This window comes from Lygodium microphyllum, chromosome 28 (assembly GCF_053477565.2).
Source record: "Lygodium microphyllum isolate KBCC chromosome 28, Lygodium_microphyllum_v1.1.10, whole genome shotgun sequence".
Classification (NCBI taxonomy): Eukaryota; Viridiplantae; Streptophyta; class Polypodiopsida; order Schizaeales; family Lygodiaceae; genus Lygodium; species Lygodium microphyllum.
The window spans coordinates 8,012,986-8,085,074 of NC_141162.1; the positions used below are offsets into that span (position 1 = coordinate 8,012,986).

The 72,089-nt window shown below is 41.1% G+C and overlaps 1 pseudogene; it reads left to right on the forward strand.

Moving 5' to 3' along the window:
* The first annotated feature begins 310 nt into the window (after positions 1-310).
* LOC148011165 (DEAD-box ATP-dependent RNA helicase 38-like) lies at positions 311-32,999 on the forward strand (annotated as a pseudogene).
* The last annotated feature ends 39,090 nt before the right edge of the window (positions 33,000-72,089 follow it).

Consider the following 72,089-nt stretch of genomic DNA (forward strand, 5'->3'; position numbering starts at 1 on the left):
GGGAATTGAAGCTTGTTTGCAGGAATGGGGCTCCTACAAAGTTCTTGGGAATGGGGCTTCTATGAATGGAATTTCGAAAATTGAAGCCTTACGAGGGGGTTCGCGAAAAAGGCTCTTATGAACGGCCTTGTGGGAATGGAGGCTTTGAGAGCTTCTTCTTCTTCTCTTAAAATCCCAGTGGGGGTAGGAATGGACTTATGGGGGATCTAGTGGGAAGGGGATTTAAGGGAGCCCCTAAGAATATTCTAAAAAGAAGCTTCTAGTAAGCTTCTGGCTATCGCAGCAGCCACGTGGAAGGGGAAGGATAATAATGACGTGGAAGAGGGAGGATAATAATGACGTGGAATGGATGATGATGATTCGGAAGGGCTTGATGGAGGCACGTGGGCTCAACGTCAGCATGCGGCATCAACGGCAGCAACCCGACACTTGGCCTTTGAAGGTGGGATGGCTCGCACGGCAGCAAGTAGCTCTTGCTTTCAGTGTGGCGGCCTCTCCTTGTGTCCGTCAGCGTGTTCTGGCTCTACGGCGGCGGCTTCTCCAACACGACCTCTCCCTCTCCACGACTTCAGCACGGCAGCTCCCTGCTTCAACCTCCCTACCTCCCCTCCACTAAGGGGATTTTTATAAGCCAAGGGGGGAGAGGGGACCTTCCCCACGTGGCCATTACATGGCTCTCTCCCCCCCTCCTCATGCAGCCCACTACTAGCCCATCCCCCCACACTCCTTCTCCTCCAGCCGTGCATCGGCTAGGGAAAAAGGGATAAATATTTTTAAAAAAATGAAATTACTTGCACATTATCCTCTTAACTTCCTCCCAAGAGGATGTTTCCCCACGGCTATGCGGGTTTGAATCCCCGGCCTCGCTTTGCCAAGACGGAGTTCTCAATTTCTCGCGTGCGGTTATTATAGATTAACTGCCGGCACTGAAGATAAGCTTTGCACGAGTTCTACACGATGGGCGGGAGGTCAAGTTTAGTAATATTTTTCGAACGAGAATATTACACTTATTCCATTGGTTTTAATTGACCAATATGTTCTTGTGAGCCTCAAATTGAAATATTTTTTGACACACTGTAACATGTCCACCAACCCTTCAGGAGACAAGTCTTAGTAGTCCATCGGAAAGGAGGTCTAGAAAGCTTCGCCCAGCACTCCCATGGAATGTTACGGGGTATGCGATCTAGGGCTTTCCGAACTTGTTTGACACTGCTTTTCTATGTCAAGTGCTAAGATTACGTGAAGGAACCGGTGCCTAATGGGCTAATTAAGGAAGCTGCTTGATGCATGTCCAACTAAATGTGGTAAGTAATTAGATAACTAAAACAACCTGAGGAAAGTGCGGTGGATGTGGCCATGGGTCTGTCCTACGGATGGGTGGTGCCGGTTGGCCAGGAACTTTTCTCAATCATAAAGGACAGCAAGGATATCTTCTTAAAGGAAATGAATAGCAAGGGCGTTGACCTAGAGTCTAGGTTATATTTATCCCGATTTACGCTGCTTTAGGGGAACAGAATGGGACTATGCCTTATGGCAGAGAGGTCGAGCCTTGCATCCCTCTCATTTCCCATTCTCCTTGAACCAAGTGCAGCATGAATTCACTCGGCCCTAGCGTTTTGGCATAAAGTAGTTTGCTCAAGGTTCGATGCTAGTTGAATACATTCATAAAGTCCAGCCCGCAGGCTTGTCCATAATCCACCGGAAGGCTATCCAACAATCCACATGGATTACTAATCCAAATTTCTGCCCATAGACTACTATGCGGGCCTCGAGATCCAATGCCGAGTCACATTGGCCTCTTGTGCAGGGCCCAAAAGGCGAGGGATTTACAACCAGAGCCCCCTTGGCACCCAAGCATCCTCCTGCTCCAAGTACGCTCAACAAAGAGACCTCACACGACGGGTTCGGTCCACCTTCCCAGCGTGGCTAACAACCCCCTTGGTTAGGGTCAGGCAGACAGTCAGGGGTAACGGAGGTTGCCTCTCCCTTCACGCCTTCAACTTGAAGCATTAGATATCTTTTCATCCTTTAGTTCCTTGTGCAAACAAATCAAACAGTGCTCTCTAAACTGTTACAAGCACAATCATATCCAGTGGTCGTTATTTGGCCAACTGCTAAGGAGTGAATCCTTCTCTTCGAATGCATCCATCATTCGATCCGGGATCAATTGCAATTCGACAAGATTCCCAAGGGTTTGTTTGTTAACCCTTATGTCCTTGGGTTAGGGCCGTTACCCTATTAACCCAACTTAACCAATACCTTAAGTTCTATTAATAGTAAATATATTGCTCCAAATTATTGGTTGGTCCTTTGCTTCCAAGCAAATGTCTAATTCCCTTATCTTGGTCACTTTTCCCAAGAAAGGTGCTATATCAGGAAGACTACTCATCCTCTTGCAAGATAAACTTGCGCAAGAATCTGCCAATCTCATTCCGAGGAATTGGCCATTCTCTTGTGATCAAACCACAAGATCATGCGACGTTGCAGCTTGTTGCACAAGTGTCGCATCTAGTCCCTGGGACTATTTTACCCATCGAACAACGTCTTCTAATCAGGGAATCATGATTAGATAAGAACATGGTTTAGGGTGTCTTCATATCCAATCCATTCCTGATTGCACTAGGCCGACATCGTCGGTCCTAGGGGTTCCAACTCAATCCGAGTTTCATCTTTTTAATGAGTGATCTTAAGGGTAGAAACCCTAATTTGTTTCTTGCAAGTATGTCTGATTGTCCCTATATTCCGTGGATGTGGGCAGGATTTTAGGGTATGAGAGCTTCGACTTGGCAATGAGTGCGACTAGTTCAAGTCCTTAACGTGCTAAACCCTAGTTAGCACTTGGAGTCTGTTGTATCAATTTAACCATCCTAAGCGAATCCTTTGCAGTTTAGGTGTTTAGGGTAAATCAATTTACTTGTCTTACGACAAGGACGAGCCATTTCTAAAGACATTGTCTTGATCTAAAAGGGGGAAACTAGTTGCATTACGATACAATCCTCGTAAGCACACGATTCATTGCCTCTATGTATGATTAGATTTATAAACCCTAACTTTTCTTGTTAAGATCAAAGCGCATGTTAAGTTACGGCATAATTTCCATTGATCCTACTAGAACATGCATTCACGATTCATGCCACTAAGCTTTTAGTGTTTTATGTTAAAACGAACCATGTAGCCTTTCCCTAACTATGTTTCTGAATGAATTTATTCGTAGAAAAATGGGCATTATGCAACCTTTCCTAATTACTACGTAGTTTAAATGATATTTATGCCAATTGAAGCTAGAGTTAACCTACTTCATGCAACTTTAGAATCTTTCCATGCTTTGCAGTTTCCTATGGTTGATAATGACTTTTTAATGAATCATTACAAAGAAACATTTGTCTAATAATGTGACATGCGATTTATTCTTTCCATGCATAATCGAAGGTGTACTACAATAATTTCGACTTTGTAATGATAGTCATTAGTTGAACTAGATTCGTTACTTTGCAATGCACAAAAACAACTTGCTAAGAATGCATAGACATCTTATGTTCTTTTTTCGTTCGTTCCATTGAAAAATACAAATGACCAATCTTCAATTGTGAGTTACTTCTTTTAAAAATAGCCAATGCATTTCAATCACAAAAGTGCATCCTAATTCTATCAATTAACCATGCATAATTGCAATATTTCGACATAAATCAAAAATAGGAAGAAAACCTGGACTTGTGGGTTCGGTGAAATGTCCACATGAATGTTAGGAGATGATCCTCCTGCGGTTGCCCCTTCTGAGTTTTTAGGGGCCATCGTGAATTCGATCTCCGGTTAGCCTTCATGGATTTCAAACTTCTTGCCTTGGCTTGCAGTCTTATGATCTTGGCCCGTCTCCCTCGTATGCACAATTGCCTTTGAGGTATGGATTCCTATACCGAAGTTCCGACTTGCAGAATTTGGCTTTGGGAGGCCTTAGGGTTCGGAGCTTGGGCCTTCTTCTTTCGAAAAAGAGGGATTCGTGAGAGGGTTCTTGCGAAAGCCTTGCGGAAATGGAGGCTTGAGAGATTCTTCTCCTTGAAATTCTGGGCTAGGAATGATTTTATGGGGCCTTGTGGAAAAGGGAACTCCAAATCCCAAGCCTAGGGGCTTGTGGAAGATTGGTGGGAAGGACTTTAAACTTATTTTCTTCAAAATCCTGGGGTAAAGACCTTGAAAAAAGGCTTAAAGAAATCCTCTTCAATGGGCTTATGGGGGAAATCGAGTGGGAAGGGCTTAGAGAAACCCCTCTTCTTCTTACAAGAACCGGGCTAATATGGGCTTATGGGGATCTCAACGGGAAGGGCCTTTAAAACCGAAGATAAATATTGCTTGTGGTGGATGCAATGGGAAGGGGCCTTAAAAATCCCGGGAGTAAAATGGGCTTTATAGGGATTCCACGAGAAGGGGCTTTAAAAACCCGGGGCTAATATGGCTTGTGTGGTGGGAATGCAATGGGAAGGGGGGCTTAGAGAAGCCCCCTTAGAAGCTTCCAAGAAGCTTCTAGGGGGTGTGTGATGGCCACGTGGAAAAAAATGGAATTTATGGCTACGTGGACGATGGGGATCTTGATGGCGGTCGTGAGGTAGAATGGCGGTAGCAACACCAGTCGGCGGCTGCTGGCGGCGGCTAAACAAGCCACAGGCGGCGTGTCAACTGGCGTCTCCCTCTAGCACGGTGACTCCACAGCTACAGCAACTCCTTCCTCCTCCACGCACAAATTCCACAGCTCTCCCCTCTTCTTCTCACGGTGCAGCACGGTACTCTCTTCCTTCCTCTACACACAACGGTTATCAATGGCAACGTCGAGCCTCCACAGTCTGGCGCCGTCTAATAGCCTCTTCTCCTCTCACGTCATATGTAGCCTATCGCAGCTCTCTGTCCTTTTTACCTTCCCCCTTAGAAGTTGTATTTATAGGATAAGGGGGGGAGAGGGATCCCCCCCCCCCCCACATCCCCCTTGCATGGTATCCTCCCTTCCACCTCCTCCAGTTGCCCATAATAGCCCATCCCCTTCCCTCAACCACGCATCGGCTGGGGGAAGCTAAACAAAAAAAAATTGCAATAATCCCATCATTATCCTCTTGACCTCCTCCCAAGAGGGAGTTCACCTGCAGTTATGCGGGTTTTGAACCTCGTTCCCAATTTGCCAATGGAGAGGTCATGATTCCTCAGTACGGTTTTATAGATTGCACTGTCGGTAACTCCAATGCCGGAATTGACCTTTGCATGAGTTTCACGCGGGGTGTGGAAAGTCGGACTAGTAATATTTTTCAACGAAAATATTACACACACATTATATAAGTTGATATTTTGATGAGCTCTATGGCTTCTATGAGTATCCATTGGGGCACTTTGTGCAAGTTGCACAAGGAAATATGTAGAGGCATGCACTTGCTTCTAAAATAGTCCAACTTGCTTTTGTTCGAGGGGATTCCAAAGAAAGATAAGGCATCCAACAAATAATAGGATGGGTTAGGGATGGGCCTGAAAAAGCTTTTGCTTAGAATGTTTTTGCAACAATTTATCCTACTTACTTCAAATTTGGGATGGGTGAAAAAAAAGCAAGCCTAATTTCCTCTTCTCACAGTCCACTATGGTGTCCACCAACAGCAGTGGTAGTACGGAAAAAAAAACACAAAAGCCTTCCAACCCAATACATAGAGAGTGAGAGAAAGAAAAAGAAGAGCCTTTAGAGTCCACGCCGCCAAAAGATGGCTATGAAAAGGGGCCCGAAGATGGGGAGTCCACATCCAAGCTGAAATCCTTGTCCCTCTACAAAGAGGCCTCCAAAGATGAAGAGGCCTCTAAAGACCAGACCTTCACAGGTAATGATGTTGACACTCTTGAGGTCAACTTGGAGTCAGGAAATCTTGATTTTGTGGAATCATCAAAAGCTTCCATTAAAGCTGTAAGTTGTCCTTCTTTTCTTGCTGTAGTTCTGTTAAAATCAGGCTTGTTTACGAATATCTTTATCTCATAATAAAGAATATGTGATTCAAGACAGAGAGCTCAGATTCTATGCCAAACCATGGATTGAATTGGACTTCAAGGAAAAAAATTATTGTCGTATCTCTATTATGTTAGGTTTCTCATTGATCATTGATACGCGTCAGGTCTTGGCTTCTACAAATACATTAAGGATCTAAACCTATCATGCAAGCTCCTGCAGGTGCTCGACTCTGAGATGAACTTTGTGAGACCTAAGCAAGATCTAATCAATTACTTTGTCTATGATCCTAAATCCACCATACTACCATCTTATTGCACAGGCTCATGACAAGACTACATGTTGCATCCTTGGAATGCGGAGTAGGGTGGTTGAACCTGCTTTGAAAGCACCTCAGGTCTATGATCCTAAATCCACCATACTACCATCTTATTGCACAGGCTCACGATAAGACTACATGTTGCATCCTTGGAATGATGAGTAGGGTGGTTGAACCTGCTTTGAAAGCACTTCAGGTAATCTGTGTTTGTCCAACCATAGAATTGGCTATCCAGGTATTTTCATATGTATTTTGAAGGAATTTCATTTCTAAAATTTTCTCATGTTGTCTAACTTGGTGTGATTTCCTAGCAGAATGATGAGGTGCTTCAAAAGATGGCCAAATTTTTGGGCATCACTTCCGTTTGTGCCATCTCTTCATATTCTGCCAATATCAACTCTTCTCCAAGAGCAAAGCATGAGTAGATTGTTGATCGAGTTGTGATTTGGTACACCACTAGGGACCGTTAAAAAAGGGATGAATACAAAAATCATGAGCACCAACCACATAAAATTGCTAGTTTTTGATGAAGCTGCTTGCACATGTTTGTTTTATTTGCATATGATTCTTTTTTTTTTTCATTATTCTCTCTTATAGATTGGGGTTATCGCCTAGAGAACAATGTTTTGACAACAATAATGGTGCACTTTTCTAGAAGTTGTGGGTATCACATTTAGAATTTTTGAGTGTAGAGATGTGGACATGAGCGTGTTTTCTCTATGTTAGTGTTGGTAATGGTTTCCAAGATGATTCTTCACATATCATTAAGTACATCACAAAAAATAGTGGTGGCTATCAGGTGCGTATATATGGATATTTTCCTTAATTGCATGTAGAATAAAGAAATAACATTTCTCTTGTTGTATCAAGTCTCTTGGGAAGGAATTTTGGTGTTATGTCCGCCCCTCTAGCTTTATTTGAAACCATTTGTCATGTCATAAGTTGATAACCATTTGTCACATCATCAATTGATAACAAGACTAAATATGGCGAGTTAAGTTTGCATATTTGTATCCTATTACCTTATCTGCATCATCATAACTCAGAATGGGGTCACGTTTACACTTCTTGAATATGTAGGTGTTGTTTTTTTTCTATAACATTCAATGATCAAGTGAGGGAGTTCACAATAAAGATAGCCCCCAAGGCAATCATTATGTTTGTAAATAAAGAAGAACTCTCTCTTGATGTTATCCTCATGTTATCAATACATATCATGTAAAGTTCCCAAATGAATCAGACAAAATGTCTATACTTATTGATCAAGTATTTCGTGTTGCTTAAAAGTTTGGGCAAGCAATTATTTTTGTCTAAACCCAAAGTAGTGCAAGGCAATTACATGACAAACTGGCAGCAATGAGATAACGTGCACATCCATTCATGGTGGCATGTCTTTTGAGGATCATGACCTCATCATAAATGAATTTAGGTCTAGAATGACATGTATTTTGATAACAACAAATGTGCTCACTAAAGGTTTTGATCAAGTACATGTAACTACAAGTTCCTTTTAGGCAGGCATATTTGTTTGTTATGTGTAAACTGTTAGATACAGGATTCTTGAATATGGACCAACAAGTTTTTTTAATGTAACTTTATTTGTATTTATTAGTATTTTTTGGTTTTTTAATTGTGAATCCTTTTTGTGCTGGGGAGCTCAGGTCACTCTCGTGGTCAACTATGATCTAGTAGTTAAAAAATGAATACCCCTAAGAGCCAAACTATGAATTATACCTACATAGGATTGGAAGGAGTGGTTGATTTGGTAGAAAAGGTATGTAATGATTTTCTTCAATCAAGCTAATTTAGATGATATGGGGAGGACTAAATAGAGTGAAAATTTCTTGCAAGTGTTGCTTTCAATCTCTTTGCAAAAAAAAGAGACGAAGAAAATTTGAAGAAGATAGAAAGATATTTCAATTGATCTATTCCTCAGGTGCAACATCTCAATGGTTGCATTTTTTTCTCTTGTTTTAGTAAGGCAATTGTTGTCCTGCTAGATGAATGATAGCATGTTTATCATATGATCATATAAAGCTGCAAGTTGCAGAAAAAAGCTAGTCCTATGTGAAGTTGGTGTTGGAGCTTTAATAGCAGTGTACTATTCATGTGCAAATGTGAGTGAATAACATGCAATTTGTGTCACCTTCCATCTTGAGACTTGTTCTATAGTTTAAGAAACAAACCCAATCTAGGGTAGAGATTCTTTGATAGTGACGATTTGTTATGGTTTGCAAGTATAGAAGCACACATATGTGAGTGCCATAAGGGTTAGGGCAGGAATCACTTTAGAATGGAGAGACTTGGGTTGGTTCAATATGACATGGAAACTTTACCTCTAATCTTCCTTACTTTCAACTTGGTGCCTATTGGGATAGTCCCTTGCCATGTGCCCCTCCTGTTCACATGTAAAGCATGTATTTGCAACCATTAACTCCTTGCATTAAGCAAGTGTTTTCCACGTTTTTCTATGTTGGGACCTATTTTTAGATTTGCTCCTCTTTTTAGCCTTTGATCCTTTCCCCTTTCAAAGCACTAAAAACCCTATTTTATTATAGACACATAGAAGTACTACAGCTAGGGATGGTAGCTTCTTGAATACCACACAAGCTATGGTAGGAGGCTTGGACAAATCTAGAGAGGCAAGGGGACAAAAATGGTAGCTTGTTTTCAACCCCCAGTCAAAATTTAGAGGTAAACTTGCCAAGAAAGAGTCATAGGAGTTAGTGACAACCTAGAACTGTGTTACTTTTTGAAAGGAGGTCTTCTCTCTCTGTTCTTGCCAAGCTTTTTCTCAAACAGGCATGGAGGGCATCCTTCAAACTTCTTTCTTACTCTTTGTGCTCAAGATATGCCTATAGAACCTTGGGGCAAGCATCCCACAGACCTCCCTAAGCACATAGACTACCATATTTGCCATTTTTAAACAAGAATTTGGGCCACGAGATCAATTTGTTTTGCTTCACAAGGTTTACCTAAGAGATTCACATAAGGCTTCAAGCTCAAGAAAATGGGGCACTCAATAGGATGAGAAGCAAAGCTAGATTGGCATCAAGATCTATGGTCCAATCATTGGGGATTTATATGCCTAGAAGTTGTCCAATGTTAACAAGGCTGATGTTTGATTTGGGTGCCAACCCAACAAAGGGCTGAGATGTTCGACTTCCAACTTGTGAAGCCGTAGGTTGTGGACTTGGCGGAAGGGGAGGCTTCAAAACCTTTGTAGCCATGAAGGGTTATAAAGCAAATTAATTGAAAAATCCCAGACATTGAGCTAGAGTTAATTGATTGAGTTTGTGCAATAGGTGGAACTAATGCCTCGTTTGCCCCTCTAGAGAAATACAAAAGATGGGGTGTCCCACTTGGTTGTGGTGGTTGGACCTGCATCGGTTGAGAAACATTGGGTTTAGATGGCCCTGATGAAATAGGCTGATGAGTCTGACTAGGTTGAAGAATTTAAGCAACATGCCATGATGGCATTAAACTAGTTTGTAAAAATGCTTCCAGAAAGTTGTTAGCAATTCCATCAATATTCAGTTCCAATGAAGATGCAGAGGAAGTATTAGTGGCATCGCACCCTCCTAGAGTGTTTGTTGCAGTCAACTATTTCTCTTGTGAGGTTGGCACAAAGATTTGTATCACCATTGGCTGCTGGGGTGTTTGAATAGGTTGAATGATTGTAGGTGGCTGCTAAAGAGGCTCGATAATTGTAAAAGGAGCTCCAAAAATAGCTGGCAAATAAGACAACCGGTTATGATTTTATCACCCACCCCTCTGGGCTCAATAGATAGTCCATCTCCACCACAAGGACAATGATGTTGCACCTCTTTTTAGGGTACTGAACAAGTGGTCAACATGAAGGAGATCATAGTTCTAGAATAGGAGCTGAAAGACTCGCATCACATTCTTGATCTTCTTCCAATCGATGCCTAATCCTGTAATGTAAGACTTCTGAACAACACACTACTTTGCCATACATTCCCTTCTGACCTTCCAACCATGTTGGAGCTGTCTTGAGCCGCTTGGGCCATTCCAGGGGCCATTCAGTACTGCACACATCCTCATCAGAGGTAGCTTGTAGATGCAAGCAATCATTGTTACATACCATGCATCAACGGCTTTATTATCTGGATCATAGATAGGAGGGAAATTCTTTTCCCAGGTCTCATAGCAAGAATTTGTCGTTGGCTTTTGAAAGACAATGATATTAAATACCCATGGCCTACCAAATCATCATCGAAGGCATTGAATGTTTCTCACAGATTCATTGAACCTTCTTTGGCTTTATCTTCATCAAAGTCGAATGTGCCTGATGAGCTATGGGCATCTAACGGCCATGGGAAAAAGATTGACCAGTGGTGGGTCAGTGCCTCAATAATTTGCTTGAAGAAACTGAAAATGCATGGTCTAAATTTGATGGCAATGGTGCAGCATGGGTACAACATGTGTGCCAAAATTTGATGCCTTTTTTTATAGAAATGATAACTCTTATGATACAAGTTTTCTATGTGAGTCTCTTCTAAAGCTGGTCATGGTAGTACTTGATGAATGACAGGACACTTGAAGAAGTTCATATGCTTGTTGAATTCATGCTAAATAAGTTATCGAAGAATGTGAGCAATGACTTTGTTTTCGAGAAGGACAGAAAAGAATTCACTCAAAGATCATGGAAGATCTTACTGATAGGTGCAAGTTCTTCTCAGGGAGTTGTAGCAACTACGCAGTATGGATTAGCATTGGGCCCTTTTCCAAAAGCCTTGGAGCTTAAAAGAATCCCTTCCTGAGCTAACTCAAGCCCTCCATTGAATAGAAGTTTTTAGCAGCTAAGCTACACAATAAATCAAAAAAGATCAAGAACCCGCTTCTGCATATCTTGCTTCCACTTCGGCAGCTCATAGAACTGCTTAAAGTCCATTCCAAATACCTTTTTGAAATCTTAGGTGAAAGGTATGACTCTCTCTTTAGTGGATCTATTCCAGGAGCTAGGTTTGCAGATCTTGCTTGAAGTCTATCATAGCTATCAAAAGAAGATTCACCCACATCTCCATTTTGGCACTCTTCTATAGTATCAAAAGGCTATTATGAACTACAAATTAGGGAATTTTGGCTCTATACCTTCATTCTCATTGTTGAGAATCTCTCATAGTGCTTGCATCTTGGACATTCCTCTTCCTTGAGTCTTGGATAGCTTAGCACTTTGGCACTATTGAGGCTTCAATATTCCTTGTGGACTCTTCATCAAGTAATCAAAGTGCACTACTATGGAGCATTGCAACTATGGTATACATGGGAGTGCATGATAGGTGTTTTGATGCTAATTGGACTATGGATGTGATATACTTATGCCTCCAGAGATTCTATTATAATTGAAAAGGATATTGATACATTGACTTTTGTTAACAATGACACTTATGTTTTGATGCTAATTGGACTATGGATGTGATATACTTATGCCTCCAGAGATTCTATTATAATTGAAAAGGATATTTATACATTGACTTTTGTTAACAATGACACTTATGGTGACACTCATCTACTCATGCTGACATTGAGATGTCTATGAACTTGAAAATGGTACTCATAGTGGTATTCATATGTCTATGTTGGCATGTATATGCCCCTGTTTGGTAGTTATACTTATGTTGGTCATGATATGATCACGTTTGACAAGGTTATGCTCTTTTTGGAAATGCATTTGGCCATGGTGGCAATAGTTTGGATCATATTGGCAGCGGCTTCCAACCCACCATGATTTATAGGACAACTTTTAGCCTATAATAGGCTTATACATGCTATTCTAGACTTCTATAGGTGTTTACAAAGGTATTTCTGGTTTGGGGAAGTATTTTCAAGTCTCCTAGGGTGCTCGTAGGTCTCCCAAAGTTCCTTATTCATTTTTATTACTTGGTTAGACCCTATAGGGTATTGACTGTCCAAAAGAGGCCTCTCATAGTTGTAAACAGGGTGTTGGACTGCACAATTCCTTAGCCAAACATTTCGTATTATATAATTTTTTATATAAGACTACTTATTACATACCTATACTTGTTGCGTAGAGGGATCAATAGATTTCAGTAGATCTAGAAAGCTCCCCAATCAGAGCTCTCATTTGAGAGTTACAACCACTTTTGTGTGTAGTGGTCCTATGGGACGCATTAGTTCCCTTCTGTATAGCCACAGAAAGTTGTTCACAACTGATTCTGAATATTCTGTCATAATTTTTTTTACATAAGCTCATAGAGGGAACTCTCCCCTATGTTTTGAATTAGAAATTTCCCCAATCAGATCTCCCTAGCCAAAGTTATCTCAGATTTTTTGACTAGGGGTCTGTGTGGATTGTACCTTCAATGGCAGGGGACAAGGATAAGAGAAAGATTAGTGACCCAAGAATGTGGAGCTTTGCTCCACACTTCACGGTGGCTTGATGCAAGGGATGCAGAAAGGCATAAGGACTTGATGGATAAAATGCATCAGCAAAGAGACAATAGTATTTGCAAAAATAAATAAGTATTGGCTCATAGTTCTGGCTCCTTTTCTCACTCTTAGCATCCCCAAATGAATGCATTGAATGCTATATGGCAACAAGAAGCTCTTTGCTACAAGCCACAATCAACTAATCGAGCAACATAATCAGTGCATGTCTAAGATGGACTGAGTGATCTCAACCATCTCAGTCACAAACATACAAACCCAAGCAATCAATGACAAACTTGCTCAAATGGCTACAATTAAAAGGATAGATCAACAGTAGCATGGGCATTCTCATGGAAATTATGAATGCCATGACTAGTGGCATGGTTTGTGTGTGCAAATGCAGGAACATCATGTGCCTATTTATGGTCAGCACATGTATATGATGAATGTGCATATTTTGAGCAGGACATGCATGTGATGACTATGTATGTTCTTATGAGCTATATTCTGGTCACACACATGGACAACCATCTAGATAGCCTTATGTACATGGGCAACATCATGGAAATGTATAGGAGTATATACATGGGGAGCAACATCATCATCAACAACTAAGTGATTGATATCATCAACCACTTGATCATTACTATATGAGCAGCATGCACATCCTTATGAGCAACATGATGCTTCTCACAAATGATGCCATGATGAGAGCATCTCACTGGAGATTAATGAGAAGGTGCCCCATCAATCCTCCATCAACCCAAGGCCCTTAACTTTGAATGCCCAGTAGTAGCCACGCATGTGGGACTCATGGATATGAAATGCCTAGGGGTTGATGTAGTGAATGCTATAGTGATTGTAGCATTGTTTGCTCCAATTCTACCTGACATAGTGGTTCTCAATGAGTTTATGGACAAGTCAATGCATGCTACTGTCTCGGTCAATGAGGATCTTGTGCTACCATCGATGCTTGAAGATGACAGCATGAATTACTTATATGATACAGTGGATGCATCTTTATGAGGAACATGATACTTCTCATGAATTATGCCTCACTGTAGCTTCATGAGAAGGTGCCCCATCAGCCCAAAGTCCTTAATTTTTAATGCCTAGTAGCAGCCACGCATGTGGGACTCATGGACATGAAATGCTTAGGGGTTGATGCAGTGATTGAATGCTGTAGTGATTGCAACCATATTTTCTCCAGTTCTACTTGGCACAGTGATTCCCAATGAGTTTATGGGAAAGTCAATGCATGCTAACATTTGGGTCAATGAGGATCTGGTGCTACCATCATTGCTTGAAGATGACACCATGAACTTGACAATGGTACTTATAGTGGTATGCCTATGTCTATGGCAAGTATATGCCCCTATTTCGCAATGATACTTATGTTGGTCATGAGATGATTATGTTTGACAAGGTTATGCTCTTTTTGGAAATGCATTTGGCCATGGTGGCAATGGTTTGGATCAAATTGGCAGTGACTTCCAATCCACAATGATTTATAGGACAACTTTCAGCTCATAATAGGCTTATACATGCTATTATAGACTTCTACAGGTGTTTATAAAGGTATTTCTTGTTTGGAGAAATATTTGCAAGTCTCTCAGGGTGTGCATACATCTCCCAAAGGTCCTCGTTTAGTTTGATAACTTGGTTAGACCCTATAGGGTATCGACTGTTCAAAACATGGCTCTTACAGTTGTAAACAGGGTGCTAGACTATACAGTTTAGCCACACGTTTCTTATTACAATTTTTTTTGTATAAGACTTGTTATTACATACCTATACTCCTTGCATAGAGGGGATTAATACCTCTGACTAGAGCTAGAAATCTCCCCAATCAGAGCTCTCATTGGAGAGTTACAACTACTTTTGTGTGCAGTGGTCCTATGGAACATGGCTGTAGTCCCCTTCTGTACAACCTCAGAAAGTTGTTCACTACCAATTCTGAATATTTTTTGTCATAATTTTTTTACATAGGCTCATAGAGGGAACTCTCCCCTCCATTTTGAGTCAAAAAGTTCCCCAATCGAATCTTCCTAGCCAAGGTTATCTCATATTTTGTGACTAGGGATCTGTGTGGACTGTACCTTCAATGGAAAGGAACAAGGATAAAAGAAAGATTAGTGACCCAAGAATGTAGAGATTTGCTCCACACTTCATGATGGCTTCATGAAAGGGATGTAGAAAGACATAAGGACTTGATGGATAAAATGCACAAAAAAAGAGACAATAGTATCTACAAAAACAAATCAATCCTGGATCATAGTTCTAGCTCCTTTTCTCACTCATGGCATCCCCAAATGAATGCATTGAATGCTACTCTATAGCAATAATAAACTCTTCAAGCTGCAAGCCACAACCAACTTATTGAGCAACACAATTAGTTCGTGTCTAAGATGGACCGAGTGATCTCAACCATCTTAGTCACAAACATACAAACCAAGGCAATCAATGACAAACTTTCAGTCCTTACGACTCAAGTTGCTTAAATGGCTATAATTAAAAGGACGACTCAACATGATTATGAGCAATAGTATGGGAATTCTCATGGAAATGATGAGTACCATGACCACTCGCATGGTTTGGATGTGCAAGTAGCAGCATCATGTTCCTACTTATGGTCAACATGTATAGGATGATTGTGCATATTTTGAGAAGCAACATGCATTTGATGACTATGTATGCTCTTATGATCTACATTCTAGTCACATACATGGACAACCATCTAGATAGCCTTATTTACATGGGCAAAATCATGCAAATAGATACAAGTATGTACATGGGAAGAAACATCATTATTAGCAACGGAGTGATTGATATCATCAGCCACTTGATCATTACTACGAGCAGCATGCGCATCCTTATAAGCAAAATTATACTTCTCACAAATGATGCCATGATGAGAGCATCTCATTAGAGCTTCATAAGAAGGGGCCCCATTAGCTCAAGGCCCTTAGCTTTGAATGCCCAGTAGTAGCCATGCATGTTGGACTCATGGACATGAAGTGCGTAGGGGTTGATGCAATGAATGCTATAGTGATTGCAACCTCATCTGTTCTAGTTCCACTTGGCACAGTGGTTTCTCAAGTTTTTGGACTAGTCAATGCATGCTACCGTTTGGGTCAATGAGGATCTTGTGCTACCATTAGTGCTTGAAGATGACACCATGAATTGCTTCTATGATACATTGGATGCATTGGATCACAATTATCCTTTTGACTGTAGTGGTAGTATGGTGACCCATGCTTGTATGGATGACCCTTATGCTCTTGATGCTTATTATGTAGGGTCGTGAAAGACGTTGCTAGTTTGTGAGATGGTTTTCCTTTGGTCAACATCTTGAGGACTATCATTTTTTTAGCAATAGTGAGATTTTGGGTGGGAGGAGTGGGGTACAATATTTTCTTTTCTGAGAGTTGAGAGGTGAGGTTAAGGATTTAATTTCATCAAGTAACTGTATTTGCATTTTGCATGATGCATGAGCACATATAGAGAGGCTAGGTATCATTTTCCATTGCATCCATTTTTCTTTGCATGGAGCATCGTTTGATTGGTTGCATAGCATGGATCCATTGTTGCATAAATATCAAATCATGAATGATTGAGCATTGTGTACATATTTCAATACCATATTTCTTGCTAGGATAATTTGCATTGCGACAAAGCATGTGTCCGAACAGATGTAGAGGCATGAGCTCGAGCTCAACCTTCAAGAACCATGGACCGCTTATTGGTCAAGCATTTCAAGTGAGCACTAATGGCTACCTCTCACATAGCCAATGTGCTATCCCTCTCTACGAGTGTAGTGAGCTTACCTTAATGCCCGATTGAGTTGCTTTCTCTCTCAAGCACTCTCATACTCCAAGATTTGTGATGCATGCTAAAGCATCCTCAAGCCTCTTCCTTCAAGCTCCATCCTCCATAGCCACATGTGAAATGAGAGAAGAGAAGAGGAGAAGAAGAAGAAAGGAGATAGTGGAGGGATTCACCTTCAAGATCCCTCACACTCACACACTCACTCCCTTAATCACTCACACTCCCTCCCTCAAGCACTCACAAGCAAGCAAGAGAAGAGAAGAAGGATAGTCCACTTTGCCACACACCAAAGAATGAGCTCTCATTCATTTTTTGAACTTTATATACAAAACCCTAGATCCATTTTGGGTGGTCATCCCCTTATTCCCTTTTTCTTACATGACTGACCGTGGCCTAGGCCCTTTTTTCCATTGTCCTTCTTTCTTCCTAGTTTAATCCTACCACCTATTCATGGATACAAATTGCACAAGAGGGAGCCTGGCGATCTTTTACAGAGGTTTTGGCTATGCCTTTATATTTAGAGGTGCACTTTCTTGCTTTTGGCTTCTTCTAGCTTCCATGGTTGCGTCTTTACTCCTGATGGATGTTCCCATGCTTTTAGATTTCTTCTCGGCCCACTCTCTTGTGGGGCACATTTTCCTTTTTTTCGCCTTGCACTATTCCTCCTGATGACTCATTTTCCACTTCCTTCACTTTGGAGTAAACATTACCCCCCTCCTAGTTGAGTGCCAGTTCCATGGCACTACTGGGTGGTGAGTCAAATAGTGTTGCTTGGGCAATCATGTGGCTTTTTGAATTTGTATACGAGCCCTATTGGAAGGTGTGTTAGAGGGATCTATGGTTCTAGAAGGTCCTTGAGTTGGACATGAGCCCTGGTATTGGAGGAATTTATGGACTTAAAAGGCCATTGTGTTGGATATGAGCCATGGTGTTGGAGGCATTTATGGACTTGAAAGGCCCTTGGGTTGGATATGAGCCCTAGTGTGTGTTGGAGGGATTTATGGAACTGGAAGGCCCTTGTATGATCCCTGGTGGAAGGTGTGCTGGAGGGATTTATGCCTTTGAAATTGAAGATAACGTTGGGCGAATCTCTGCATGGAGAGAGGTGGGAGTGTGGATCCATTTTTGAAATTGAAGATATAGTTGGATATATCTATCATTTGGCCCTCCCTTGCTGCCTTCTCCTCTGATGTTCCAAATGAACTTCTTCATTCACTTTTTTGTTGAAAATTGCATGGATCTAGAGCATGGGTATGGCAGATGAAACACAAAGACAATGATCATGATGACATAGATTAGATATACCAATTGTTACTCAAGTGAATTAGGTTCCAAGATGGAAGATTGGACTCATAAATACAATCTTGAGTATGACATTGACTATAACTGAAAGGACAAAGTACAATTGTATTCCATTGAAAAGTGAACCAAGTATATGTCTTTATAGCTTTTCAGCTTCTCCACTTTCCTCACTGTGCATATGGGATTCAGGACATCTCTTCATGGAGCATACATCATTTGTTATTTCTTAACACCCCCCTCAAATGATTAGTCCCTACACTTGCTAGCTTTCCCCCCCCCCCCCCCCCCCCCCCCCCCCCTTACATGATAACATGGCCTGGGAGACTAGCTCATAGACAGCCTAGCCAAGTTAAAGCTTGAGACTTTACATATTTGGCAAGGGTTTTCTACAAATATGAGAGCGGAATTTTGGTGCTGAAATTGCTTAAAAATAGCTAAAAATTATGAATATTAAGGGAAAAATATCCAATGTCAAAGGCGGCGGCTCGACCTAGGACGATTTTAAGCACCAAAGTGCTCTAAGGACGCCTGGGCAACACTTGCGGATTTTTAGTAATTTTTCCATGCGCCTGTGGCAGTCAATGGAGCTAGCAGTCAGTGCGGGATGCTGAGACGAGCTCACAAAAATTTTCAGATCGAGATTCGGACGCCGTATGCGAGAGGAGTCGGGAAAAGGGCCAAAAGGCCGGTCAAAAATTGGGAGGTGCCCAAAAATGAGAAGTGAAGGGGTGCCTTTGTGAAAGGGCACCCCCCTTCCAAAAATCATGATTGAGGGGGGGGAGGGGCGGAGTGCTGCTACAGGCCGCCGAAAAAAACGGCGCCCCCCCTTCCCCCCCAAAATGAAGATGGTGGCTCACAAGCAAGCCATGGATCCAATTGCAGAAGGCAACCGCACTCATCCTCCGCTCCGTATCGCTCCGGTCCACGCGAGGAATGGCAGCCTCTAGAGGGAGAGAGAAAATCAGCCTTTCTCTCTCCTCCCTCTCTCTCTTCTAAGGGGAAGTCCATGTGGGAAGAGAAAAGAAGAAGAAAGAATGGTGGAGGCTTGTTCGGCATCGATCGGATTGCTCCACGGGCTGGAAATGGTGATTTGTTATCGTCATGAGCATGAAGTGCTGCTGATTTTCAGATTTGCAGCCATGGACATGAAACCCGAAACACGCAAATAAGCGGTAATTCAAAAATTTTCAAAGGAAATTTGAGATTTTATGGCTTTTGATAGATAAAGTGTTGTTCATGTGGGCTAAAAATTGTTTATGTTGTTGTTTTCCATGAGTACTTGCTATTCATAATCAGAAAATCAGAAAAACATGCATCTTGTGACTCAAAATAATACACTAAAACACGTAAAATATGGAAAATCAAGGGAAAATGATGTTTTTGGGCATAAAAAATGGAGGAATAAATAGGAACACCAACTAAATTTTCATTTTTCTTGCAAGAAGGAACTAAGGGTCACAGCCCATAACCTATTTTGAATTTTCAGTAATATAAAATAATGCAAAAAATAAGGAAAAATACAAGGAAAATAGAGAAAAACCACAAAAAGTAGGGGAAAAATGCATTTTGGGTGCAGAAAATTAGTGAAAATTAAGAACAATGTGTGTGAATGTTTGTGGGGACTGAAGCATGAGGATTTTCCTCAGTTCAACCCCACCTTCTTGTTCTAGTGTGTTTTTCCCGCTCTTTATACATAAAATGATGGCAAAATGCCTTATAAATCTATACAACAATGCAACATTTGATCGATGGGAGGGTAGAGTGGTTAAAATGTGTCCAAATGTGGAGTAAAATGATGAAAAGATTGCTGGTTTTTGTTTGCATGCCATATAGATCGGTGAATAATTCTAGGATAAGAGCCTAGTAGCACGAGGGTTTCCTTGGTGCTAGGTTCGTGCAACGTCGCATAAGAACGGTAGTTGAAAATCATTGAAAGGATGTTTTTCGCATGTGCACAATATTGATTTTACAATTGTTTGAGCATTTGGCATCCACAATATGCATAAATCATGGAAATATTTAAAGGTATCAAAAATCCTGGATGCACATCAATTGCTTTCATTAAGACCTTTACCCACGTTGAGTGAGAGACAGGACACCCTAAGCCATAGGCTAGTCGTGGGGTCTAGGAGAAAGAGAAGTAAGGACAAGGATACATTCCTGTATACGATTAAATGGTACCTTGAGCGGATTTTGTGCGAAATGTTTATATGTTGAGCGACGCATCGAGGGGCCAATCCCCAAGGTGTAGGAGAGTCGCAGAGGGGTGGCGGCACTCAGCCGTTGGAGGACCCCCTATGTCTGTGCTTCATGCCATTAGGCAATGTGTAAGGGACTCCCTCTGAGGAGTAGTGGGTGAGAGAAGAGCGGACTACAAATGACGTAATACAAACGCAAGATGTCTAGGAAGGCAATGTATGTGTCATCAACGCTCCTGACCGCAAGGCCGTGGGGTTGTTGAGTGCGTGAGATAGAGGTCCGGCCCATTCTAGGTTCCATCAGAAGAAAATCCATTAAAGGAAACAAAATCCATATGGGAAAGATAATATCTTCAAAACAATATATCAGAGTTGTTGTTGATGGTGGAAGCATATTCTTCTTCTTCTCTTTCATTCATGAATTGATTCGTATGGTTACCATTTTGCACTTGTTGTGCTTCTTTACAGTGGAAATATTCATTAGATATATGGCCAATCTTACTACAATAATGACATGTCATCCGATCTTTGTTGTTGGAGTTGAATATTTTCAATCGATTACAAGTGGAAAAACAATCAAAGTCAGGAATGATCACATTCTTTATTTATGATACAATTAATTGTAGGAGTTTGCGTGAATTCTCGAAATAATTTTCTGTCTCTTGAAGACAATGGTTTTTATGTTCTCTTGTCCAACTCTTAGCTACTTTGATCAGTTTCTCCTATACAACAGCCAGGATTTCCCTCAGATTACTCTCATACTTATAGAATTCTAGTTCAATACCTCCAAGTATCTTATAAAAAAACATGCTTTCCTATCATCCATCACATTGTTGTTGTCAAATAAATCATATTACTTTGACAAGTGAATTGAGGAGTGAATCCTTGATATGCCACCCTGCTTAGGGACTATTTGTGCATAATCTGCTTCATGGTCCATACCTGTAACGTGTCCACCTATTCCCTTGAGGACATGTCTTAGCAGTCCATCAAAAAGGAGGTCTAGAAAGCTCCGCTCAGCACTCCCATGGAATGTTTCGGGGTTTGCAATCTAGGACTTTCCGCGTCTGCTACGTAGCGGAAGTATTCTGGCTGCTCCCACTTAGGACCAACCTGAATCAGGGTTTCCCCTAATGGTCATTTCCTAAACAGCAACTAGCGTCGAACCCCGAGTGAACTACTTTACGAAGAAATGCCAGGGTCGAAGCGGATTCACGCTGCACTTGGTTCAAGGATAATGGGAAACAAGAGGAATGCAAGGCTCGACCTCTCTGCCCCATAAGGCATAGTCCCATTCCATTCCCCTAAAACACCATAAATCGGGATTATTATAACCTAGAATCTAGGTCAGCGCCCTTGCTATTCATTACCTTTGAGAAGATCCCCTTGATGTCCATTATGATTGAGAAAAGTTCACGGCCAACCGGGACCACCCATCCGTAGGACGGACCCATGGCCATATCCACCGCACTTTCCTCATGGTTGCTTTAGTTGTCTAATTATCTACCACATTTAGTTGGACATGCATCAAGCAGCTTCCTTAATTAGCCCGATAGACACTGGTTCCTTCACGTAATCTTGGCAGTTGACATAGAAAAGCAGAGTCAAACAAGTTCCTTTTCAACAAGTTATCACATTTATCTTTGGAATACATTCATAAAGTCCAGTCCGCAGGCTTATCCATAATCCATCCAAAGGCTATCCAACAATCCACAGGGATCACTAATCCAAGATTCTGCCCGTAGACTAGTATGCGGGCCTTGAGATCCAATCCTGAGTCACGTTGGCCTCTTGTACAAGGCCCGAAAGGTGAGGGATTTATGGCCAGATCCCCCCTGGCACCCAAGCGTCCTCCTACTCCAAGTAGCGCTCAATGGAGAGACCTCACGCGGCAGGCTTAGTCCACGTTCCCGGCGCGGCTAACAAACCCCTTGGTTAGGGTCAGGCAGACAGTTGGGGGTAGCTGAGGCTACCTCTCCCTTTAGGCCTTCAACCTGAAGCATTAAATATCTTTTCATCGTTTAGTTCCTTGAGCAAACAATAAACTATTACAAGCACAATCATTTCCAGTGGTCGTTATTTGGCCAACTGCTAAGGAGTGAATCCTTCTCTCTGAATACATCTAGCATTCGATCTGGGATCAATTGCGACTTGGTAAGATCCCCAAGGGTTTGTCTATTCTCCCTTTTGTCCTTGGGTTAAGGGCGTACCCTATTAACCCAACTTAACCAATACCTTAGGTTCTATTAATAGTAAATCATGGCAATCGTGTCGCTCCAAATTATTGATTGGTCCCTTTGCTGCCAAGCAAATACCTAATTTCCTTCTCTTGGAAACTTTTCCCAATAAAGGTGATATAAGAGGATGACTATTCATTCTTTTGCAAGTTAAAATTGTGCAAGAATCTGCCAATCTCATTTTGAGGAATTGGCCATTCTCTTGTGATCAAACCACAAGATCATGCGACGTTGCAACTTGTTGCACAAGTATCGCATCTATTCCATGGGATTATTTCACCCATCGAACAGCGTCTTTCTGGTCATGGAATCATGATTAGATAAGAAGCAAGGTTTAGGGTGTCTTCATATCCAACCCATTTCCAATTGCACTAGGTCGACAACGTTCAGTCCTAGGGGTTCCGACTCAATCCGAGTTTCAACATTTGAATGAGTGATCCTTAGGGTAGAAACCCTAGATCGTTTCTTGCAAGTACGTCCAATTGTCCCTACATTCCGTGAATGTGGGTAGGACCTTTGGGTATGAGGGTTTCAACTTGACAACAAGTGCAAAACCAGGTCAAGTCCTTAACGTGCTAAACCCTAGTTAGCACTTGGAGTATATTGTATCGATTTAACCATCCTATACAAATCCTTTACGGTTTAGGTATTTTGGGTAATCCAATTTACTTGTCTTACGACAACAACAAACCATTCCTAAAGATGTTGTCTTGATCAAAGAGGGGAAAAACTAGTTGCATTACGTTATAATTCACGTAAGCACGTGATTCATTGCCTCTACGTATGACTAGATTCGCAATCCCTAACTCTTCTTGTTAAGACCAAAACACATGTTAAGTTACGGCATAATTTCCATTGATCCTGCTAAGACATGCATTCGCGATTCATGCCACTAAGCTTTTAAGATTTTACGCTTAAATGAACCATGCAGCCTTTTCCCTAACTACGCCTCTAAATGAAATTATTCGTACGATGAATGTGCATTATGCAACCTTTCCTAACTACTACGCAGTTAAATGTGATTTATGCCAATAGAAGCTAGAGTTAACCTACTTCATGCAGCCCCTAGAATCTTTTAGTGCCTTGCAATTTCCTATGGTTGATAACTACTTTTTCTAATGAATGATTATGAATAAGATTTGTCTAAAAATGCGACATGCGATTTAATCTTTCCATGCATAATCAAAGGTGTACTACCATAATTTTGACTTTGTAATGCTAGTCATTAGTTATTCTAGACTCGTCACTTTGCTATAGGTATAAGTAGACCAAACCATGGCAGTTCCATCTGTTGAGATGCGCTTTTCTTCTACTTTGCTACCTTCTCGTGCTCAGCAACAACGCTCTACAAATTGGCAGGCTCCACGTAACTTTCTTCAGGGCTTCCTTCCCACCCCTTCTTAGCTGAGAATTGTAGTCCTCCTTCCTTTGATATTTGCCTTTTAGTTACTGGCAAAGATAGAACAAGTGTTGTGTAATGCACAGTGACAACCCCAGTGGGTGCAAGGTATTAGGATAGAATATCAAGCCTCTCTCCAACATCGATCCATGGCTTCTCCTCCTTTTGATCCTTTCCAATCCTATAAAACTAATAGCATTAGATGGAAACAATCTCTCCCTCGCTATCATTGTGTCCTATCACTATATTTTCCCTAGACTTTAAATGCTTTCATTGGTGTCTTCTCCATCCTAAACTTGCTCTTTAGGTCTAATTTGGTCCTAAGAAAAAAATCCTTCAATGTGGACGATGTTGTATCTATACTAGTGAAGAGACAGAGAATGGGACATGCCTAGGCCTTGGGGGGGAGGGGGGGGGGTTCACCTAAAAATAAATAAATATACCACGTGCAACCCCAAAAGAAGGGCTATTTCACTTAGTAAAACTTTACAAGATCATATTTACAAAAGGAGTTTTTAAATTACTATTTGGAAAAAATTTGTAAGTTTCTTAAAGGAAAATAAAGAATTTCATTACTTTAGAGCATATAAGGAAAGGGTATTTTCTAATATCCTTTGAGCACACATAATATAGAGGGTTCACATACAATGACTTCCCTAGCCTATGCCTGGTTAGTCAACACGGGTATCAAAGCTAGTGATTAAGTAGCTACCTCCCTTTCGTTCTATAGATTATTTAAAAGGCAATGCCATCATGGATGATCTTATTAAAAATGTGCAAAATTTATAAATCAAGCTTGTTAAGCTTGAGGGGTCAAGGAAAGCTTCTACTTTGAAGATCCCTAGTAAGGAAGATTTTACCTGGGGTAATCCATGTAGTCTAAAAATCTGCTCTATGAACTGACTAGCCACTTGAGAAGCAATAAACTAGGTGTTGGTTGGAATGAAATGGGCTGCCTTGGTGAGTTTATCCACCACCACATATATACTATTCCATCCCTTTTTGGTGGTAGGCAAGCCAGTAATGAAGTCCATGGTCATGTGCATTCATTTTCCTTTAGGAATGGGTAATGGCTGCAACAAACCACCTGGCTTATGGGCGTTGTCCTTATTCTATAGACAAGGCATACACTTCATAACGAATAGAAGCTTTTGTTGATTCTATCATAGGTTTTGAAAACTCCAAGGTGTCTAGCTAAAGGCGAAGAATGCAACTCCTCCATAATTTTCAGTGTAAAACAAGAAGTAGAGTGAATGACAACCTTGCCATTTAACCAGATGAGGCCATTTTGAAGTTGATAATGTGAGTTATCTTCCATGAGACGTTGCTATAATTTCTAAAAAATATGGCTAAGCTCTTCATCCAAAAGATAAGACTCATGTAGTTCTTCAATCTAGTCACTATGCAGCTCAGTCATTGCTGAAACTTTGCAAGCCCAAATATGAGAAAGATAATCAATTACTACATTGCCTTTGCCCCTCATATGAGTGATGTCAAAATCATAAATTTTCAGTGTAGCTATTCGCCTACGCTGCTTAGGAGTTATATTGGATTAAGTGAGGAAATACTTAAGGACCCTATGATCACTTTGAACTTTGAAGTGGTTGCCATAAAATTAATGGTATCATTTCTTTATTACATGCAAGATAGCCAACATCTCTTGGTCATAAACATTTATAACCATCTCCTTATTTGAAAGCTTATAGCTTTCAAAGGCAATCACTCCATGCTCTTGTAACAAAATAGTCCCAATGCCTTGGCCAGTGGCATCACACTACATGGTAAATTCCTTTGAAAAATCCAGGCATACCAGAATAGAAGAAAAAATAAGGAGTTTCTTTAAATGGTTGAAGCTACTATCTGCAAGAGCATCCCAAAAGTAAACTCCGTCCTTCAACCTATCAGTTAAGGGAGCTACAAACAATAGCTGCATAATAATTGATGAATTGGCGATAAAATGAAGGTAGACTAAGAAATCCTTTTTCACCTTCTCTAATACAAGAAAGTAGGTGTTGGTCAATCTCTAATACAATGCACCTTCTTAGGGTTAGCATGTATCCCTTTTTCACTAACAATATGTCCCAAGTATTCCACTTTGGTTTGCTTGAAAGAACATTTCTTCTCCTTAGCAGAGAGTCTGTGATGTCTTAATACATCAAAAACCTTCTTCATGTGTGATAGATGGTCTTGAAGGCTCTTATTGTAAATCAAAATGTCATCAAAGAAGATCAAGACAAGCTACACGATGTCGTAGAGTTCACGCAAGGGCTGCAGAACACGGGGTTCAAGATACAGCAAGGAAAGAGGCTAACAAGAAGAACTCAAATTTTTGATGCCAAAGTACTCTATATTGTTTGTCAAGTAAAATACATGAAGTCCATGTTCAGAAAAATCTGAAGTATCTCTTAACCAGCTTTGCATCTAGGTGTTTGAGATCAGTTTTGCCATTGGCACATAGACTTGTTAAAATCTGCTGGGTAGTAATCCCTGTAAACAATTTTTTAGAAATCCATACAATGTCAAAGCAATGGAGTTCTGTGGGTAGCACTGCTCACTATGCTAGTAGTATGGCCAGTTTAAGATGCTGATGCTTTTTGTGATCCTGTTCATTTGAAACATGAGCCTTGCTTGGCAACAAAAGAGGAGCCATCACTGCAGGAGCCACCATCACAATAGCAGCTTTTCTTTCTGGTGCTTTTAAATATGCATCAAGTGCCACAAGGCAGCCTGCAGAATGGCCAATTAGTATAGCCTCTTTTGAAGTTTGAACATATCAACAAACCAGAAAATGCTATGTTTGTCAAACTGGCTATCATAAGGTACATATGTTTCAGGTTTACTCTTCAATATGCACACGAAAGTCCACTTTCAGCACTCTTCCTGTCAATACCTTTATGACTTCTGTAAGGATACCTAAACAAACTCTGTCTTTAACTCCTCCTTGGCTGCACTAATGAATGCCTCATAGTCTGGTTCCATAAAATCTTCAAAATATCTAGTCTCACAGTCATTCCAGTTTTATGCAAAACCTCTTCAGTTTCAATGGTTAACGAAACTGACTGAATAGGTAGGCCTGTCCGTTTCTTAACCCAAACAGCAATCACATTCCTTGTGAAGCCACCGGTATATCGCCTGCTGATGCTGTTGACAAAGAAGTAGATTTGGCTTGTCTGAAATGACCTCTAACAGGCGATAGAGCAGGACAGAGTTGCATCAGTACGCCCTATGGAATTGACATTTTGATTGGTCTTAGGCTTCTTACTGGCACAAAAACATTTTACAAATCCTTTGCTGACTGTTCCTTCTGCTCTCAGTGTGGTTTCTATGGAACTGGTGTCAAGATTGTGGGAGAGAAGGAAGGAGTCTCACTTGTAGCTTTCTTGCTTGCACAATGGGGGAATACACACAAAGGTGGAGGCTGAAAACAGGTTTTCTCTTCTTAGTTGTGTAAGCCAAAAAGAAGTCACATACAAAGAAATAGAAGAACCCTATATATGGGTCTCAAACCAAACTCAATTAACTAAGGTGGCATACTAACTGAGCCACGAACTAGAGTAGACAAGGATAGCTGTCATGTAGCTATTATTCATGGGTGGTGTACCAACCGCATCTACAACTGACAAGTCGGTGACATAAATGCACAACGGTCACCCTGGCATATCACGAGTGGAGCTCGATATCTCAACACTCCCCCTCGAGCTCAATCCTAATTCCTGTACACCAAGCAGGTCTCTGAACTTGCGCAGCTTCTCTGCGCCCAATGCCTTCGTAAATATGTCAGCTACTTGATCCTCTGTGCTGACATAAACTAGATCAATAAGACCTAGTAAAACCCTCTCTCGCACATAGTGATAATGCACCTCAATGTGCTTTGTTCTAGCATGATAGACTGGGTTATTTGCCAAGTGTATACTACTCATGTTGTCACAATAAATGACAACTAGCCCATCTGTAGACTGATGCATATCATAAAGTAGCTTATGCAGCCAAGCTACCTCACATGCAGCCATTGTTGCACCCCTGTACTCAGCCTCTGTGCTCGACAAGGCAACTGTAGGCTGTTTCTTGCTGTTCCAAGTGACTGCAGCACTCCCAAAAGAGAACACATATCCACTGGTAGATCGTCTATCAGAAATGCTACCAGCCCAATCCGCATCAGTGTATCCATGCAACTGTATTTGAACCCCAGTCTCATAAAATAGTCCATACTGCAATGTGGACTTCACATACCTGAGTATGTGTCTAGCCGCATCCAAATGCGGCTTCCTTGGAGCCTGCATAAACTAACTTACCAATCCAACAGCATAGCTCAAATGTGGCCTCGTAATAGTCATATAAATCAAGCTTCCTACTACGCGTCTGTACATAGTAGGGTCTTTCAGAAGCTCACCTGCATCTATGCTCAGCTTCACATTCTGCTCCAAAGGAACTGAAATAGGCTTACAGCCTGCCATCCCATATTTGGACAGCATGTCCAATCCATACTGCCTCTGCAAGAGCTGTATCCCACTTGGTGATCTAATCACCTCAATGCCCAATAAATAACGCAGCTCTCCCAAATCCTTCATCTCAAACTTTTGCTTCAATAGCATTTTCACATGAAGGATATCTTCATCACTGTCACCTGTCATAATCAAATCATCAACATAAATGACAAGTAGCATAATACCTTTCTCTATTTTTCTCACATAAAGTGAGAAATCTACCTTGGAAATCTGAAAGCCAATAGTGACAAGATACTGTCCTATCTTGTCAGACCATGCTCTAGGTGCTTGCTTCAAGCCATACAAGGCTTTCTTCAACCTGCAAACAAACTCAGGATGAACAGCATGCACACAACCTGGTGGCTGCTCCATATAGACCTCTTCTTGCAAATCACCATGTAAGAAGGCATTCTTTACATCCATCTGATGTAAAGACCATCCCTTTGATGCAGCCATAGCAATGACTGCTCTTATGGTTGCCATCCTTGCAACCGGACTGAATGTTTCTTCATAGTCAATGCCATATGTTTGTGCATACCCCTTGACTACTAATCTTGCCTTGTATCTGTTCACAGAACCATCTGCATTGTGCTTCACCTTATAAACCCACTTACATCCAATTGCATTCTTACCTTTAGGCAAAGGTACCAATTTCCATGTAGCATTTGCTTCCAAGGCATCCATTTCTTCATCCATGGCTTTCTCCCATTTTTCTTTTCCCATGGCTTGCTCAAAAGAAGTGGGTTCTGGTTCCTGTATCACTTTGACCATATATGCATAGTGAATGGCTGTAAATCCATCATATTTCAACCTATCCACAGGATACCTAGCTCTCGTAGACCTGCGCAAAATAGGTTCACTCCCAGGTGCTCTCAAAACATCCCTGGTCTTCCTTACTCCAGGTGTAACAATAGAAGGAATACCCAACTCATCATCAATGCTCTATTCTGAGCCACTGGATTCACCATCCACATAAGAGTGACCTGCATTCACATCAACCATGGGCTGATCAACCTTCTCTTTTCCTTTTCATGATACCTGCATACCACTATCTGCATTGCTTTGAGAAGATTCTCCTGATCTCAATCCGCCTGTCCATGGCGAAGAATGTGAACCACTGCTAGAGGACGCTCCAGGTCCACTAATATTTTGTGACAGCTGCTGTGAATTCTGTGCAGCATTACCATTTTGTGCATCTACATCATCAATCACATTTACTGGTTTATACCAGCTACTCATTTCATCAAAAACAACATCTCTGCTCACTGTAAACTTACGAGTAGAAGGGTTATAGCATCTATATCCTTTTTGCTGCAGAGAGTAACCAATAAAGATGCACTTCTCCGCTTTTGGATCCAACTTGGATCTCAACTCATCTGGCACATGTACATAGGCAATGCAATAAAAAATTTTCAAATGAGAAATATCTGGTTTCCTACCAGTATACCTCTCCTCTGGAGTCATCCCATGTATTGCTACAGTGGGAGTCATGTTCATTATATAGACTGTTGTAGCAACTGCTTCAGCCCAGTAAAAATCTGGCAAGTCTTTTTCGTTGAGCATGGCACGAGATACTTCTCCAATATGCGTGTTTTTCCTTTCTGCAATTCCATTTTGTTGTGGGGTATGATTGCATGAATATTGCTGCTTTATGCCATGCTCCTGCAGGAACCTTGCAAACTCATTTGAGAGGTACTCTCCCCCTCCATCTGACCTTAGGCATTTTATTTGCAGGCCTGTTTCTTTTTCAACCATAGCTTTAAGAGTTTTGAAATGGCACAAAACTTCACTTTTCTTTTTCATAAAATACACCCAAACTTTTCTGCTATAGTCATCAATAAAAGTAACAAAATAATGATAGCCTCCAAGAGATGCACCTTTAGTAGTCCACACATCAGAGTGGATTAATTCCAATGGCTTCTTACTCTCTTGAACATGTCTAGGAAATGGTTTCCTTGCCTGTTTTCCAAACTGACAGGCTTCACATACCTTATGCATTTCTGCAACCTTGAATTTAGGAAATCCTGCAACAATATTTTGGGCCTGCATTGATTTAAGTCGTTGTATATTAACATGACCAATGCGTTTATGCCAGATATCAATATATGCAACTACACCGGTCCCATGTGCAAACATTGCTGCACTCAATTCAGACATGTCTGCATCCAACGTAAACATTCTGCCATTTTTCTTTCCTTTTGCTATCAAGCGACCTTTATTTTTCATATCCTCAACAAAGCATCCATGAGGATTAAATCTGACATGCAAGCCCTGCTCAACCATTTGACCAACAGAAACCAGATTCTTGGTGATATTCGGGACATGAAATACATCGGACATGTATTTCTTTTTCCCATCCTGCATAGACAAAGGAATTTTTCCAATCTGCACAATAGGATGTGCAGTATCATCACCAGTCTCCACAAATCCTAGTTTTTCCATTTTCCTTGCATCCTCCATCCATTCTGCATGACCTGTCATGTGGTTTGATGCACCTGAGTCAACATACCATACATCGTTGCTTTCTTCTACACTTGTCACAGAATTATTCATGTGCTGCACCATAAACAAATGCTCATTTCTGTCATCACCCTGTCTACTAGAAGATGCATAATTCCCTTGTTGCAGTTTTCCATTCATGATGTCATTCTGCTTTTTATAGTAGTCTTTAGCCATATGACCCATTTTACCACAGTAGTAGCATTCAACATTACTGTTTGCATTTTGGCCTCTTTGCCATCCACCACGACCTCTTTGGATCCCCCTACCTCTAGAGTTACCACGTCCTCCTCCATAGGACTGGTTTTCTTGAGTTTGCTGCATATTCTGATTTCTACCACGGCCTCCAAATTGGCCTCCTCTACCTCTGCCTCTACCTCTTCCAGCATTTGAGTAGAAGATAGTTTCTTTTGAAGTTCCTCCTGAAGAATATGCACCACCATTTCTCTGCTTCTCAGAAATTAGAAGAGCAATCAACTCCTCAAAATCAGGAAATCTTTCACGAACTGAAATGGATGTCCGAAACTGTGCATAATCCTTTCCTAGACCATTCAAGGTCACAGAAACTAAATCATCATCTTCCACTGGCGACCCAATGGAAGCCAGTGCATGTGCAATCTTCTTCACCTTCATGTGGTAGTCATTGATGCTCATACTTTCTCTTTGCACATTATGCAACTCTTGCTTGAGCTGCATTTTCCTGGCTTGCGTATTTGTGCTATACATTTTTGACAAGGTATCCCATGCCTCCTTTGGCGTACTTGCATCCTGAATATGCACAATCATAGAGTCTGAAATATTGATAGACAGCCAATACATAACTTTCCTGGCTCTCTCATGCCATGCTTTAAATGCCTGCATTTGTTGTTGATTGGGAACATCAGGAAGAACTGGTTCTTCTTCATTTCCTGCAACAAATTCCCAATATCCTTTTCCCATAAGGAAATTCGTCATTCTAAACTTCCATGCTTGGAAGTTCTTCTTGTCAAGCTTTTCAGTTACAATCTGTGAAAGAGAATCAGACGCCATTACAGAACACTGCAAAAAATTCTGTCACTGCAAAAAACACAGCTTCACCCTCACAAGGGCAAATCTGCAAAACTGGCGAAAGTGGTATTTGACCACACAGTCACTTCCTAGTGACGATTTTGCATAAACAGGAACCAAGGATGATTCTGTAACTCCCAATGTCTCTGCGCACAGGCATACGATGCAACTTCTATAGTAACTTTTCACCGACCTATAGAACAGTGGTCGCACAACATAAAACTGGGTCTTTTCTTGAGTGCGTGCAGATAACTTCCACCTCCAAAACAGGCCCCGAAATGGCCTCAAATAAAAAAAACAGGGTCGCCAAGGGCTAAATCCCTAGCATGCAGCATATACAGCCCTCTTGCTTCACCGCGAAGGGCGTCTCAACCTGAGACAATGCACTCTTGCAATTTTCGGCTGTGCTACCTGCAAAGATCTGCTCCCAAAACAGAAAATGAAAGCAACACTGCTCCTCTTACCAGAACACCGCGAGCTTGTCTTGCTTTCTTGAGCTCCTTACCACGAACAAGGCTCTGATACCATGTCAAGATTGTGGGAGAGAAGGAAGGAGTCTTACTTGTAGCTTTCTTGCTTGCATAATGGGGGAATACACACAAAGGTGGAGGCTGAAAACAGTTTTTCTCTTCTTAGTTGTGTAAGCCAAAAAGACGTCACATACAAAGAAATAGAAGAACCCTATATATGGGTCTCAAACAAAACTCAACTAACTAAGGTGGCATACTAACTGAGCCACGAACTAGAGTAGACAAGGATAGCTGTCATGTAGCTATTATTCATGGGCGGTGTACCAACCGCATCTACAACTGACAAGTCGGTGACATAAATGCACAACGGTCACCCTGGCATATCACGAGTGGAGCTCGATATCTCAACAACTAGGAGGCAGTGCTCTTGCAGTGTTCTGGAGAAACAGGCCCATCCCTCTGTTGACAATGATGATATTCTCGAATAACTCTGAGCTCTTGATAATCTTCTGTTTATAGAGGGCTTACTGTACACCGCTTCCATTCTTGTGGACCTTAAACCTCCAAGGTCAAATTTCCCAAAGCTTTGGCTAAGGCCTCTTTGATGTGATCTAGCGAATACATATATTCTGTGAGTTTGGTCTTTCCCGTGTCTGCCTCTGGATATCTTATGATCACTGTCCGTCAATGAGGAGAGCTCGGTTGTCACAAGACGCGCTTCTTGATACATCTGAGGAGGAAGAAGAAGAAGACGATGATGAAGAAGCTGCAGATGACGGTGATGATGAAGATGCGAAGAGTAATGTTGTCAGGATCACCACAAGCCCAACATGGTGAATTGATGATGCCTGCATTGTTATAACGTCCATGGATTAATTACGGTCTTATGTCTTCTTGCGGCTGCTTCCTTCTCCATCGTTGTGGTTTTATCGAGAGAGAGAGTCTTCCCTGTTCAGTTCGCCCACATCAACCATGGCTATTCTATCTTAGCTTTGTGCTCCCTTTTCTCCAATCTGAAGCTCGTTCATCTATTGCAAAATAGAGCCTTTGATTCCCCTCTCCTTCATATTGCTTCGAAGAAGAAGACCAGTAGAAGATTCAGCCGCTTCTTCTTCTTATCATTGATTTTGGAGTTCCCAAATTTTGTCGATGGTGAATCCTTTCAATAAGCTGCTGAAGTTACACTAGCATCCCTGGTTTCGTTGCCCTCTGTTCCCTTCCATCATCTTCCACGACTCTCCTCTTTTTCAGCAGTATCCCCCCAAATTAGTCGATCGTCCTCCTCTTTTCCCCCCAGACTTTTCGCTGATTCCTTCGATATAGCTTGATAAAAAAAAGCCCAACGAATATAATTACATCCATCTTTGAGCCTTTCTTCTGTGGAGCATCATTTGTCTTTAGTGCTTTAGATATCAAAGACTCTTTAGCAGAAATTTGAGGCATTGCTACCTCCAGTTTCTTTACACCAACAGGAGATCTACGCACAAACTTTGATTTTGACCTTGAGGACTGGGTGGCAAAATGCTCTCTCGGGGCTTCTTCTTTACTCGCTTAAGCAGCTTTTGAGAGACTTCCTTCAACTCTATTTCATGGGAACTATTGAACTTAGATGATCGGCTTCCACAAAGCTTCCTTTGATTCCACAATTCCCTGCACTTTTCTTAGAGATCATCATTGAAATTATCAGCTTGATAATGTCCTTTGGCATCAGTTTTTCATATTTTTCTAACACACACACATCATACATCCAAACAGAATCACACACACACACTAGCGGAATATATACATTGGATGCGGGTACTGAAAGGACGGATTATCGTAATGCATCAATCATACACAATGAATCACACGCGGAAAAATAACACAAATGCACAACAAAAAAAATGGAGGTGTTTACGGCTCGGATGCGCAGCAGCACGACATCCACCCCCTCTAAACCTGCGCATCCTCTGGATGAGCCAACTATCCAGCATCATTCAAGTCCACAAACAGGTCGAGTCCTTCATCAGTTTCTAGTAGACTTGTTTCTCCATCAGCTTCATCATCCATATTCTCTGCTTCTTCTGCTTGACTTTCTTCTACCTGCTCTTCTTCTACCAATGCTTCAAGTGAATATTCTTCATCTTCTCTTCTCTTGAAAATCTTGACCCGTTTTCCAGCAATGGGCACCCTCAATATTGTTCCATCTAATTCATCCAATTCATAGGTACCATTGTCAAAAACCTGTTTCACCTCATACGGTCCAAACCATCTTTGAACCATTTTTCTCATGCTACTATGCTGATTCTCTAGACTACTGTCGTAGACTAGAACCCAATCTCCTTCTTTTATGGCTCTAGGCCTCAAGCGATGCCTCAAATCAAACCTGTCCTTGTTTCTGAGTCGGGCTGCCTTCAAACGATCAATTGCTAGCTGCACATCTTCTGTCCTTCTCTCTAGTTGACGAATCCGAAGAGCTAAAAGCTCCTCCCTTGATGATAAATTCTCATGCCATGGAAGAAAACTCCACGTGAGAGTACAGATTTCTATAGGCATGACAGGTTTTTTCCCATACATCAACTCTGCAGGCATATATCCAGTAGTCACGCTATGTGTAGAGCGATCTGCCCACAATGCAAAAGGTAGTAATCTCGGCCAATCCCCAATCCGACCTCTACAAGCTTTTGCCAATGCTTTAACTATCAGCGGATGTCCTCTTTCGCTCTTCCCATTTCCCTCTGGATTATAGGCAGTAGTAAGAGCCAACTTAATCCCAAGCCGTGAGAAAAATTCTCTAGCTTCGTCTGCATCTAGCTCTCCACGATCAGCTATAATCTTGCCTATACATCCATACCTGCAAAATATTTCTTCCAACAAGAATTTACATACTGTAGTGGTGGCCTTCGTCCGTAAATATCTGCCTTCAACATAGTTTGTAAGATCCTCCCTAGCCAAGTCAAGATATCTCATCTGCCAAAGTCCCACAGGCAAAGTAACCAAGTCTACCACCCACTTATAATGCATACATAGTGGATAGGTCGGATGCAACTCATCACGATGCCGCACTAAAGAGTAAAGCTGACAGTCCCTGCAAGTATCCACAAAGTGGGAAACATCTTTATACATCCCTTTCCACTAGTATCTTTCTTTGATTTTCTCATAGGTAGCCCATACACCTCTATGACCAGCCCATGAACTCTCATGAAACTCTCGCATAATCTGTATCTGCATCGCTACCTCACAAACTACTCTCAAGGGTAAGACGCCTCTCTTCTTTGGATGCTTCCAAAGAAAACCATCTTTCAAGAAATACCCATAAGCCTTCCTTCTGATTTTCTTGAATTCATAATCTGTCCAATCAGCTCTTCGAGTCAATGAACTTAGATACTGTCCAATTTGCAGCCACTCGTCAACATAAAGTTCTTCAATAAAGGCTTCAACAGTAGATACATGACAATCATGAACAAGGACAGAAGCTGCAAACTGTGTCTCATCATCTTCTGCAAGCATTGACTCCTCATCCTCATATCTCGCTCTAGATAGCGTGTCAGCAACTGGATTATCTTTCCCTGCTATGTGTCGAAATTCTGGATTCAATGATTTGATGTAGGCAATCCACCGAAGCATCGCTATATCTGGAGTCGAACAGCTAGTAATCATGCTAAGCAAAGGCAAACAATCTGTTTCCACAACAACTGAAGCTCCAATAAAATACCCTTTATCACACTTCAGTGCAGTGACTACTCTCCACAACTCTCTTTTAATCTGCGGATATCTCCTCTGCCGCTCATTAAGAACTTTATCTCCAAAGCGGATTGCATATCTATTTCCATCAGCATCATCCTGTCCCACTGCCCAGCCTATGCCAATAGGGCTAGTATCAAGTGTCAACATGATTGGCCGTCCACACTGATAATCCGCCTTGCGAAGAGTAGGAGCTGACTGCAACAGTTTCTTGAGTTTATGCATGGCTTTCGAATGCTTCTCATCCCAATGGAATTTCTGCCCCTTTCGAAGCAGCTGATAGAGAACATCTGCTATGTGAGCAAAATGAGGAATCCAAATCATGTAAAGTACACAAGCTCCCACAAATCTCCGCACCTCTGAAGTAGTCGAGCAATACTCTGCAATCCTGCTTATGGCATCCACCTTTGCAGGTGAAGGCTTCCTGCCATAATATCCAACCATATGCCCAATTATGATGACTTCATTAACACCAAAGACAGATTTTAGCCCTGAAAGAGTCAAGTTCACCTCCTCTAATTGTGTCAATATTTGCTCACAAGCAACTAAGTGTTCAGCCACAAACTGTTTACATCCTCACAAATCAAGACTTTCATTCTTTTCTTCTTCTGCACAACCCTTAATAGGCACATCATCCAGGAAAGGCATGGTATACTGCGGAATATAGTCTCGTAGAACTCTATGCATAGCATTCATCATATGAGCAACTGAGTTGGTGGCACCTTGAGGCAAGGTACACATCCTCACAAGACCAATAGGTGTCCGCATAGTAGTAATATCCCTGCTTTCCAAGGCAAGCTAAAACTGATCATAACTTGAATACAAGTCACCTAGAGAATAGATGGCTCATCCTGTAAAAGCCTCAGCAAATTCATCCACAACTGGACCTATTCCCACATTCCTGATTGTCACTTTGTTCACGGGTTGCATATCCTGAATAAATCTCAAAGTACCATTCTTCTTTGGTACAATAAACCACCTGTTAGAATAGGGCGCAGAAGAGGGTTCCAAAATCCCCATCTTAATCTTCTCATTCAGCAACTCTATCAGCTTTGGCAAGTGTGCTTTAGGCACAGGTATAGGACGTATATTCCATGGTACATGAGGGATAGTGAAGATGACTATAGGCGCAACCAATTCGGGACTAATGCAGCCAATTTCATGAGGAAAGAAAGCAAATGCCTTACCATGACGTCCAAGCATCTCTCTAAAACATTCTTTCTCCACTGGAAGCAAGAAATCATCATTTCCAATCTTCAATTCTGCAAGAGTTTCAGCTGCAAATTTATGTCCAATATTTATAGGATCTCTCAACATAGGCTGCTTCATAGCTTTTTCTATTTGCTCATCACTATCAGGAGGAAGCGGCCCTGCAACTGGCTTAACCTTCTTATCAACTCTTTTATACTTCGTGTCAACCTTGGCATCAGTCAGGCACTCTTTTCTTTGCTGCAATTTCTGTAAATTTTCAGCAACTCTCAACTCTATTGGCTGAAAGATTTCAGCCCTTTGCTCTATGGACTGCATGGGTGCAGCCTGAAACTCTGTATGCTGAAATTTTTCAGCATTCAACTATGTTGGTGGCTGAATGGATTCAGCCCTCGGCTCTATGGACTGCATGGGTGCAGCCTCATACTCCATATGCTGAATTTTTCCAGCATTTAACTCTGTTGGCTGAAAGGTTTCAGCCCTTTGCAACTCTGTAAGCTCATCAAGATCAGCCATAAATTTAGTTTGCTGAGTTTTCTCAGCCTCTAACTCTATTTTCAGCATAAAATCAGAAATTTCCTGAAACATATCCAAGGTTTGCACAGGTATGATCTTTGAACCCTTACATACATCAGTTTTCAGCATTGTTCCCATCTCAAACAATGTATCTGCATAAGACATCCCTTCATACAATCCATCTACATGCTCTTCTGCTTGCAAAATACCTGCAATCTTCAACTCTTTCTCCTTACGAACAATGTACTACCTGGCAGCTCTGGGCAAATCTGAAATTTTTTGATAACTCACTGAACTATCTGAAGAAAAACCAACAAAATTAGTGGAGAAAGACTCGCTGTCAGGAGGCGAGATCTCCTCTTTTCTCCGCTCTGTACCACTGGCGTCTTGCAAGACAGCGATACCTAATGAAAATCCAACTCCTTCGCAGGTAGTGGTGCCTCACGCAAGGAGTCCATGTTTCTCGAATGATTTACCCCAACAGTCATAAACTGAACAGCTCGCATACCATCCTTACTGCGTATCCGTGCATAGGTTGAGCCGTCATCCATCACTTTCGTCTCCATTCTTGCTTCTGTAATGAAAGGCTGTCCAAGAATAATCGGATAAGAGCAAGAATCCTGAATAAAGCAATGATAATCTTCTTCAACATTACCAATAGAAATTCTGATGCTCGGACAAGCAGCATACATATCACCAGAAGTATTATTGGCGGCTCTCTCATGCGCCAGCCATGCTCTGCGTCCATAGGCCACTTGCCACTCTCATAAACACCTCGAGCAATAAGATTAATCTCGGAACCATGATCGACTAAAGCGACCAAAGGAATCTGTTTCTCTCCAATCCTTACCACCGTCTCAGTGGCTCTAGCTCAATGACTACGTGAAAAATGGCTACGAGGAATGAGGATAGGGGTATCATCATCTTCATACTGCATAGGCTGAACTATTTTCTCCAATTGCGGATTGACAGAAGCATTCTTAACCATCACTGCATCATCATGCTCTTCCCCAAGAGCTCCATGCCATAATCCCTGTAAAGCAGGTTCTTCCATCGCATGTCGTTTCCTCCGCAAAAGATCCTGCATCTGATCCTGTATTTCTCTTCTAGCAATCCCAAGAGCTTCTCCAACAGTAAAAGTGACTTCACTATTCAGAATTCTTTCATGAAAAATCTTACTCATATCCGTCTGCATATCAAGGTCTGACAAGAGCTTGAATCCTGGCTCCTTTCTTGGTTGCCTCTTCTCTTTCATCTGTTTGTCTCCCATAGGTTGTTCAGGACCTGATTGAGCTGGAGAACTTGTCATAGGTGGAGCTGTAACAGGTGGTGAAACAAAGTCACCCCCTCTAGTCTTTTTGGAGGTGCTGAGACCCTCCTCATCTCTTCTTCTCTTTTCCTCAACCATGGCATCTAAACCCTGTGTTTTCGCCATATAAGCAAAAATAGAATACCTGTCAACAGGAGAATCCCATCCCGTTTCTCCTTGGATGCTGGAGCCCACAGAAGTCATAGTAGATGCCTGAACTTTCCCTCTTCTCGCTATCTCCAAGGCAGAGGACCATAAAGTAGAGTCTCCATCTGATTTCTGCTCAAGCTGGACTCCATAAGCTGAAGCATCTCTTCTAACACTCACATAAGTTGATCGCGCAGCCATATCATCAACGAGCTTTTTCATGCCTCCCTTACCAAAGTTCGTGTCAAGAGGAGCACCACTCTTTGTCAGCCATATCTTCCCATCTTGTCCCCAGAACACTACATTCTTCTTACGCACTTCCTGAAAAGCATCACAATCTCTGCAGTGTTGGTGCTCTGTACTATCGCACCAAATACATCGTCTCTCTTTTCTTTGACCAGTTGGAAAAGCAGTCGCTGGAGCAAGGGCTACAGCAGGTACTGACATAAGTTGCTCTTTTAACTTTCCAACTTCAGCTTTGACTGCTTCAATCGTCAAATCTGCCAAGCCTTTAATAACATCATCTACAAATAAGGGCACTGGAGCAGCAGGAACTGGTGGATTTACAACAGGAGGAGTAGGCTTAGGCATAGAACTTGCAGCAGGGGTAGAAGAAGAATTCTCCAAGGATTTTTCAGAAGCAGATTCTCTATTACGATGCAATCGTACTCTCCTGCGCTGCTTCTTAACAAGAGCATTCACAGCATCAATGACATGTCTCCACTCGGTCTTTAAACTTGAATCGATAGCTTGATCTTCCAAAAGATCATCCAACTTTTCCTGTAAATCAGCATCAGCGGCTTGTAAAAATAATTCCACTTTTTGTATCTCCAAAGCTTGCTGCTCAGTTCCATCCAATTGATCATAGCGGCTCTCAAACTCTCGCAGAAGGGCGGTAACTGAAAGTCCCTTATTAGGCATAGAAATCCATGCTAAGAAATTCATGCGGTTCATAAGACTTGTATCCTCCAGGAAATATTCATATTTTAATGCCTTCTTAAACTCTGCCCAACCAGCATGTGTTTCTTGAATTTTTGAAATTCGGACTTTAAGAGCACGCACCACGATCCGCAAGAAGTAGCGGCTCCAAACATCTTGAGAAACCCCAAAAAACTTCATATTTTCTTCATACAAATGTAGGTAAGTTGACACTTGTTGGCCATTAAACTGCTTCATCTCCTGTCGGACAGCTTTCAAGGCATCCATGGTATCACTATCACGTTTCACATGAGCTTGCTGCTGCATATAGGTTGTAAATGACTGAAACAGGTTCTTCATGACATTTTCATCTGTCATCTCTTCTTGCGAGTCTCCCATCTTGCTGAAAATTGACGCAGCACTTTCATGTCGGGTTCACCAGAAATGTCATAGAGTTCACGCAAGGGCTGCAGAACACGGGGTTCAAGATACAGCAAGGAAAGAGGCTAACAAGAAGAACTCAAATTTTTGATGCCAAAGTACTCTATATTGTTTGTCAAGTAAAATACATGAAGTCCATGTTCAGAAAAATCTGAAGTATCTCTTAACCAGCTTTGCATCTAGGTGTTTGAGATCAGTTTTGCCATTGGCATATAGACTTGTTAAAATCTGCTGGGTAGTAATCCCTGTAAACAATTTTCAGAAATCCATACAATGTCAAAGCAATGGAGTTCTGTGGGCAACACTGCTCACTATGCTAGTAGTATGGCCAGTTTAAGATGCTGATGCTTTTTGTGATCCTGTTCATTTGAAACACGAGCCTTGCTTGGCAACAAAAGAGGAGCCGTCACTGCAGGAGCCACCATCACAATAGCAGCTTTTCTTTCTGGTGCTTTTAAATATGCATCAAGTGCCACAAGGCAGCCTGCAAAATGGCCAATTAGTATAGCCTCTTTTGAAGTTTGAACATCTCAACAAACCAAAAAATGCTATGTTTGTCAAACTGGCTATCATAAGGTACATATGTTTCAGGTTTACTCTTCAATATGCACACGAAAGTCCACTTTCAGCACTCTTCCTGTCAATACCTTTATGACTTCTGTAAGGATACTTGAACAAACTCTGTCTTGAACTCCTCCTTGGATGCACTAATGAATGCCTCATAGCCTGGTTCCATAAAATCTTCAAAATATCCAGTCACAGTCGTTCCAGTTTTATGCAAAACCTCTTCAGTTTCAATGGTTAACAAAACTGACTGAATAGGTAAGCCTGTCCGTTTCTTAACCCAAACAGCAATCACATTCCTTGTGAAGCCACCGGTATATCGCTGCTGATGCTATTGACAAAGAAGTAGATTTGGCTTGTCTGAAATGACCTCTAACAGGCGATAGAGGAGGACAAAGTTGCATCAGTACGCCCTATGGCATTGACATTCTGATTGGTCTTAGGCTTCTTACTGGCACAAAAACATTTTACAAATCCTTTGTTGACTGTTCCTTCTGCTCTCAGTGTGGTTTCTATGGCACTGGGAGGCAGTGCTCTTGCAGTGTTCTGGAGAAACAGGCCCATCCCTCTGTTGACAATGATGATATTCTCGAATAACTCTGAGCTCTTGATAATCTTCTGTTTATAGAGGGCTTACTGTACACCGCTTCCATTCTTGTGGACCTTAAACCTCCAAGGTCAAATTTCCCAAAGCTTTGGCTAAGGCCTCTTTGATGTGATCTAGCGAATACATATATTCTGTGAGTTTGGTCTTTCTCGTGTCTGCCTCCGGATATCTTATGATCACTGTCCGTCAATGAGGAGAGCTCGGTTGTCACAAGACGCGCTTCTTGATACATCTGAGGAGGAAGAAGAAGAAGACGATGATGAAGAAGCTGCAGATGACGGTGACGATGAAGATGCGAAGAGTAATGTTGTCAGGATCACCACAAGCCCAACATGGTGAATTGATGATGCCTGCATTGTTATAACGTCCATGGATTAATTACGGTCTTATGTCTTCTTGCGGCTGCTTCCTTCTCCATCGTTGTGGTTTTATCGAGAGAGAGAGTCTTCCCTGTTCAGTTCGCCCACATCAACCATGGCTATTCTATCTTAGCTTTGTGCTCCCTTTTCTCTAATCTGAAGCTCGTTCATCTATTGCAAAATAGAGCCTTTGATTCCCCTCTCCTTCATATTGCTTCGAAGAAGAAGACCAATAGAAGATTCAGCCGCTTCTTCTTCTTATCATTGATTTTGGAGTTCCCAAATTTTGTCGATGGTGAATCCTTTCAATAAGCTGCTGAAGTTACACTAGCATCCCTGGTTTCGTTGCCCTCTGTTCCCTTCCATCATCTTCCACGACTCTCCTCTTTTTCAGCAGTATCCCCCCAAATTAGTCGATCGTCCTCCTCTTTTCCCCCCAGACTTTTCGCTGATTCCTTCGATATAGCTTGATAAAAAAAAGCCCAACGAATATAATTACATCCATCTTTGAGCCTTTCTTCTGTGGAGCATCATTTGTCTTTAGTGCTTTAGATATCAAAGACTCTTTAGCAGAAATTTGAGGCATTGCTACCTCCAGTTTCTTTACACCAACAGGAGATCTACGCACAAACTTTGATTTTGACCTTGAGGACTGGGTGGCAAAATGCTCTCTCGGGGCTTCTTCTTTACTCGCTTAAGCAGCTTTTGAGAGACTTCCTTCAACTCTATTTCATGGGAACTATTGAACTTAGATGATCGGCTTCCACAAAGCTTCCTTTGATTCCACAATTCCCTGCACTTTTCTTAGAGATCATCATTGAAATTATCAGCTTGATAATGTCCTTTGGCATCAGTTTTTCATATTTTTCTAACACACACACATCATGCATCCAAACAGAATCACACACACACACTAGCGGAATATATACATTGGATGCGGGTACTGAAAGGACGGATTATCGTAATGCATCAATCACACACAATGAATCACACATGGAAAAATAACACAAATGCACAACAAAAAAAATGGAGGTGTTTACGGCTCGGAAGCGCAGCAGCATGACAACGAGGAAAGGCTGCAAAATCTTGTTCATCATACTTTGGAAGGTAGCTGGAGCATTTGTAAGCCCAAATGGCATCACTAGGAAATGATAGCGCCCTCGATTAGGTCCTCAAGGTAGTCTTGATCTCATCACCCTCTTGTATGTGGATCTGATGATACCCTAACCTCAAGTCAATCTTCGTTAGGAATCCAATACCTTAACCTCAAACAAGTCGTTGTACTCCTCAAGAAGAGCTTCCAAGGCTGGGTGACTTGCTGAATTTATGGACTAATCTTCAATCTCTTTATTTGAGTATAAAACAAATATCTGTGAGTGCCTCTTGTACTCCTTTTTGAGTTGTTGAATGGTGATAAGTTGAAAATTTGATCTACTAGGAATTCCCTATAAATGGATGAGTTGTCCATAAAAGAAAAACTCTATATACAGCTGTGAGAAATCCATAGTGATTTTTCCTAATGTCATCAACCAATCACAACCAAGTACAATATCTAGGGGCCCCATTTATAAGGCAATCAAGTTTACTTTTGCTTCATAATTTTCAACCATCTGGAAAGAAACTTGTGGGCATATTTGGGTGTTGATTTCTTCTTCACCATTGGCCACTCAAACTCTTATAGGCTATTGTAAGTCAGTGGGAATACCATTTAGCTTGTCCATATAATGGATTTATTCACAAAACTGTGTGTAATCTCACTATCTATCAAAATTAACATAGCCTTCCCATGAATGTTACCCTTCATACGGAGTGTATTAGGGCTCTTATAACCTATCCAAGCATCCTAGGAAATGAAACAACTAGTGATAGGAAAAGTGGATCATCATAAGTCCCATTTGGGTCAAAAGGAACACTCCCACCTAGATTAAAAGGAAAAGAGTCGGTTGGATAATAAAAGTATTCTTGCCCAATTTCTTTCTGAAGATTTTCAGCATTAGGTGTAATTGCATTAACCTCATTAATATCTTCTTCAGAATCCTCAAAGACTAACATACTATGAACCTTGGCTTTTGCATTTTTGTATAACCACTTTGTGGCATGATCAAGTGTATTCTTTTTCCCACAATTGAATCATAAACCTTTTTCCTTTCTTTCTTTATAGAGGTCCATAGGAATAGACTTGGGATTCATATTGGCTGAAATAGATTTAGGCTTGTTGTCCCCTTGTTTGAAGTCAAATCTAGGACTGTTTGATGTCCTAAATTGTTTTGAGGTCTTGAAGCATTGAATGGTGGATAAGCTGGCACTCTTAAGCCTCCAACTGGCCCATGATTGCTACCATAGACATTGCCAACTTGTCCCTATTTGAAAACAGTCCTTGGTTGTTCATAACCAGGGTGAAATGAAGAATCTCTTCTATATTTCCTTCCATAGCACTCCACAAGCTCAATAGCTTTGAGAGGACTAGTAGGGTTTTTCACCATGACATCAACTACTGATAAGGATGGCTCTAAACCATATATGTACTTGTGGAGTTTAGCTTCACTGATGCTCCCTACATACATGGTAATATTAAGGAATTGATTGTTGGTATACTCCATTACACTTAGGCCTATTTGCTCTAAACCATACCATCTTAATGCTAATTTCTCTTTCTCAAGAGAAGAGACAAATACCTCAGCCATAAGTGTCTTTGGAAATCCATTCCTCTAGATCAAATGGTGAAGATGATTGATCATTGAACTTGGCCAAGATGATCTTGTCTTTTAGCTCTCTCTATGGAAGGGTAGGCATTGAGCCCCCAAAATGAGATGAAACTCTCCTAATGGGTTGTTAAGAACCAATATGAAACATTCGTGTTTTGTAGAGGACCTCTAAGAAGTTGGGTATTCAACCCAAAATCTTGGGATTCGGAGTCATTCAAACTTCCCAAATAGTCATAATGTCTTTATGAAGTCTCACCTACTTCATATTGGCTATTTGGGATACCCCTTTGTCCAATGATTCCATGACCTTGACGATTCTGGTTACGTAGCTGAAGTGGGACTGAGGTTTTACTGTTTGAATAAGATTTCTTCTTTGCTTCTTTGGATCCCATTTGCATTTTCATCCATTGGCAGAATTGGGCCATTAATTGAGCATTAGATTCTACTAACTTGTCAATGGAAGCATTTGTTTGGGTAGTTTAATCGAGTAACTTCTTAATGGAAGACTTCATTTGACTAGTAGACAAGACCATTTTCTCCACTCTTGATAAGAGCTCCATATGAAATTGGGCATGCCTATTTTCATGTTCACACATGGTATTATTAAGTGTGGGCACCTTGTAGTACATGAACCTGTACATCAATAATAAAGGTACTTGTAGGGACCTATAAATACCCTATAGTGTCTAGTACGATCCCTTTTTTACCCTGTTTTTCTCTTGAAGATACTTAAGTCTTTGGAGGCACTTCAAGATTCAATTCTTTACTCATTTTACCTATGTGAGGGATAAAATAGTAGGACAGGCTCCATACACAGGCTCCAAAACACCAGGAGGTGGGCAAAGTTCCCCCTAGGTCAGTTAGTTTCACCCCTTTGAGATATTCGATAGTGAGGGAGGGTCGCGTCTCTTTTGTCCCACTATCTCCCCCTCCATCCACCTTTTTCCTTGGTGGGTATATCAACATGGCAGTAGCATACTACTCTAATCAATCAGCATGAAATGTATTTCTGAAATATTCATTCAGTCCCTTTCTTGGAATGCAACAGGATGCAAATTTTAAAAGATTGTATGGAAAGTGGGTCTTACCAATGTAATTCAGTGACTCACTAATTGCTAGTACTTACCCTTTTAATATCTCAAGCTTGGGTAAAAGGAACCAGCTAATCAATGGATTATACTGAGCAAACTTATCAATCACTAGGCTTAATCAATCCAATTAAATGTAATGCTAAAAATTTCAGTTTGAAGCCTCTAATCCACAAATTAGAACCAATATGCATCAAGAAAAAGTCATCATTAAGATTGAAAAAAGAGGATGGAATTGGTAACTTTGACTTGGCCATTGGCTCTAGGATAGTAAGGTGTGGAGTTACAATGGCATATCTTGTACAACTCTATGAAATCTTCCATAATCTTGCTGAGGAAGTAAATACCTCTACAGTAATTAGCTTTAAAAGGGTCTACCAAAATGGGTCATGATGTTCTTGTACAAAAATAGGGCCATGCTATTGCCATCATCCCACTTTAGAGATTTGGCATCACACCAGTTTGTCACATAATATGTATAGACCAAAATGTATATGTTCAGCTTTCTTCTGGTTGGCGGATTGATGGGGCCAATGAAGTTGATGTGCCACTTCTTGAATGGCTTTAGGGAAAGGATGGGTTGTAGGGGCTTCTGAGTAGTCCTAGACGAGGATTTTGCTTATCTTCTCAAGTTCTATCAATACAAAGTGCTTTGATTCATTGAGCTTTGTCTTTATCTTGTGTACCTCTTGTCTATTCTTTTTCTTCTCTTATATCTCATATTCTCTACTTCCTTCTCTCTCAGATTCCCGATGGATATGACCTTTCAACTAAAACTCCTTCGACATTGGTAAACCTGACATGAGAGGCCATCAAAAGGAAAGACAAGGTGGGAGAACCTTCAAGCACAATTTTTTGTGATATTTTGCAGCAGTTAGTGCAAAATATCAACATGCTTATGTAGGTACAACAACAATAACAGGTGATGTAGGCTTGTGCTCAAATAGAAACTATTGTGATGAATTCTCTGTTACAAGTAATAGAGTGTGAGATATTGTGTAATGACATGAATATATCTACATATTTGCATACCTATGCTCAAAAGATTGAGTTCTTTGGGGCAGCTCAACTTATATGGAGCCAATGTTTTGTATGGATCATTGTACATGAATTGAAAGCCCGAGTTACTGAATTATACATGTAGGATGCTAACTAGGTAGCTTTCAAGAAGACACTCCAAGAATAATTTTATATTGAAGACACTAGTTATATTACCCGCAAAACTTTCCAAGAGTGGGTTCTAAAACCTAATAATGGTCTTGTGGCTACAAAGTTATTAACATAATTTGAAAGTCCATTTTTGAGTAGTTAGATCTTGTAGAATAGCAAGCTCTTGCAAGTCACAAAGTTAAATTGTTTCTACTAGTAGCATATCCTGAGCTTCAAGAGAAGCTTGATGATTCGTTAGAGGAATAGACTACAAATACATGGCTTAAAATAGAGTGGAGGCATGTTCAGAAAGTTGTTATTGCACTGGTGAAAAAGCGTAGAAGGAGAGAAAGATTGCATATATCTAGCTTGCCCACTATTATGAGAAAAATAGTTGATATATCCAATAAGCCACCCACTTTTGTGGAAACCTTATGGCTAGACCTATTGTTCTCATTGTTAGGAAATATGTATTAGATAAATTGGTTAATGGATCTTCAGTTGAAGGTTGCAAAATTGGATGAGAAAGGACAAGAGGATAGGGGATAGGTAACAACCCCTTAACCAGGGAAAATGCCGTATGTGGTGTGATAATTTGCAGCATGAAAGGAAGAATGGTGCTCCTTATCAAAAGTCCTTGGCATGACAACTCATCTTTTGGAAAGATGAAAAGACCAATGCACAAGAAATGTGTTAAGAATCGCGTGGTTGGGTGTTGAATGCTGAAATGACTTGTTTTATTTGATTGATTTTTGTTGTTTTTGTGGGTTGAATGGTTGATTTTACATCCTGAGATAGTGTCTAATTGGGTCTGATAGCTTTTGTTTTGTTCTTTTTTTCTTTTGTATGAAGGATGGAGTGTGTCTATGTGAGTATCATAATGGCTACCGATGTGCTAAGTCTAGATGTGTGGATCCATCTAAGCAGGCGGTTCCATCATCAATGTCCACATGTATTGACCTTACCATCTAGCCATCTAGCCAGGCAGTCCATCATCAATGTGTAGAAATCTAGCATCCAGCCAGGTATTCCATCATCAATGTCCACACCTATTGAGCTTACCATCTAGCCATCTAGCCACGCCACCCATCATCAATGTGTGGACCCATCTAGCCAGGCGGTCCATCATCAATGTCCACACGTATTGAGCTTACTATCTCAACACTCCCCCTCAAGCTCAACTCTATCTATGCAACTCCAAGTAAGTTTGGAACTTTCAAAGATTCTCTGCACCCAATGCATTTGTGAAAATGTTAGCTATTTGATCCTCTATGCTGACATATACCAAGTCAATCTCTGTTGCAAGTACCTTCTCTCTCACAAAGTGGTAGTGCGCCTCAATGCATTTTGTCCTAGTATGGAACATTGGGTTCCTAGCTAGCTATATGTTGCTCATGTAATTGGACCATCTCCTTGCACATCTCCCTACACATCCACATCACCTAATAACTTTTGTAGCCATACCACCTCACATGCTACCATAGCAGCACCTCTATACTCAGCCTCTATTCTTGATAAGGCAATTGCAGGTTGTTTTTTGTTGCTTCATGTAATTATTGTACTACCAAGGGAAGACATGAAGCCACTGGTATATCTTCTATTTGACATGCTACAAACCCAATCTGCATTTGTGTATCCAAACACCTATACATCCTTACCTGCCTCATTAAAAAATCCATAATATAAAGTCAACTTCACATATCTCAATATACGTCTAATTGCATCCAAATAAGGATTTCTAGGTATCTACATAAACTGACTGACAAGGCCAATAGCACAGCTCAAGTCTGGCCTACTGATAGTCATGTAAATTTGACTCCCTACTATCCTCCTGAACATAGTGAGATCTTCTATATCATCCCCAATGTTAGTACTCAACTTCACATTTTTCTCCAATGGTACTGAAAGAGGCTTACATGCTATCATACCAATCTTCGATAACATATCCAAGCCATACTACCTTTGGGATAGCCATATACTAGCATCACATTCGATCACCTCAATACCAAGAGAGTATCTTAGCTCACCCAAATCCTTGATCTCAAACTTCTTCTTCAAGAAGTCCTTAACTTCAACAATCCCATTGTCACTTTCACCTGTAATTATCAAGTCATCCACTTAGATGACTATGATGTCCAAACCTGCATCTCCCCTTCTCACATAAAGTGAGTGATCAACATCAGAAATATAAAAGCTAATATTGAGAAAATACTCTCTGATCTTGTCATACCATGCTTTAGGTGCTTGCTTCAGCCCATAGAGCATTGTCGGAGGGGTTTTTGTCGAAAGGTCGAATCCACCGGGAATCAGAAGTAGAAGGAAGTAGAGATAGGAGATGGAAGAGAAGATAGAGAATACCCAAGTGGTAAACACGACAAAAACAAATCACAATGAATTGAATCAATATGTATTGAAAGAACCTAGAATCTTTGCACTACTTAGAAGCAATCTCCAGGCATTAGTTCTCCTGGAGCTCCTTCGTAGACAAAAAACGTGGATCAGAAAAATCATCTCTTTCTCTGCTGCCGGGAACCCACTCCGTTGGCTTCAAAAGGGGGGTATAATCGCAGGACACCTGCTCATGGATCTCCCAGATCACTCCTTCTTCTTCTTTTAGTTCAATCTGCAGTTTTTAGCCTCTTTACAGCGATCGCGACCGCGCGATTTCGTCAATTTGTCTTTTTTATGAAAAATCTCCTAATTGGATGAAAAAGAAACTAGCTTTTTGCATGCCATCCTAATCTAGAAGCTTTTTCTAACTTTTTTAGATTTTTACAATAAATAATATAAAAAATAGACTAAAATTATCCAAAAATCTAGTATATTTGGATAATCCATGCAACTTACACTAGTACTAATGGCTCACATCACATTAACTCTCTAGATCAATAGAGAAGTCGGATGATGATGCATTCCATACTTTTTCACATTGTGTCCTCATAACATCATGACATCCACCCCCTCTGAACCTGCACATCCTCCGGTATGTGCCAAAATCCTAGTTGTCATCGGATTCTGAGCCCTCCTCATCCTTTGCAACCATATCCTTTACTTCTTCATCTTCCATATCTTCCTGGCTAGCCCCTATATCATGGCCACTATTTTCTTCCAATTCTGGCAACTCATAGGCAGTAGATTCCCGCCTTTTGAATAATTTGATTCTTTTCCCTACTACCAGAAGTTTTATGGCTATCCCATCCAGCTCATTTAATGCATAAGTAGCATTATCAAACACCTGTCTTACCACATAGGGTCCAAACCATCCTTTGGAAACTTTACGTATGGCACTATGCTGGTTATTTAAACTGTTATCATAAACCAATACCCAATCCCCATCTTGTATGGTTCTTGGTCTCAGTCTATGTCTTTTGTCAAACCGTTTCTTGTTCTGTATCCTTGCTGCCCTTAACTTTGTAGTTGCTGTCTCTATGTCTTCTGAATTTCTTTCCAACTGTCTAATGCGTAAGGCCAATGAGAGAGGAATTTTGGTACCGAGATGTGCTTAAAAATAGCTAAAAATTACGAATATCAAGGGAAAAATATTCAACGTCGAAGGCGGCGGCTCGATTTAGGACGATTTTAAGCGTCAAAGTACTTTAAAGGTGCCCGAGCGACACTTGTTGATTTTTCATAAATTTTTCAGACTGTCATGTGGGTTGACAAGAGTTACCAGCCAATGTGGAATGCCGAGCCGGACGCCCAGGAGTTTTCACAGCTCAATTCGGAGTCCGGACGGGGAAATGGCGAAGAAACCAGTCAAGATGCGAAGAGGTGGACATTAGAGTGGTCAAATGGGTGATGCCTTTTGGGAGCCCAACATTTTATACCACTTAACAAGAAAGGCATGAAAAAAACGTGATCAAGAAGGAGGAGGGCGTGAGCAGGAAGGCACCGAAAAATGCGCTTGATGGATGGAGGGGCAACATGCTGCCTGTAAACAACCCATGCCAATGATCATTGCCCCTCATTCCCCTCTGCCTGCTGAGCATATCGCCGTGCTTCGCTCCTCCAATGGCGGTCTCTATGAAGATCTCTGATTTCAGTCTTTCTCTCTCCTCCCTCTCTCTCTTCTAAGGGCAAATTCATGTGGTGAAGAAGAAGAAAAAGAATGGATGGCGGATGCTTGTCCAATGAAGACCTGATTGCTCCGTGATGCAAGAGGAAGGAAGATTGCTGATTGTGGACTATCATAAGCATTAATGGTTGCTGGAAATCAGTCTCAAGATATGGCAAATAAAAACCCGCAACCCGCAAAGAACAGTAATCTCATTTTTACAAAGGAAATTGATGTTTTATGCAATTTGCTTCATGAATACTTGTTCCTATGGGATGATTATGCATTATAATGTTGCTTGCTATGAGTTTGATCAGTTTATGCTTAGAAAATCAGAAAATCATAAGTTTTGTGATTGAAATTAATGGTGTAAAACCCGTAAAACACGCGAAATATGGGGAAATTGGGTGTTTTTGAGATATAAATGGAAAATATAATAAGACACACCAACTAAATTTGTGTTTTTGCTGCAAATGAACCTAAGGGCCACAACCCACAACTCATTTTGAATTTTTAGTTATTTAATATTGGAAAAAATACTAGAAAAATGGAAAAAAAAGGGAAAAATGGATTTTGAGTGTCGAAAATTAAGGAAAAATAAGATCCATGTTTGTGGATGTATGGGGGATTTGAAGTATGAGGTTTAGCCTCATTTCAGCCATACCTTTATGTTTTTGTGAGTTTTTATGGCTTTTTATACAATAAAACCATGGAAATGAACCCTAAACCTATGCACAATGCAGAACCTAAACGGGTGAGGGGGTAAAATGTACAAAAGGTGTTGGAAGGAGCCTTTTGTTGCGTGGAAGCTTCTTGTGGCCCTATCCAGGTGATATCTCTCCTTTATGAGTACTGTGGTGTTTATGCTATATGTGTTTGTGTACTTGTTAAGGGGTTTTTCGTTTCTTATTGGGGACCGACATCCAAGGCATGAAGTCCTAGGATTAGGTTCAGTATGTTTGAGGGAGGTCTGAGTAGTTGTTGCCTCCTGTAAAGACATTGTCAAGCATCAAAATACCTGTTTTAGTAGGGAGTCCTAGTGACCCTGTTCTACTAGCCTGCTAGGCAGCCGTTCTAGGAGTTCTTCCTAGTTGTGAGGCAGTTAGAGAAGCTTGCAGAAGGAAAATAAAGATGATAAAGGAAAAAACCCTGAATATCTTAAAGACAATAAATATATACAGAGGTGTGTAAAAAGGGGTTCTAACCCCTATAAAAATCGAAAAGGAAAGAAAGCAAAATTTATGAGCAGTTGATTATCGCCTAGTGACGGCCTAGCAGGTTCCTGGGGACGAGTCAGACTCGGGGCCGATGCCTTGTCTTCCTAGGGTTGGCATCTTGCTAGAAAATAAGAAATGAAGGAAGGTTGAAGCGAAAATAAAAGTGAGCGTCAAAAAATGATTAAGTGTCGCCTTGCGAGGGCTTGGTAGGTTCTTGGGTACCGAGACAGGACCTGAGGCCGATGCCCTGTTCTCCTTGGGTCACTACGCTCAGCTCCCTCCTTTTTACATGCCCGAGTATGTCACTAAAATTTAAAAAAAAACCTGGAAGAAGAAATGTGTTAAAGAAAATACTTCTTGATCAGGCTATAGGAGTCCTCGCCTAATAGGAGCTCCTAGTTGTGTTGTCCTTAGTTAGGTAGGTAGTTCAGACCACCACTTAGGGCAACCTCTTTGATAGTTCTTTTTAGTTTGGCCGTGTTGGAGCAGTCGGTTAGTGACTAGCTGCGGACCTTCTATCAGATTATGATAGGCCTACTCCTTGTGGATGTCAAGCATTGGTTTTGTCAGGGGGTAGGGAGAGCATTGTGCTGAGTTTTATTGTATATTTGTTTTGTATCAGCTTGATGCTTCCTTTGGTTGTTTTGTGCATATCTATTGTGGGATTCGACGGGCTGAGTGGCCCTATCCCGTGGTCGCCAATGAGAGCGGAATTTTGGTGCCAAGAAGTGCTTAAAAATAGCTAAAAATTACGAATATCAAGCGAAAAATATTCAACGTCGAAGGCGATGGCTTGAACTAGGACGATTTTAAGCATCAAAGTGCTTTAAAGGCACCCGAGCGACACTTGTTGATTTTTCATAATTTTCTCAGACTGTCGTGTGGGTTGACAAGAATTACTAGCCAATGCAGAATGCCGAGCCGGACGCCCAGGAATTTTCAAAGCTCAATTTGGAGTCCGGACGAAAAATGGCCAAGAAACCGGTCAAGATGCGAAGAGGTGGACATTAGAGTGGTCAAATGGGTGATGCCTTTTGGGAGCCCAACATTTTATGCCACTTAACAAGAAAGGCATGAAAAAAACGTGATCAAGAAGGAGGAGGGCGCGAGCAGGAAGGCACCGAAAAATGCGCTTGATGGATGGAGGGGCAACATGCTGCCTGCAAAACAACCCATGCCAATGATCATTGCCCCTCATTCCCCTCTACTTGCTAAGCATATCGCCATGCTTCGCTCCTCCATGGGCGGTCTCTATGAAGATCTCTGATTTCAGTCTTTCTCTCTCCTCCCTCTCTCTCTTCTAAGGGCAAATTCATGTGGTGAAGAAGAAGAAGAAGAAGAATGGATGGCGGATGCTTGTCTAATGAAGACCTGATTGCTCCGTGATGCAAGAGGAAGGAAGATTGCTGATTGTGGACTCTTGTAAGCATTAATGGTTGCTGGAAATCAGTCTCGAGATATGGCAAATAAAAACCCGCAACCCGCAAAGAATGGTAATCTCATTTTTACAAATGAAATTGATGTTTAATGCAATTTGGTTCATGAATACTTGTTCCTATGGGATGATTATGCAATATAATGTTGTTTGCTATGAGTTTGATCAATTTATGCTCAGAAAATAAAAAAATCATAAGTGTTGTGATTGAAATTAATGGTGTAAAACCCGTAAAATATGCGAAATATGGGAAAATTGGGTGTTTTTGAGATATAAATGGAGAATATAATAAGACACACCAACTAAGTTTGTGTTTTTGCTGCAAATGAACCTAAGGGCCACAGCCCACAAATCATTTTGAATTTTCAGTTATTTAATATTGGAAAAAAATACAAGAAAAATAGAAAAAAAGGGAAAAAATAAGGAAAATATAGATTTTGAGTGCCGAAAATTAAGAAAAAATAAGATCCATGTTTGTGGATGTATGGGGGGTCTGAAGTATGAGGCTTTGCCTCAGTTCAGCCCTACCTTTATGTTTTAGTGAGTTTTTATGGCTTTTTAAACAATAAAACCATGGAAATGAACCCTAAACCTATGCACAATGCACAACCTAAACGGGTGAGGGGGTAAAGTGTACAAAAGGTGTTTAAATGCTGAATGAAATGATGAAAAGCTTGCTGGTTTTTTATGCATACCATTTAGGTTGGTCGATAATTAAAAATTAAGAACCTAGTGGCACGAGGGTTTCTCGGTGCTAGGTTCATGCAACGCCGCACACGAGCGATAGTCAAAATCATTGAAAGAAATGTTTTCCACACGTGCACCAATGCTGATTATTTTAAATTGCTTGAGCACATAGACATTCACAATTTGCATGAATCATAAAGAAACTTAAAGGTATCAAACAATACCTCTTGGATGCATGGCAATTTCTTTCTAGAGGAATATGACCAACGTTGAGTGGGTAAGGTTGTCCAAGCTGTAGGCTAGGCATTGGGTCTAAGGGGAAAGGAAATTGAGGTATGGTACATTCTTGGATACAATTAATTGGTACCTTGAGTGGAAATATGTGCGATGTTGTGTTATATATGTTTAGCGACGCATTGAGGGGCCAATCCCCAAGGTGTAGGAGAGTCGCAGTGAGGTAGCGGCAGTCAGCCGTGGGAGGACCTCCTATGTTTGTACTTTGTGCTATTTGGTAATGTGCTGGGACTCCCTCTGACGAGTGTTAATTGGGTTAGAGTTGGACTAAGAGACGTGATACAAACACAAGATGTTTAGGAAGATTATGTATGTGTCATCCACACTCCTAGCCACAAGGCCGTGGGGTTGTTGAGCGCATGATAGAGGTGTGGCTAGTGCATGAGCCAGTGCCGGCCCGTTTTAGGTCCCATCAGCCAACAACTCCTCTCGATTCAACTCCTCCACACAAGGTAACACACTCCATGTGACTGTCATCTCTTCTATCAGCATGATAGGTTTTTAATCATACATCAATTCTGCAAGCATATATCCTGTAACAACACTATGAGTTGTTCTATCAGCCCACAAAGCATAAGGAAGCAATCATGGCCACTCTTTTATCTTCTCTCCACATGCTTTTTCCAATGCCTTCACAATAAGTGGATGACCTCTTTCACTTTTGCCATTTCCTTCAGGGTTATAGGCTGAAGTTAAAGCAAGATTTATCCCCAACCATGCAAAGAAATCATGAGCTTCATCTGCATCCAACTCACCCCTATCTGCTGTAATTTTTCCCACACAGCCATATCGACAAAAGATCTCTTATAAGAGAAAAGTGCATACGACATTTGTCGTCTTAGTACATAGAGCTCTCCCTTCCACTTGATTAGTCAAGTCTTCACGAGCAAGCACAAGATACCTCATTTGCCAAAGACCTGTAGGCATTGTGACCAAATCCACCACCCACTTAAAATGAAGAGACAATGGATATGTGGGTTGCAATCCATCCCGATGTCTCACAGTTGAATACATTTGACATGTCGTACATGTTTCTACAAAGTGAGCAACATCCTTATACATACCCTGCCACCAATATCTTTCTTTGATCTTTGTAAAAGTACCCCAAACACCTCTATGACCAGCCCACAAGCTTTCATGAAATTCTTGCATTACTTTTACTTGTGAAGCTCTATCACCCAAAACTCGCAATGGCATACCCTGTTTCTTTTTATTAGCATGTTTTCATAAGTATTCATCGTTTAAGAAAAGACCATAGGCTTTCCTCTTGATCTTCTTAAACTCCTCATGTGACCATTCATCTCTCTTTGTTAATGTACTGAGGTATTGACCAATTCTCAACCACTCTCCTGCATATTTGTCTTCCAGAAACACTTCTACACAAGATGCAAAACATCTAAAGTGTCTTCTCTTTGTTGTCCAAGCTTCTATTAATGCTATAACAACACCTTGCATTGCTAAATTCACTCTTGCAAAATCATTTTCAGCCATAAGAAAGTCATCTTCTTCCTCCTCATCCATCATCCCATCTTCATTCTCATAGTGTGCTTGAGATAACATGTCTGCCACTGGGTTATCTCTTCTTGCAATATGCTGAAATTCAGGGTTCAAAGATTTGATGTATGCAATCCACTGGAGCATAGCAATATTCGAAGTAGCACAACTAGTAACTATACCCAATATCGGCAAACAATTGGTTTCAATGACTACATGAGCACCCATAAAATACTCCTTATCACATTTAAGGGCTGTCACAATTCCCCACAATTCTCTTTTAACCTGTGGATATCTTCTCTATCGTTGAGTCAATACTTTTGCACCAAAGCGTATTGCATATCTTTGCCCTTCCTCCTCATCTTGCCCAATTGCCCATCCAATCCCGATTGGGCTTGTATCAACAGTAATAATGATAGGCTTTCCATGTGAATAGTTAGCCTTTCTCAACGTAGGAGAAAATTTTAAGAGTTGCTTCAATTTCTTCATTGCTTTGTGATGCTTCATTTCCCAATGAAAAATTTGACCTTTCCTTAGAATCTGATAAAAAACATCGGCTACATGTGCAAAGTGAGGAATCCATATCAAATAGAACACACGTGCACCCAAGAATCTACGCACCTCTGATACATTCGTGCATACATCTCGCATTCTATCAATCCCATCTATTTTTGTTGGTGATGGCCTTCGCCCGTAAGGTCGCACATATGCCCAACAATCAAAACCTCTTCAACTCCAAAGACAGACTTTTGTCCAGAAAGAGTTAAATGCACCTCTTTTAGACGTGTCAAAATCCTCTCACAATCCACAATATCATCTGCAACAAACTATTTGCATCCATGAGCATCCATCTCTTCATTCTTTTCATCCACTGCACAGCCTTTGATTGGAACATCATCCAAGAAGGGCATAGTCAATTGTGGTATAAAATCCTTGAGTACCCTATTCATAGCATTTGTCATGTGTGCCACTAAGTTTGTTGCACCCTACGGGAGAGTATACATCCGTACTAACCCCAAAGGAGTCTTCATAGTTGTGATATCCCTGCTTTCAATTGCAAGCTGAAACTAATTATACCCCGAGTAAAGATCACCCAAAGAATATATCGCTCTGCCTGCAAAAGCCTCTGCAAATTCATCAACCACAGGACCTGCACCCACATTTCTTATGGTCACTTTATTGATCGGTTGCATGTCTTGAATAAATCTCAAAGCCACATTCTTTTTGGGCACAGTAAACCAACGATTTCAGTACGGGGCTGAAGAAGACTCCAAGATCTTCATGAGAATCTTTTCATTTAGCAAATCCATGAGCTTTGGCAAGTAAGCTTTAGGCACTGGAATAGGCCTCAAGTTCCATGGTACATGTGGCATAATAAATATGACTATATGAGAGACAACATTTGGATCCACGCAACCTATTTCACTTGGTTGAAATGCAAATGCCTTCCCATGTCTAGCCAACATCTGCATAAACTAGTTTCTCTCAGCAGGCAAAAGAAACCCTTCTGCACCAACTTTCAATTCCTGTAATGTTTCAAATGTAAACTGATGACCTATATCTTTAGGAACCCGTAAGGTTGGCTGCCTTAACACTTTTTCATACATACACTCACTCTTTGGTGGAAGTGGCAAAGCAATTGGTTTCACCTTTTTGTCAACTGTCTTATACTTTGTCTCCACAAGTGCTTTAACCCATTGTAATCCTTCCTGCAGCAAACAATGCTATATCATCATACATATCCAAAGAACATACTGACAACACTTTGTTTTCAGCCTCATTTTCTGCATGTATAGTTGCTGAAATTTCAGACATAGTGTCAGTAATATTCAGCCCATAAAAGATGCCTGAAACGCCATCATTTTCAGCTAACAGCCCCAATGCTCTTAGTTTCTTAATAGTCCATTTCATAGATATGCATTCAGCCCTACACATAGCTTCCATAGGCTTAAACCAACATGAACTGTTTGCTGCAAACTGAGAATTATCCATAGTAAATACATGCTTCATTTCATCAAGAGGTGAGTACACCCTCTGAACAACACTACTGTAGCCCCGCATTACAGCAGTGCGCTTAATGAAAATCCAGGTCTTTGAATTCCCTTGCATTTGGAACCAAAGGAGACTCTCAAAGCATATCACGATTTCTAGGATGATTAACACAAACAGTAAGAAATTTGACTGCTTTCCTCCCATCTTTGCTTTTGACTCTTGCATAAGCAAAACCATCATCAAGTACCTTTGTTTCCATAGCACTCCTGTAATATAGGGCTGTCCCAAAGTCATTGCATATGAGGAATTATCTTGCACAAAGAAGTGTTGCTCTTCCTATACATCACCAATTGTCACTTTTACATTAGGATATGCAACATAGAGCTCCCGTGAAGAATTTTTTACAGCCCTCATTCGCCAACCATGATTAGTGTCTACAAGCCATGCACCATTTTCATACAATCCCTGTTCAATGACATTTATCTCAAACCCATGGTCAAGTAAAGAAACACAAGGAGTTTCACGCTCCCCTATATCCACACTTCTTCTTGTCATTATTTTAGATGTCCCTGCAATATCTTCATCCCTTTTTCGTTTTTCTTCCACAAGTACATCCGTGTTTTGTACCTTTGCTAAATATGCTTACACTGAATATGCATCTATCGGTGATTCCCAACCAGTTATGCCACGAATGTCTTGCCCTACATGAGACACTTCACTATCAGTGACCTTTCTCTTTTCAGCTGCATCTAGAACATGTGTCCATATTTCAACCATCACTTGGCCATGCATTCTATCCAACTATAGACCAAAAGTAGAAGCATGTACCGCCGCATAAGCATTTCGAACAGCCAAGTCTTCCAACAACTTTTGCATACCTCACTTTCCAAAATTCAAAGAAAGAGGCAATCCCGTTTCTTGTGCATGGATCTTTCCATCTTTCCAAAAGATAAGCTGTCGTGCCAAGGCCTCCTGATAGGTAGCACAATCCTTTCTCTCGTGCTGCAAACTGTCACACCACATACATCTTTTTCCAGGCTTAGGGGCTACTGCCCGTCCCCTTTCCTCTTGTCCTTTTTCATCCAATTTTGCAACCTTCAATTGAAGATCCCGCATCCCTTTGACCAATTCATCTAATACATCTTCCCTAACAGAGGGAACAATAGTAGGTACAACCATAGGGTTAGCCATAGAAGCGGGTGGCTTACTGGATACTTCAACTGTCTTTCCCGTAACAATGGGCAAGCTAGAGACATGCAATCTTTCTCTTCTTCTATGCTTCTTCACAAGTGCAGTAATAGATTCCTTGACATGTCTCCACTCTGTTTTCAAACCTGCCTCTGTAGTCTGATCCTCCAGCAAATCATCAAGCTTCTCTTGAAGCTCAAGATCAGTTGTCTGTAGAAACAATTTAATTTTTTGACTTTCAAGAGCTTGCTGTTATGCAAGATCCAACTGCTCAAATGGACTTTCAAATTCTCTTAACAATTCCATAGCCACAAGACCCTTATTGGGTTGTATAACCCACTCCTGAAAAGTCTTGCGCGTAATCAAATTAGTGTCCTCAATGTAAAATTCTTCCCTGAGTGTCTTCTTGAAGGCTACCCAGTTAGCATCCTGCAAGTATAATTCAGTAATCCATGCTTTCAGTTCATGAACAATAACACGTACAAAATACTGGCTCCATGCAGATTGAGCCACTCCAAAGAATTCCATCTTCTGAGCATAGGTATGTACATATGCAGATACATTCTTGCCATTGAATAACTTCACCTCACACTCAAGTGCTTGCAAAGCATTCATCACAACACTTTCTGTTTGAGCTGAAGCTTGCATCACCTATTGTTGTTGTTGTACCTGCATAATCATATTCATATTTTGTACCTAGTACTAATGGCTCAGATCACATTGACTCTCTAGATTAATAGAGAAGTCGGATGATGATGCTCTCCATAAATTTTCACAGTGTGTCCTCATAACATCACGACAATGCCTTCTTTAACCTACACACATGAGGGCGTGTTCAAAAGAGACAACATTAGACTTGTAGATAATGGGAAAATCATATCGCCCATGGAGGGTGGCATCAAAATCCACTTCTCTCTTATGAGGGTACGCCATAAACATGGGGTTGTTCCTCTCATAGGGCAGGGTGTTGCAAAAAGCCATCCAGGCGATCATGATGTTGTCACATACCCGCCTCCTGCATAGGGGCTGGTAGTTATAACCTTGCACTTAATGTGGCACTTCAAACACTTTATTTTGCCAGAATTTGGTTTCTTCAGTTCCCCAAAGAGTGGGGTTCTTCTCTCTTTCTTCCAGCCACTTCTATCATAGTCGGCTACCAATCCCAATCACCTCCTCCATCACCTTGAGTGGTAAGACCCCCCGGAGGCTGTTGGGCATGAGAAAGTTGAAAGTGAATGGCTCTTTTTCTCTTTCCTATAGCTCCCAAACTACCAGTTCTACGTGAAATCCTGAGGGAATGTCATCAGGGCATGGTGGGAGGGGCGCATAGGATGACTGTATGACTGGCTTGGCACTTAGCTGCTTTTTGGTTTCTTCTACTAATTTTTTCCTTCTTTCCTTGAGTGGGGCTTGTCTTTCCGTAGATGTGTCAATCGGTTGTTGCTCTTGGGAATGCGGTGAGGGGGGCTGTGAGACCACCTCTTCTCTAAACCTTCCCATATCGAATTGAAGTTCAACTTCATCCCCCTGCCGGTCTCCTTGTTGTGTTCCCTTTTCAAACCCTATCACATAAATTTCATGGGGGGTTAGGCCAGCCAGTAACAGGTACTTTCGTTGATCATCCAGACTCAACTTAACCTCCGCAGGTTGGGGTGGCATCTGCAGCCTTGTGTGTAGAGCTTTGCGTGTGATACTCAGTTTTTTCTTAACCACCTTCAATGACTCTCCTTCTTCTGGGTGGGTGGTGTCCATCAGTGTATTTAAGAAGGCCTTTTATAGGGTATTAAAGGCTACCTGGGCGGGTTTTGCTTTGCTCTCTGCAAGGATCTTCTCTTTCTCTACCAAAGTCAGGCGCTGCACTAGTGTCTTCACCCTTCTTTCATTTTGCCCTGCCCATTCCTCGGCTCTCTTCTTCATCTCTTCCATGCTCTCACCCTGCCTCTAGACTAGGGATAGGAGTTTTTGCTATTGGTCCTTTAGCTCTTTGCTCATGGTTTCTTATTCTTTCTTTCCTTGGTCCAACTTGTTGGTCATGGTTTCGATCTCTTTCTATTGCTGCTCTAACTCCTGCTTTCTTTCCTCATCCCTGGCGGTAAACTCAGCCATAAGCTTTTTGATACGATCAGTTTTTGCAGTCAACTCTTCATGTTGCAAGATCAGGAGCTTGTATTCTCATTGCATCTTCATGAGTTTCTGTATTTCATCCTCTAGCCGCTGCTTCCAGCCCTCTTCCCTATCATCCTTAGCCTTTAGCTCCTATTTGAGATCAGGGATCTCCCTTTACTGCATGGCTATTACTTAGGTCTTTTCGAGCTGAAATGTAGTCGCCGACTCTTTTTTTCCCATCAACTCAGCCATAACTATATTCCTTTCCTCCTTAGCCTTCCCCAATTGAGAGAGTAGCTCGGCAACGTACTCCTCATAATTAGCTGGTGGCGTCATTGTTGTGTGGATGGGAGTGGTCGAGGCCTCCACTTTTTTGGCGCTTTGGATCTTGCCTTGACTCGACGTCCGTGGCCGGCCTTTTCTGCCTTGTGGTTGTGGTCTTGATGCTCTTTCCTTAGGCCAGTTCTTTGTTAATAAAGTAATGCATCCACGCCACAAAGTTTGAGATATTTGCACTAGTGGGGGTGCTCGGGGTGAGGGTTGTTGCTTTGGTGGGAGGCACCAGGAGGGTCAAAATAGGGTGGATGGGAGCCTTGCCTTTGCCTGAGTGACGGTCGTAGCAGTATGATTTCTGGCACCTATGTGCTGGAACCGGGCCCCTCCTCTCTGGGTGGGCTCATAGCCCCTAGGTCATCTACGATGCTTTGCTGTTCGATTGACCGGTGTGTAGCTTCGGCCAAGTCTTCCTCCTCCTTCCTTCTTAGCTCCTCCTCTTCTTCAACATCTCTTCTCTCCCTCTCTTTCTTTGTTTTCCTAGGCTCTTCTTCCAATCTATTTGCTTCTTGTTTTTTCTTCTTCTCCCTCTCTTCGGCCTCCTTGAGGGATTCCCTCTTTGCCCTATCTAAATCCTCTTTCTCTTTTTTCCGGCCTTCATCGAGCTTCTTCTTTTGTGTCTTCTTTTTAACAGGTTTCTTTGTTGTCTTCTTGCTCATTTGTTCCTTTTGTTCTTCCCCTTATTCTTCACTCTCAGTTCTGTCATCACTGGATACTTGTTTGTCCTAGTGAGGGAGCAATCTCATGGGTGTTTCTCCTTCTCCTTCCTCTGCATCCCGATCCTGTCTTACCGCCTCTTGAATGAGGGTAGTAAAAATGCTTCCATAGCTAATGAATGAGGCTTTGGATGAGGCCTTCTTTCTTTTTGTGGTCTTGGACATTGGGGAATCCCCACCTGCTGGTTAACTGCCCAAAGCTAGTGCTTTTGCCACCTGATTAATGGTCTTATGTACATAGCCATTCTAGTCAACTTCGTCCAAGGTGCAAGCTGCCACATTCTCCAGAATAGGCATGCTAATTCGATGCATCAAGGAGTTGTAGCATTGGATCGAGAAGAGCGCATGCACTAGCTTTGCTTGTAGAAGAGCTTCCGCATCAGGAATGTCCTAGATGTTGATGTCGTCATTGGTCAGCACTTCTTCCCTCTTCATCTTAAGCATGGCATAAACATCTCTCTTATGCTTTTTCTCTACCTTCGGCTCCAACCCCAACGCCTTCTCCACCAAGGTTGGGTTTAAGTGTACCTGCACCTGCTTGGTGGCCTTTTCTCCCCTTCCCACCATCACGATGCCACACTCTTGGTCTGGGTTGTACATCGTGAGGAACTCCACACACTTCTTGTGGTCAGGCTCTTGTGCAAACTTCTCAAGGTACTTTATGAGGTTGCACTGCTCGACAACTCTCTTGGTTGTTTCCTCATTAGCCACCACACCCTCTATGTTATGGATGGTTTGAAATTTGAGCTCGTTGTAGGCACGATTTGCTAGGGTGATGCGATATTGCATCCTTTCCTCCTCCGTGAATGGGAGTCGGTGGGCACGGTCTTGTTGCGACATCTTTCATTCCTATCATGAACCCAAGTTTTCATCAGTGCTTTCAAAATAAAAAATTGCTGGAAAAGAAAGACTCTATGTGTTTATTGAATGAAAGCATTAAAATCCAATGTAGATTCTTCCCTTCAGATCTAGCTTTTTTTTCCCTTTATTTCAAAGTTCTCATGTCATTTTCCCTACCTCTCTTGTTTTTTACATGTTTATGCGTTTGCTTGATTTTCCTTGGTTTTGGTTTGATTCACCTTACCCCCTCCCCTTTTAGCTTGAGAAGAATCCTTCCTAGGATTGAAAGTTAGGAGGTAAAGGCCATTCTGCAATGTGGTCTAGGATTTACCTGCGTAGGAGTTAAGTATAGAAATTGGGATTCTACTCTAACTGAGCTTCACGGTCTAGATCAAAGGGTCGAATGCCTATGTGTGTGATCTATGTGAGAACATTTGTTAGGAGGTCACTGGAATCAACATGGCTAGCAATATGAAACTTTTCCTCAGTCAGTAGGCAATCAAGGTAGGGGTGTCCTTTGATATTCTCTTCCATGGGTTAGCCATGAAGAGTGGTTAACACTCTATACGAGGTTGGCACAACATAAGTGGGGTCATACTTTGTTGTTTTGATTGCGTGGTGCTGTTCAGCATTGGTCATTATTTGGCATCCTTCAACTTCTCGTTGCAATCAAAGAGTGTACCAGTGCCTTAAGAATGGGGATTCAGTATCAATAAGTTTTGATAATTCTGTAGTTTCTTGGTCAGTAATGGATTTCGTTTATTATAGGACATGATGAGGTGCTGTTTGATGGCCTGCTCTTTGGATATCTCATTGGTGAGCAATTCAGCAGCGGAGTTAGAGGCTTTTGCGAATGCAAATTCAAACGTCTCCCAAGAACAAGGCATCGTTTGAACTTCATTTGCAAAGGGTTCTTACAGTAGGCCTAAATCCAAGCGATCATAGCTCAGAGCTAATGACATGAAAGTGGCATCCAGTCATCTAATGCGATTGCCCACATCCTTCTCTGTGTCCTCAGCCAGATTGGTGGCCAGTGTTAAGAATGATTTCTGCTCATAAGGGGGTCAAAGGCCTGTTGGCGATTGGGGTTTGATAGAACTAGAACCTTTGACAACAAATAGTTGCGGTTACAGGTGTTCTTGAGATTGCGGTTGGACCTCTTGAATTAGGATTGGGATAGTAGTAGTGACGTCTAATAGACTGCTTCCTTCAGTATGGATCAGGGAAGTATAAGTGGCTCTATAGGGTGTTGATCCATGTGATAGTGTTTGTCATTTGGGCCAATAGGCTTGTTCGACTTTCTTGGGCATATGTGCGGATGAGCTTCATGGATATGGGTCTTGAAAGAGCTCTGGCTTCTGGCTTTGAGGCTTCATGGGGCTTGGTGTGATCAAACTTGAGGGCGGCATGCGAGTAATGCCTCTGGTTGTGCGGGCCTTAGGGATCCATATCCAGGAATTTCCCTCATAAAAGCCTTTCGCATGCAAGAGGGCTTTAGGGACCCATCTTGGCTTGATCATACCTCAATTTATATAACTGTGCCTTGGCCTCCTAGGTTTAGAATTTCTGGTGTTATGAGGACGTGAGCGTCGACTCCTAGGCATTGCAGTTGCTTGGGCCTCCATTGAAGCCTAGGTTGTTGGACCTTAGCCTTTGTTGCTATGAGCGACGATTCTAGAGATTCGGTGGGTGGTGGCCGAGCACTCCCTCCCTCCTTAGACTTGGCTGCTAACATTTCTACCGGTGGTCTTGCGGACTTTGACAAGGTCGTGCAGCCCTTGTTGAAGGCTGTAACAATGCAAACATTGCCTATGACGAGGTGGATACACTACGATTCATAATCAACATTGCAGTGAGTTTTCCTCTTGAACGTTCGCCCTAGTAGTGATTCCATGCATGTGTCTTCAGCGTTTAGCAACACGTAGAAAATCGTTGGTATAGTCTCACACTTGATCGATAGAAATGACGGCCCAACACTTGCCAAGAAGTGCGTATGAGCGGTCCCCATATGGGCTTAATTTGGCATTGGTGAGCTGTATTGGTGGTTTGCCCAGTTGGGTCCAATGATCGTGAGTTAAGACATTGAAGACTGCTCCCTCATTGATCAAGGCATTGAAACCGCATGTTCGCTTGGCAGTGACCATGATGTGTAGGTATGTAGGGTCTATGGCCTCCTCATCCTCATCATCCATTTCAGTGATTGTGGCTACTTGTACTTTGATAGGGGGTTCTAACATTGGTGGCTCATGCAAGGGATGCATGGGAGGGTAGTACTTCTTGACACAACTGCCATTGAAGAAGCCTATGCCCTTGCCATCTAGAGTCTCAAGCTCAATGTTGCCAGTTTGGTTGATTGCGCAAACTTTGAAAGGTCCAAGACCTCTAAACTTCATTTTCTGCTTATGTATCTTAACTGAGTATAGGAGTACTAAGTCTCCTATTCAAAATCACGCTGCTTGACGTGCTTGTCAAACATCTCTTGCATCGTTCCTTCTCACATATGAGTGCATGAGTGACTAGAAGACGAGTTTTTGAGAGGCGTTCGAGCTCAACCAGGAGTTGCGTCCATGCCTCCTTTCCTTCCCATTGTTGCTGAAGTGCTATTCTCAGGCTAGGAACGAAGAACTCTACAGGGAGAATTGCTTCAGTTCCGTAGATCAACCTAAAGGGAGTTTGGCTAACGGCTGTTTTATAAGTTGTACGGTAAGTGTTGAGATGACAAACTCAACACATGCACACATTAATGATGGACCGCCTGGTTAGATGGGTCCACACGTCTATACTTGGCACGTCGGTGGTCATTATGAATCTCACATGGCCACTAACTCATTACTTATTATATTCAGGTTGTTACACCTATTTATAGCTAGCATAATTATAGCGCCAGTCGAGTAGTGTAGTCGGTTATGCATTGTTTGACTTAGTAGGCCACTTTTATTTATGTTGTATCTTATCTATACTTTGTGTACATTAAAAAGTGTGTGAAGAAGAAGAATAAATTAGTAAGAAAATGTTTTGGCCTCCATCTCTCTTCTTGTCTCTTGAGTGAGCTTCTCCTTGTGCATTCTGTGTATGTTTGGCGCAACATCTTGAGCAAATCCCCCCACCACGTGATTCTTGACATGGTATCAGAGCAGCGCCACTGAGAGAGGCTAATTTTGAAGGCGCTGAAGTGAAGGAGAAGAAGCAAGGTTTGAGCAAGCAAGCCATGGGTAAGAAGCTCTCCCATTCTTCCACTCTTTCTCTTGGATAGTGCCTGTGGAGGCACCAAAAGCGGGGCAAAGCAAAAATCTTAGATTGCAGGGCTGCTATTTTGGCCATCCGAGGTCATTTCAGGCCCCGTTTTAGAGCCGTAAGGTTGTAGAGAGCAGTTCGAGATACCTTGCAATTTTAGCTGTGTCTGTCGTATACATGTGCAAACATGTTACAGATTTTAGATCTGTAAGTTCAAAGGTGTTTGCTAGCAAATAAACACAAGGTTTATCTATAAACTGGTTGCAGATTGCATGTATTGTTGAGCAGATAGTGAAAAAGGCTGTCTGGTGTATTGCTGTGTACTACAGGTCGAGGGTTGCAGAAGATTTGCTTGCTGTTTGGTATTAGTTTTGTGATAATGGTAGAGAACAGTGGAAACCCCATCATTGAAAAGCTCGACAAGAACAACTACCATTCATGGAAGTTTGGTGTCACGAACTTCCTTATTGGAAAAGGCCTCTACGAGTTTGTGTCAAGTGAAGAAAAGGAGTCGGAGGTGAGTGATCCTCCAACTGCACAAGATACAAAGGTGAGGAAGGAATGGAATGCAAAAGACAAAAAGGTCATGTATTGGCTGTTTGCAGTAATTGACAATAATATGCTGGGACATATCAGAAATGTAGAGAATTCATATGCAGCTTGGACCATAGTTGAAAGTATGTTTTCCGTAAATACAAAGGCACGAAAGATACACTGAAGAAAGTGAAGATGTCTATCGATGAGTATGCATTGAAGGTTAGGAGCATTGCAGATGCCTTGGCAGCGATTGATGCAATGCCTGATGATGGTGATTTGGTGTCGTCTACCTTGGGTGGACTTAACAATGAAAAGGCTTGGAAGTCTTTTGTAACTTCCGTATATGTCAGAAAGCCATTTCTAGATTTTGATGAGTTGGTCTCTCTTATGATGACAGAAGAGATCAACATGCAAAGTGAGACATTTGAAAGAAGTGGTGAACAAGTCCAAGCTTTCTACTCCACTTCAGGAAGGGGACGTAGCAGGTTCTCTTTAAGAGGTCATGGTACATGACGTGGTAGTGAAAACCAGCAAAACAGATTGAATCAAAAATTGGGCGATATGCAGGTTTCAGGAGGTCATGGTAACTTTAGAGACAGGGGGAGCTTTAGAGGAAGAGGTGGATGGCAGAATAGAGGTTCTAACAACTCTGGTATTGTGTGTCACTACTGTGGCAAAACAGGTCATATTGCAGCCCAATGTTATGCTAAGAAAGATTATATTCATAGTGGTAAGTTGCAGCAAGAAAACTATGCATCGTCTTCACGACAAAATGAAGACAAAAATAAACGTCTGTTTGTTATGCAGCATATGTTGAATGCTGTTACAGGAAAGGGAACACATGATGATGTTTGGTATGTTGATTCAGGTGCATCCAACCATATGACCAGCCATGCAGAATGGTTTGGAGAGATGCAGGATTTGCAAAATGCAAGTTATGTGCAGACGGGTAATGATTCATGCCACCCAATTTCACACATTGGAAAAGTTCCGTTGTCCCTACATGATGGTAAGACAAAGAGTCTTTCAGATGTATTACATGTGCCATCAATTACAAAGAACTTGGTGTCAGTTGGTCAAATGGTAGAGCAAGGAATGCAAGTCAAATTTAATGCAAAGGACTGCTTTGTAGAAGACTTCAATGACAAGTGCACGTTAGTTGCAAAGGGAAGTAGAGTTGGACGTATGTTTACTCTGGATGCTGGAATTCCTACTATGAATGCTGCTATGTATGCTAAAGAAAAAGGTGTTGTTGCAGATATTGAAATTTGGCACAAACGCATTGGACATGCAAATGTACAAAGGCTGAACTGAATGCAGTCCAAAGGGTTACAGGTTTGCCTACATTTAGAGTTGCAGAATTTCATAAGGTATGCGAAACATGTCAATTTGGTAAGCAGGCAAGACAACCCTTTTCACATGACAGAGATATAAGAAAAAATATCCTTGATGTTGTGCATACAGACATTTGGGGGTCTACACAAAATGTATCTCTTGAAGGCAGTTCATACTTTGTCACATTCATTGATGATTGTTCTAGAAAGCTGTGGGTATATTTTATGAAGGAAAAGAGTGAAGCGTTTGAGCACTTTAGAACTTTCAAGGCTGCAGTTGAAAGAGAAACATGCTTGAAAGTAAAGTGCTTGAGGTCAGATGGATGGGGAGAGTACCTCTCGAATTGGTGCACAGATCGGACGCCGTATGCGCGCGTAGTGAGCGTCAGAAGGTCCCCAAGAACAAAAGAACTCTACTTTTTTGCACAAAAAACAATGAAGAAGCTTGCACGACATGAAGCAAAAGAATAATTGGGTGCAATCTCCCCCCATGCCTTATGTGAGCACTCCACAAAGCATGTATTTTATATATTATTCATCTTTAAGCTAAAAAAATAGCCTAATTTACAATTAGCACGCTTTAGCTTTTGTATTTTCTTTTGTGCCACTAAAGAATTAAAGCTATTGGGCGCCCAAGAAGTCAGGCGGTACCCAAATACAATGTCCAATATAAATATTTAAATCATGCGTCCATGCGCATATAAAAATAATAAATAAATATCAAGCACTTTAATAAATAAGCACGTCAAAATATGAACGCCATGCCTGAGATACATGCCCATAAAAAATTGATGATAATTTGAATACACGCTATCCTCCAATGCTTCCCATTGCCACCGCTGCTTGTCTACACATCAACTGAAGCATTCACAATTGTTAGAAAAATAATACAATTAAACCGAAAAAAGTGAATACGTAGCAGTCTTCAGCTACAAAAATAAATTGGTTAGAACTCGATCCTAACCTTAATTTATTACGAGTGTGCACTCTAAACTCATAAATATTTATTAATTTAAATATGTATTTTGTGGAATCACCCGCTATGGAATCACCCACTTACACATTAAATTAACAAAACGCTGGAAAAGGATAGGCGTCCCCATCGACTTTTCGCACAAAGAATACACATTGTGTATGAGCCCCGGTAATAAAATTTTACGGAATCCACCGCAAAACCTCACGGAGTCCACTGTGGAATATGCCTCCTAGCATCATACCCCCAGGGCGGGATAGCAATTGTCCTCAATTCCTATTAGCTCAATGTGGAGCTAATAGTGTGGGGAAAGCACTTAGGTCTCTAGCGTGCATCCATTGGGTCTCTTCAACAGGATGATTTTTAAACTTGACCAAATATCTAAAATATCTACAGCCAGTTCTAGGGGTCATAAAGTCAGTATCTATAATAGTTTCAGGCTCAAGGATTTCAGTTTGGTCATCTAGTAAAGGAGGGTTTTCATAGACAGGGTGTACAGGTAGTTGTCCTTTAAAGGGTCGTAATAAACTGATATGGAAGGTGTTGTGGATTTTCCAATGTTGTGGTAATTCTAGTTTAAATGCATTGTCGTTGATTTTGTGTATGATTTTGCATGGTCCATAAAATCTAGGTGCTAATTTGACAACAGGGTGTTTATCTACACTTTGTAATCTTTGTTTTTCAATTCGTAACCAAACATAATCATCAACTTTAAAATTCATAGCTTGTCTTTTCTTGTTTGCTTGTTTTGTGTATGATTGCTAGGCTTTGGCAATCATATCTTTAACTTCATAAAAAATAGTAGCATGCATATTAGCAAAATCATCAGCAGTTTGAATTTTTTTTAATACTGATGTAACAGGTATAGGCAATCGATATCCATAGATAATTTCAAATGGTGCTTTCTTTGTAGCTGTATGTGGTGTGCTATTATATGCAAAGTGAAGTAAATGTAGATATGTATCCCATGTATGTGGTTTTGAAATTGTGTAAGCACGTAAAAGATCTAAAATAGTACTGTTAGTAGCTTCTATTTGACCATTCGTTTTAGGATGAAATGTAGATGAAAAATCAATCTTTGTTTCTAAGTTAGCAAACAAAGTAATCCAAAAATTATTGCAGAATCTAGAATCACGATTAGAAATAATGACTTTTGGTAAACCATGGTTAGTTAAAAGAACTTTCAAAAACAAATGAGCAGCTTGAGATGCAGTTAAGGTTTTCTTGCATGGAATAAAATATGCTTGTTTGCTAAACCTATCTACAACAGTCCAAATCATATCATGATTATCTTTGGTGTAGGTAGACCAGTGATAAAATCCATTGAAATCTGTTCCCATGGTCGTGATGGAATGGATAATGGCATTAGTAAACCATATTGTTTACCATGGTGTCTTTTAACTCGTTGACAAATTAAGCATTCAGATACAAAGTTAGATACATCAGTGTCCATGTGTAGCCAATAAAAATCTTCAATCAATGTACGAAAGTAGATATAATTCCTCTATGACCTTGATATGGGGGACAATGAATTTCATGCAAAACAAATGATCGAAATGGAAGAGTCACACATAATCTTTTTTCATAAAACATAAATACATTAGTGTAAGACAATGAATCAATAGGAATCCAATTATTTGCAACTAATTTATTCCAATCAACTTGAAAAGTAGGATCTTGGTGATAAGTATCTTTCATATGAATAAGGGAATCAAATGATATCACAGAAATATTTTGAATTGCTGGTCTTCTACTTAAAGTATTAGCAACAACATTCTCTTTTCCAGATTGATATTGTATAAGGGGATGAAAACTTTGAATAAAAGCGGCCCATTTAATGTGTCGGTCAGATATTTGTGGTTGACTAAGGAGATGTCTAATTCTTTGTTGGTCAATTTTGATCATGAATTCAGATCCCATTAAATAATGTTTCCATTGACGTAAGGCTTGTACTACGGCTAGCAATTCCTTGTCATCGGTATAATATTTAAGTTCAGATGGTTTGAGTTTGCAGCTAGAGTAAGCTATGGGATGAGAATCTTGCATAAGGATTGCTCCTATTCCAGATCCACTAGCATCAGTAATTACTAAAAAGAATGGTCTATTGAAGTCAGGTAACTGTAATACAGGAGCATGAGTTAAAGTATGTTTCAGTAAATCAAAGGATTTTTGTTGATTGTCAAGCCAATTATATACGATACCCTTCTCTAAGAGTTTTGTCAAAGGTAATGCGAGTATGAGAAATTCCTAATAAATTTTCTATAAAAGCTGGTAAGACCTAGAAAAGAACGTAATTTATACACATTTTTGGGTATCGGCCAATTTAAAATTGTTTCTATCTTTTTAGGGTCGACTTTAATACCTTCTGATGAAATAATATGTCCTAGATATTCAATTTCTATTTGGAAGAATTCACTCTTTTCGGGGTTAGCATATAATTGATTGTCTTTTAATAACTTAAAAACTAAAGACAAATGTTCATAATGCTCATTCTCATTTTTACTGAAAACTATTATGTCATCAAAGAAAACAATGATACAATGTTGATGTTTCAAAAATATGCGATTCATCATACGACTGAATGTGGCTGGTGCATTAGTTAAACCGAAAGGCATAACCAGAAATTCATAGTGTCCAAATTGTGTTCTAAATGTAGTTTTGAATATATCAGATTTGTCCAATCTTACTTGATGATATCCAAATTTAAGATCTATCTTACTGAATATGGCAGATCCTTGTAGCTTATCTATAAGATCAT